Here is a 72,089-nt window from a genome sequence, read left to right as displayed (position 1 = left end):
TGGTCATTGTTGTATTCTGCTACCTTTCCTATCCCCTACTATCCCCCCTCCCCTCCCCTCCCAACTTCTCTCTCTACCCCATCTACTGTAATTCATTTCTCTCCTTGTTTATTTTCCCATTCCCTCACAACCTCTTGTATGTAATTTTGTATAGCAATGAGGGTCTCCCTTCATTTCCATGCAATTTCCCTTTTCTCACCCTTTCCCTCCCATCTCATGTCTCTGTTTAATGTTAATCTTTTCTTCCTACTCTTCCTCCCTGCTCTGTTCATAGTTGCTCTCATTATATCAAAGAAGACATTTGGTATTTGTTTTTTAGGGATTGGCTAGCTTCACTAAGCATAATCTGCTCTAGTGCCATCCATTTCCCTGCAAATTCTATGATTTTGTCATTTTTTATTGCTGCATAGTACTCCATTGTGTATAGATGCCACATTTTTTTTTATCCATTCATCTACTGAGGGGCATCTGGGTTGGTTCCACAGTCTAGCAATTGTGAATTATGCTGCTATGAACATCAATGTGGCAGTATCCTTGTAGCATGCTCTTTTAAGGTCTTCAGGGAATAGTCCAAGAAGGGCAATAGCAGGGTCAAATGGTGGTTCCATTCCCATCTTTCCCAGGAATCTCCAAACTGCTTTCCAAATTGGCCGCACCAATTTGCAGACCCACCAGCAATGTACAAGTGTACCCTTTTCTCCACATCCTCGCCAGCACTTGTTGTTGTTTGACTTCATAGTGGCTGCCAATCTTACTGGAGTGAAATGGTATCTTAGGGTGGTTTTGATTTGCATTTCTCTGACTGCTAGAGATGGTGAGCATTTTTTCATGTACTTATTGATTGATTGTATATCCTCCTCTGAGAAGTGTCTGTTCAGGTCCTTGGCCCATTTGTTGATTGGGTTATTTGTTATCTTATTGTCTAATTTTTTGAGTTCTTTGTATACTCTGGATATTAGGGCTCTATCTGAAGTGTGAGGAGTAAAGATTTGTTCCCAGGATGTAGGCTCCCTGTTTACCTCTCTTATTGTTTCTCTTGCTGAGAAAAAACTTTTAAGTTTAATTAAGTCCCATTTGTTGATTCTTGTTGTTAACTCTTGTGCTATGGGTGTCCTATTGAGGAATTTGGAGCCCGACCCCACAATTTGTAGATCGGATCCAACTTTGTCTTCTATCAGACGCAGAGTCTCTGGTTTGATATCAAGTTCCTTGATCCATTTTGAGTTAACTTTTGTGCATGGCGAGAGAAAGGGGTTCAGTTTCATTTTGTTGCATATGGATTTCCAGTTTTCCCAACACCATTTGTTGAAGATGCTATCCTTCCTCCATTGCATGCTTTTAGCCCCTTTATCAAATATAAGATAGTTGTAACTTTGTGGATTAGTCTCTGTGTCCTCTATTCTATACCATTGGTCCACCCGCCTGTTTTGGTACCAGTACCATGCTGTTTTTGTCACTATTGCTTTGTAATATAGTTTGAAATCTGGTATTGCTATACCGCCTGATTCACACTTCCTGTTTAGAATTGCTTTTGCTATTCTGGGTCTTTTATTTTTCCATATGAATTTCATGATTGCTTTGTCAATTTCTACAAGATATGCCGTTGGGATTTTGATTGGCATTGCATTAAACCTATAGAGAACTTTTGGTAATATCGCCATTTTGATGATGTTAGTTCTGCCTATCCATGAACAGGGTATGTTTTTCCATCTTCTAAGATCTTCATCAACTTCTCTCTTTAGGTTTCTGTAGTTTTCATTGTGTAAGTCTTTCACCTCTTTTGTTAGGTTAATTCCCAAGTATTTTATTTTTTTTTGAGGATATCGTGAATGGAGTGTTTTTCCTCATTTCCGTTTCCGAAGTTTTGTCGCTGATATACAGAAATGCCTTTGATTTATGCATGTTGATTTTATATCCTGCCACTTTGCTGAATTCATTTATTAGTTCTAGTAGTTTCTTTGTAGACCCTTTTGGGTCTTCTAGGTATAGAATCATGTCATCTGCAAATAGGGATAATTTAAGTTCTTCTTTTCCAATTTTTATGCCTTTAATTTCTTTCGTCTGTCTAATTGCTCTGGCCAGTGTTTCGAGAACTATATTGAATAGAAGTGGAGATAGAGGGCATCCCTGTCTTGTTCCGGATTTTAGAGGGAATGCCTTCAACTTTTGTCCATTCAGAATGATGCTAGCCTGAGGCTTAGCATATATAGCTTTTACAATGTCAAGGTAGGTTCCTGTTATCCCTAATTTTTCTAATGTTTTGAACATAAAGGGATGCTGTACTTTGTCAAATGCTTTCTCTGCATCTATTGAGATGATCATATGGTTCTTATCTTTAAGTCTATTGATGTGGTGAATAACATTTATTGATTTCCGTATGTTGAACCATCCTTGCATCCCAGGGATGAATCCTACTTGGTCATGGTGCACAATTTTTTTGATGTGTTTTTGTATTCGATTTGCCAGAATTTTATTGAGGATTTTTGCATCTAGGTTCATTAGAGATATTGGTCTGTAGTTTTCTTTCTTTGAGGCGTCTTTGTCTGGTTTCGGAATCAGGGTGATGTTGGCCTCGTAGAATGAATTTGGAAGAGCTCCCTCTTTTTCTATTTCCTGAAATAACTTGAAAAGTATTGGTTTTAATTCTTCTTTAAAGGTTTTGTAAAACTCCGCTGTATATCCATCCGGTCCTGGGCTTTTCTTGGTTGGTAGTCTTTTGATGGCTTCTTCAATTTCATCCATTGATATTGGTCTATTCAAATTGTGTGTATCCTCCTGACTCAGTCTGGGCAAATCATATGACTTAAGAAATTTATCGATGTCTTCACTATCTTCTATTTTGTTGGAATATAGGTTTTCAAAATAATTTCTAATTGTCTTCTGTATTTCTGTAGGATCTGTTGTAATATTGCCTTTTTCATCCCATATGTTAGTAATTTGAGTTCTCTCTCTTCTTCTCTTCGTTAGCATGGCTAAAGGTCTGTCGATCTTATTTATTTTTTCGAAGAACCAACTTTTAGTTTTGTTAATTTTTTCAATAGTTTCTTTTGTTTCAATTTCATTGATTTCCGCTCTAATTTTAATTATTTCTAGTCTTCTGCTACATTTGCTGTTGTTTTGCTCTTCCTTTTCTAGGGCTTTGAGATGAAGTGTGAGCTCATTTATTTGTTGGTTTTTTCTTTTTTTGAGGGATGACCACCAGGCGATGAATTTTCCTCTTAAAAAAAAGAAAATTATGTAACATTCCAACAGATACTAAGAAAACAATTTTCTGGGTTACTGTTTATTCCTATAAATTTATTTGATGCTAGGGAGGAAAGGTATTAGAAGGGAAGGGAAGAAGTCACTAAGGAGAATGAGAGTAGGCAGGTAGAATTCAAGGAAGGGGGGATAAGAAAAATGAAAAGACAAAAGAAGAAAGAAATAGGAACTAAAAAAGAACAAAAATTTAAAAAAATATTAATAATAATTAAAAAAATTAAAATTGAGATTAGAAGAGAAAGAAGAAAAAAAAGAGAAAAGAAAGAAAAAACAAGATAGAAAAATGAAGAAGAAAGAAAAACCCCCAATCAGAAAAAAAAAACAACAACAACAACAATAAAAAAGACTAATAAATGCCGTCTTAGAGTTTGATTAACTTCTCTTCCACTAGGTGGCGCTGTGCCCCCCAGGTCAAGTCTTTCCCGTCAGTACGCGGGAACCAATCACTGTGCAGCAGCTCCTCCCAGACTGGGCGAGTCACCAATCCTGAGTGCCTAGGGCCTCCTCTTGTGTCCAAACACTTCCACTTTTCCTCTAGCCAGGCCCCTCTCACTACAATACTGGCTACAGGCCAGGTCTGCTGCTCCTGGGAGCCCTGTTTTCATGAATGACTGGGCTCACTCCTCCAGATTGCCATTCCCTCAGACCCTAAGCTTGTAGAGCTTGGTGCTGAGAATCCTCAGCAAATTTTGCTTGCCCTCCGGTAGCCACACCCCCGTAGCTGGTGCAAGAGACCTCAGCAGTCAGCCCTGGTGGGAGCGGCAGTCCTGCACCACCTCTGACTCCCTCGGGCTGGCTATAGCATTCTCGGGAGAGCTGGGAGGGGCTCTTAAAGTTTCCCTGATGCGTGGAGAGGGAGAACCAGGAGACCACACACCTGCTGCAGCAGGCTTCAATGAAGTTATCTCCTCCGCCACAGTCCTGCCACGCCAGCCCTCCGCCTCAGTGGTGTTCTCCGCAAACGGCTACAGTTCGCCTCCCCCTGCCGGGCGACCAACGCCACGGGCGGGTCCCCACTGTCACCCAATCCCCACCTGGACCCTGCGGCCACTACCCACGAAGGCCCGGCAGGCATCCACCTCCGGGGAATGAGAAGTGCTGACCAGCCGCCTCAGCCGGATAGCTTAATGCTGAGTCGCAGCTGTCTGTCTCAGCTTTTCAGACGTGGTGGTGCGGGGCACGGACCATGGAGGGGCTTACTCACTTCCCGACGCCATCTTTCTCCTCTCGCTATTTCGGGATGATGGCGGGGTGCTGGCTCGCTCTGTCCGGTGCATCTCTGCCTCGAGCTCCCACGCCTCTCTCCGCCGCGGTTTCTACAGCATGCGCTGCCCTGTTCGCTCTCTCCGCCCCCGGCGTTCCCGGCTTCTAGCCGCACCGCGGCCCGGTCCGTGTCTTTATGGCTCGCGGCTCCAGCGGCGCCCGGGGCCGGGGAGGCGACGGCCTGACTCCGGCAAGTACCGCAGTCCCCAGGCCCCGAGTCCCGGCGGCCACAAAACGACACTTCTAGTAGACCTCCCAGATCCCTGCAGGACCCCTCTTCATGGAATTCTGCTAGAGGTTCCTCAGTGTGAAGACTGCCGCTGTTCCAAAGGGTCTTTTTGATCTCGTTAGTGCGGAGACATTAGAGTCGCTGCTTACTCCTCGGCGGCCATGCTCCCTCCCCCTGGAAGACATATTTTGAGTCAGTATAAAGGGTGAGGGATTTGCCTTGAGCTAGAAGGCAGGCACGAGTGGCTGCTATGAGTTCAGCCTGCTGGTTGGTAGTTCCTGAAGGCAGAGCTTTGGCCTCTATAATCTCAGTGGCTGAAACTACGGCGTATCCAGAGTCATGAGTGCCATTCTGTCTAAAGGAACTGCCGTCAGTGAACCAGATAAGGTCATGCTTGGTGAGTAATCCCTCAGAAATGGAAGGATGACAGGGGAGGAAATCATCTAAGGTTTCCAAGCAATTATGAGTTGGTGTGTCAGATGTGGGAGTCGTTGGGAGCAGTGAGGCAGGGTTCAGTGCAGAGCAGGGGAGGAACGTAATATTAGGGTTTTCCAGAAAAGAAGTGAGGAGTGACAGAACTCTGGATGGAGGAAGGGTTTGAAGGCCCTTATAAGCTAAAAGATCCTTCAAGTGATGTGGGGAGTGGATAGTTAAAGGGGCCCCAAAAGTCAGCTTAGAGGCTTCTTTGTGTAAAATTTGTCCAGCAGCCAGAGCTCTTAAGCAAGGGGCCCACCCACGGATGGTAGGGTCTAGTTGCTTGGACAAATATGCCACAGGTGCAAATGTAGGCCCATAGTTTTGACCTAAGACCCCAAGTGCTTGCCCCCTTTTTTCACGGACATATAGATGAAATGGTCTTGAAAGATCAGGAAGGTGAAAGGCAGGTGCCTTTAAGAGGAGTTGCTGAAGCCTGCGGAAGTGGTAGTTGGGGGAGGAGGCAAGAGATTCACTAGGGGGTCCCTTTGCTAGGTCATACAGGGGTTTGGCTAGAAGAGAATAATTTGGGATCCAGGCCCTAAAATAACCTGCTAGTCCTAGGAATGATAGTATTTTGGCTTTCGTATGAGGCACTGGAAGATTAGAGAGGAGTTGCCTCCTATCCAGTGTTATTTCCTTTTTCCCGGGTGTAAGGCGAAAACCAAGATAGGTGACAGCAGACCGGGAAACCTGGGCCTTGTGGGGAGACACCCTATATCCCTTGTCTGCTAGGAAATTAAGAAGCTGGGCAGTGTGGGATTGAGAGTGTTCCCAAGAGGGACTACATAGAAGAAGGTCATCGACATATTGAAGGAGAGTAGAGTCAGGACAGGTGGGGTGAAAGGATGTGAGGTCCTGGGCAAGAACTTGGCCAAAGAGATGGGGGCTATCCCCGAATCCCTGTGGGAGGACAGTCCAGGTAAGCTGACGAGAATGGCGGGTGTGAGGGTCAGTCCACGTAAAAGCAAAGATATCCTGAGATTCTGAGGACAAGGGAATAGAAAAGAATGCATCTTTCAAATCTAGGACCGAGAAGTGGGTAGTAGTGGCAGGGATCTGAGAGAGGAGGGTGTAAGGGTTGGGCACTAGTGGGTGGATGGGGACCACAGAGGAGTTGACAAGGCGAAGGTCTTGAACCAGCCTGTAGGACCCATTAGGTTTTTTAACTGCCAGAATGGGGGTGTTGAAAGGAGAGTGTGTAGGCCTAAGATATCCCTTTCATAATAAATCTTGGATGATGGGTTTTAATCCGAGGAGGGCTGTGGTTGTGAGTGGATATTGTGGTTGACTAATATATCTTGAAGGGTCCCGTAAGACAATATGAATAGGACTGCATTTAGCCATAGAGGGTGTAGTTGTGTCCCAAACCTCAGGGTTAACTTGTTTAGATAGTTGTGGAAGAGTGTGTGAAGGAGGTGTATCTGCCCCTAGGAACATCATGAGGAAATGAGAGGTAGGAGAGATGTGGGGTGATATGTGAATGGTGACTTTCAATAGTGAGAGTATGTCCCTTCCCAGAAGGGGAGTGGGGCAATGGCTCATAACGAGAAAGGAGTGTGTGAAGGACAAAAGGGATCCCTGCATATAACATGATAAGGGAGGGGGTTTCGAGGGAAAATCTGTTTACCTCCTACCCCGACAATAGGAGTTTTTGAGGGTGTGGTAGGACCCCAATACTCCCTCAAGACCGAAAAAGCGGCACCAGTGTCTAAGAGGAAGGTAATGAAGCGTCCATCCACCAGGAAGGTGACCCTAGGCTCTTGCTTCTTGATGGTAATAGTCGGGAGGGAAGGCCCAGGGCTCCGTCAATCCTCCTCTGCCAAGCCCAGGAGAGGCTGGGGTTGCCAGGCGGCTGACCAACCTCCCTTCTGGGTTGTTGGGCAGTCCACCCCCCAGTGTCCCCCCTTTGGTGGCATTTTGGGCAGGGGGTGGAGGGTGTCCTCGGCGAAGGACAATCCTTGGCCCAATGTCCCTCCTTACCACATTTGAAGCAAGCTCCAGGGGGTGTCTTATTAGGACGGCGTGGTGATGACCTTCTCTGAATGACCTGGGCCAACATTTGGAACTTGGCATTTTCAGCCCTCTGCCTACGGCGTTCGCTTTCATCCTCTCTACCATGAAAAACCTCGAAAGCGACAGCGAGGATTTCTGTCTGAGGAGTAGCAGGGCCCTGTACAAGCTTTTTAAGCTTGGCTTTAATGTCAGGGTAGCTTTGGGCCAGAAAATATGTCATTAAGACATGACGGCCATCAGGGGTTTCTGGGTCGAGGTTTGTGTACTGTTGAAGGGCCTTGGTTAGTCTATCCAAGAATTCTGAAGGTGTTTCTTCCTTTCTTTGAATGACCTCCTGCACCTTTTGAAAGTTAACAGCCTTGCGGGTGGCCTTTTTCAGGCCCACACCTTTTGAAAGTTAACAGCCTTGCGGGTGGCCTTTTTCAGGCCCGCCAAGAGGCAGGATGTAAAAAGGTCATGAGACTGCAAGCCTTCAGGGGTGTTATAATCCCATAGGGGATCCTGCTCTGGGACAGCATGAGGGCCCGTGGGGTGGTTGGGATTGGTCCTATGATTTTCATCAGCATGGGCTTGGACTAGCTCCCAGACCCGTCGCCTTTCCTCGGGGAGAAGTGTATTGGCCAAGAGCATGTAGATGTCATGATGAGTGAGGCTATATGCTTGCAGGACCTATTGAAACTCCCGAATGTAAGTGGTGGGGTCAGTGGTGAATGAGCCTAGCTTCCTCTCTAGCTGAGTAATGTCCGACATGGAGAAGGGCACGTGGACTCTGATAACACCCTCGGGACCAGCTACCTCACGAAGGGGTGCGATTGTCTTGGGGGTGGGAAGGAATCACTTAGACCTGGTAACAGGAGGACTGAAAGAGGCAGGCGGCGGACAGGAAGGAGAGGGAGGGGAAGGGGGTGTCTCTGTGGAGGAGGAGGTGGAGTAGGCAGAAGAGGGCGGAGGGGAGGGGGATGAAACGGAAGGCTGAGGATCCATGGAACCAGGTGGAGGAAGAGGAGGGTATAGCGGGAGAGAAGGAGCAGATGGGGCTGGGGGATAAGGTGGGAGTTCATCTGCTGGGTCGAATGAGGAAGAATCTGCGAAGTCAGGAGTAGAAGTAGGGGAAGGGAGGGGTTTGCAAGCAAGGAGGACTTGAGAAGGAGAGCAGGAGGAACAGAGAGCAGGGTGCTGTGCGAGAAGGCTAAAACCTTCAACGAAGGGAATCTCCCTCCGCTTTTTCAGACACTGGCAGTAGTTAAAAAGGTCTCGAAGGAGGTTTGAATCTAAGGAGCCTTCTGGAGGCCATGATTGCCATTATCCAGTGAATATGTAGGCCAATCTTGGGTACAGAATTTGATTAAAAGTTTGGGCTTGATGTCTGGTGTGAGGGAGAGTGTGGCCAGATTTTTTATTAAACATTTGAGAGGTGAGGCTTCAGGTACAGACAAAGAGGTGCCCATAGTCACAGGGAGAGATGGAAGAGAGAAAGAGAGAATAAGCCTAAGCGAGAGAGACAAAGGGAAAACCCGGGCTGGAACGGCTTCCAGGAAGCCCAGGGCGAACGGGGGTCAGGTGGGCGTCCCCAAAATGACCAGCCATCACCAGGAACTACAGAGGGCACTATCAGTCGTCACCAGTGAAGTGCGATCTGTGAGACCCAATGGGGTCGGAGCCACGGGCAACCTGACGTCAGGAAAGTTTTCGACCGCAGCGGAAAAAGTCAGTAATGAAAACAGAACTCCGGCTCTGGCGGAACGCAGTTCCAGGCCGGGAGTTCAGTTTTCCCCGAGTAGAAAGACCAGACACAGTAGCCCCGCAGGAAAAAAAAAAACATAGAACCTCTCGTGTAAACTCAGAAGCCTCACACCCCAAAGGGAAACGGATCACCAGAGGGTCCACTGCGACCAGTAAAGGTCTTAGTGGTGTGAATTCCCTCCCCCCAACGAGCGTCTGGAGTGTGCCGGACGATCATGGTCACAGTACCAGCTGTAGCTCGAAGGGAGTTGGCGAGCCGGGGTCAAGGGGACCTTACCTACGGTCGGATCAATGGTGAGTGCAGAGAAGCTGGCGTCTGAAAACAGCGGACCTGGGCAGAGAGTCTTTGGCGGGGCAGGGGATGGGGCTCTTGTTGGAAAGAGCTCACCCGGATCCTCACACGGGGCACCAGAATGAAAGAATTCCCCACGCAAAGACACTTTGCCGGGAGAATTCCAATTTTATTGCAAAAAGCTGTGTGCTTATATAGAACTAAAGGGGAGATGGTAGGGCTTAGATAAATGGCAGGCCGCCCGTTTATTGGCAAGTTCTTCCAGATATCAGCTCCCGCGCCCAGGAATTAGTTCTCATTGGGGCTAAGGTTCCCCGCCAGCGAGATTTGAAATTGGCGCCAGCGGGAGAATTCACAAGGGCGGGAACTTTTCGTGCCACTGCAGAGAAGAAGAAGGTAGGAAGAAGAAGTCCTTAGGCACCATGTTGGGGTTTTTTTCTCTGGGGTACGGCTGCCGTTTATACTTTTCCCAACAGAAAGTAAACAAACAGATCTGTTAACCTCCTTATTTGTTCACATATTAAAACAATCCTCAACAGCTGTTTACCCAATTTAAATTAAACCATTTAAATCACGTGAATAATAAAAATATTTGGATCCATTTTTTCATGAGCATTCCTCATATATATGGACATACGCACATACAGACATACGCACATACAGACATACAACACAAAACACAAGTGTGCACACATAACATACAACACATAAGACAATAGTAAAGGCCTTGTAGCTTTACACAGGTGAAATCTCCATTGCAATGTTTAAAAACTCCACAGTCAAAAAATAAAACTGATCAGAAAAACATTAACCTAGGTCTGTATGAGCTCAAAAAATAAAATAGAACTTTATGATGTGGGAACAGGCAATAATAAAATAGATATTGAAAAAAGACATCCTGGTTACCACCTGGGTTTGACTCTTTTTTGGATATCCCATCCTTTTTCCTGTAACTTGCATAGTGGGTCTGAAGGTATTCCCACAAGCAAGCCCCAAGGTTTTTTACATTTGAAATAGGCTTTAATGGTGTTCATTATTCATTAGCCTCCAGGTGTGGGAGAACCACTGTTGCAGATGTAAGAATAGCCAAGCTGGAGCTCTGGATATCAGCTGCTATGGATTTGAGTCAAATCATCTTCTTTTTGGTTCTCTGGCGTCACCTTTCAAACATTCCCTCTGGCAAATGCCAGGTGTCATTCTGACCAGCGGTGGCTCTCAACACCCTTATACTGTAAGAGTTCTGTCCCTGTTTCAATTTTTCAATTCATCCTACTCTTACACTCACTCATCCTGATCTGTTGATTTCATTCTTCAAATTCACAAAACAAGAACCTGGAAAGAAGAAGAAATTGATGGTGAACTGCCTTATACTTGCAGTCCTCCTTCATCAGCCTCCCTGAGTCACTGGGATCACAGATGTGTGCCACTGTTCCTGGCTGAAAACTAATTCTTGGTCTTAGAGTAGCAAACCCAAATAAAGAATATGGTGCAAAAAAGCTAATTAGATATGGTAGTTATATTTTTGTTTTATGTGGGGGCAGATGGAAAAATTCACTTTATAAAGGCTCTCTCAACATGCACCATGCTACTGACCCCAAAGAAATTTTTGCCAGACTTCCCACCCTCTAATATACAAATGTCTTACCAAGGTGGGCACAGTGGTACACACCTATAATCCCAGCCACTTGGGAGGCTGAGACAGTAGGATCACAAGTTTGAGGCCAGCCTCAGCACCTTAGTGAGATCCTGTATCAAAAAAAAAAAAAAAAAAGATTGCAGAAGCAGTTCAGTGGTAAAGTGCCCCTGGGTTCAATCTCTAGTACTATCCAAAAAAAAAAAAGCCTTACCAATATGTCCAGAGTACTTGTTGCTTCATGTTTACCCTGTTTACCTGGTCCAGTAAGCATGATATCATCAATATAATGGACCATTATGGTGTCTTCCAAAAGGGAAACCTGATCAAGTTCCATGTAGATTAGATAGCAGCATAGGGCTGCAGAATTAATACATCCTTGTCATTGGTATACCTATATTTTTTCAAACATTATTCTAGTTATTTGCATATTTTTCTTATATAAAATTAACATTAAATCAGGCTTTGAGTAAGCAGATTATGCTCCATAACCTGAGTCAGAATCATCCAACAAGTTGAAGGCCTTAAAAGACCTACTTCTCTCAGAGGAGGAAATGCTGCCATCAAACTGCCTTGGGTTTCAATTATAACATTAACTCTTCCCTGAGTTTCCAGCCTGTTGGGCTACCCTGTAGGTTTTGGACTTGCCAGCTTCCATAATCGTGTTAACCAATTCTTAGAAAATAAATCTCTCTGTGAGAGCATTAACTGATTATGGAATATAATCCATCTACAAAGTCCCTTCATAGCAATACCTTTATTTGTTTCTAAATAACGAGGGACTGTAGCCTAGTCTAGCCAATGCATAAAATTGACTACCACAATGATATATGAGGTATAAAGGCAAAAAATGGACATATGAAATAGCGGGCATGATGTGTGAAGATCTTTGTATCACATTAATCTACTAAAGATAGTATCAAAAAGTCACTAAACATCCAAATGTGTAAAATGACTTAGGTTGTTATTACCCAGCCTTAATAACCTGTCCTCCAGTTTAGGCATTATAGCACATATATAAGTTGGTGGTAACTGCAAAATAATGGAAAATATGGATGACATCTATATCATGGACTCCAGATACTGCTGCCTCTGACTGTCCAATCTTCTAGTAAGAGACATCAAAGATAAACCTTCATTGGCAGTATTCTTTGAGAAAATAAGCAACCACATACCATCTAGCTGGGTTCACCAAATTGGGTCTCTTCTATCCTGTAAGAGCCTGCAATTTATTCTTGTGAACAACTATTCTGGGTATGGGTCTGCTTTTTGCGCCTACAAGACCTCAGCCAACACCACCATATGAGTGCTTAAAGAATGCCTGACATGGGGAATGGGGTTGTGGCTCAGTGGCAGAGTGTTTGCCTTGCACGTGTGAGGCACTGGGTTTGATCCTTAGCACCATATTAAAAAATAAACAAATATAATAAATGTATGCTGTTAAAAAATGCCTGACATGAACTGAGGTTGTAGCTCCGTGGCAGAATGCTTGCCTAGCATGTGTGAGGCACTGGTTTTGATCATTAGCACTGCATTAAAAAATAATAAATAAAAAGTAAATGCATTCTGTCCATCTACAACTACAAAAAAATTATAAAAATAGAATACCTGACACAAAGGCATGATATCTCACATACCATAGCATCTTATTAGGAAATTCACTTTTGCATGGAAAAAAATTGCAGGGGCTGGCTCATACCAATGAAATGAACTACTGGTATCCCCTACTGTGCCATCTATAAATACCCCTGATAAATCATTGCAATGGCCTTCTCTAAGTACAGCCAAAATGAAGGCACAAAGGACATATTCTGCTGGGATGTAGTATCATCCTCTAGAGTGCAGACCTTTATGTTGTGTTGTAAAAAAGAATATTGATGAGGGCTAGGGTTGTGGTTCAGTGGTAGAGAGCTCACCTTTCCATGCACCAGGCCCTGGGTTTGATCCTCAGCACCACATGAAAATAAATCAGTGAAATAAAGATATTTTGAAAAAAAAGAATATTGATGAGAACCAAGATATAGAAGCATATTGGCCACTCTTAATATCATTCTCAATGATTGCAAGTGCACTTCTGGGTATATATTGGCTGGTAGGCCATCTATTGTCATTTCTGTTGGAGAATGCCCAATACAACACACCCCATTTTAGAGGTGAGCTCTCTAACTCTCCCACCCCAGACATGGAGTCTGCTACTCCAGCTGTGGGCTGATCATGTGGATGGAGGTTACAAACATGAGTCAAATGCATTGTATTCCTTGTGTTGTAGTTGACAGAGAAACAAGAAATAAGGAGATCATGTGGCAAGGCCTGTGTGTGTATGTGAGAGTGTGTGTGTGTGTGCCCGCGTTTGTGCATATGTATACATGCATACACATGTGCTTGCAGGCTATTGAACATCCAAAATCTTTTGTGGGACAGATCACAAATCACAGATTCTGCTGATAATGGAGCTGGAGAACAGATCTATAGTTTTAAAATTTATTTATAAAATTTACAATCAATACAATTCACTGTGTGCATGTATACTTCTACTTGTTTTTTAAGCATGCATAAATGTTTTCATCTATGACCACAAATAGGATACAAAACAATTCCAACACCTCAATTTCTTTGTGCATGTCCTTTGTAATGAGATCCTCCCCTATCCAAACACTTGGTAACCACTGATTAGTTTTCTGCCTTTTCCAGAATGTCATATAAAAGAATCACATGGCATATAACTTTTTGGACTGGGGTCTTTCTGTTAGCATAATAAACGTGAAGTTCATGCATGTTGCTGCATATATCAGTAGTTCTTTTTTTTTTAAAATTGGTGAATAGCATTCCATTTTGTGAATATTCCACAATATATCCATTAATCCACTGAAGAACACTTTGGATTATTTCCAGTTTTTTATTTTAAGTGATACTATAAACATTCATATACAGGTTTGTATGTGAATATAAGTTTTAATTTCCTAGGGTAAATACTTAAAGTGAGATTGCTGGGTCATATGGGAAGTATATGTGTAACTTAAGAGACTGAAAAATTGGGTTGGGGATATAGCTTGGTGGTAAAGTGCATGCATGAGGCTCTGGGTTCAATCCCAGAGGGGGGGGGGAGAGAGAGAGAGAGAGAGAGAGAGAGAGAGAGAGAGAGAGAGAGAGAGAGAGAGACTGAAAAATTGTTTTTGAGAGTAGCTTAGCCATTTTGTATTTATATTAGCAACATTTGAAAGTTACTCCATATTGTCACAGAACTTGGTACTGTTTATACCTACGGTTTTGAAAAAATCAAGATTATATAAATTTATGACTGTTTGAAATGGTTGAAATAGGTGTATTTTGTTTTATTTTGTTTTGCTGTTGTGAGTTGGGCATGGCAAGCCTGATTCTAGTGCTAGACTGGAAATTAAGTGGAGAAATATAAGGATTACCTGGCTAAAAGGGCTCATGTTTAAGATGCACTGAACACTGACACTGAGGCCATAGGGAGTGAGATAGGCTTGATCACACACTCTAGGAGAAAATACACAAGAGTTGAAGAACTATATTTAGAGGATGGAGTTGATTTACAGTTGGATTCCAAGTTCTAGCATTACCTCCTTGATGCCTATATGTCTAATTTTGATTCCTGGTAGAGATGAGGGCAGTGAGATATGCAAGTTATATTTAAAGCTTGATAGTGCCCTGGAGACTCCCAGAGGCAATTTTTTTACTGATGATTTTCAATTTGCTAGTCAGATAGCCTGGCTAGACTGTGTAATGAGTGAACAGAGAACACTTGCAGAGAACTTTTGAGTGCTCTCAAAGGCAAGTTTCATATACATCTTAGTATTTAATCCCAGAGGCAGTGTGCAGTCTTTTGTGAATAAGGACACTAGAGTTTAAACCTGGATTATTCACAGACACCCCCACCCATGCCTGCATGGCCTTTGCTTTTAAATAAAACCATTACATGGATATGCTCTGTGGAGTCCTTTGAGTGAATAATTATCTTTGTACATGTCTATGATTTTGCAGTTGGGTCTACGACATAAGAATCTGCAAAATTATACTTATATGTTTAAGTTTATATATAGATAGAATATTATAATATTTAATATATATTTATAATATATATTTTATTTATTAAAGTGTTTCAAAATATGTATTTTATAATGTATGAATTTATATAATATATAAATGTATAATTATATAACACATAAATGTATCATATATTTTATATATAATATATATAAATCCATATCTTCTTTACTCCTAAATAAATATATACATATTTAGAAGCAGACTCAGATGTTAAAATCATGTTTGCTCCTCACAGCTGCCCACACATAATATAGTAATAGTTGAATTACATGAAAAATCCTCATCTTTATCAATTCATAAATGGAAAAATCTCCAACTTCAACAGAAATCTTCAAGCAGGATTCTGGAATTTAGTCTAATGCTGCTTCATGACAAAATATAAACTAATTGACCCAAATTTTCTAAGAGTAGCTTAAATATAAATAGCTACTACAAAATAAAAATTCAATTATGCTTTCTTTGAAGCATTCAAAAGTACCTCCTAGGAGGATGTGAGTGTACTTATATTTGTTGTAATCCATTTCTTTTTTCCTCTTTGCACCTTAGTTTGTGGGACTTCATGAGAACTGACTCTGTATAGAACTGTTTGAAGACAGAAATTTGGGGCCATTTTCATTTTTGCAAAATTGGGAAGTATGCATTTGAATAGGTAATTTAACTAGGTTCTCTTAATCAAATAATCAAATTTAATTTAAAAGTATCCATTCTTTACTTTTTTTTGGTATGAATTCTTTGACATTGTATTAGGAGCTATGGATAAAGTCATTCTTCATTCTTTTCTAAACTTATTCTTACAATCATTTCACTTGAATAACTCCTATCCAAATGAATTCCCCAACGTTTAAGATTTAAGTTTTCCATATTCAACATTTACAAATGACAAGTAATATAAAGTCCACTCACTTTCCAACTTTCATATTCTCATAAGATTTTTTCTAGTTAGAATTCTCTGATGTTGAGAAAGGAAAATGTTGAGTATCTTTCTCTAGTATAACTTCTTTTAAATTTTTTTAGTTGTATATGGATACAATACTTTTATTTTATTTGTTTTATTTTTTGTAAATAACTTTATTTTATTTATTCATTCATTTTTTATGTGGTGCTGGGGAATGAGCCCATTGCCTCACACATTAGGTGAGCGCTCTACCACTGAGCCACACCCAGTCCCTATTTATTTTATTTTTATGTGACACTAAGGATAAAACCCAGTGCCTCACACGTGGTAGGCAAGTGTTCTACCATTGAGCCACAACCCCATATCCTCTAGTATAACTTTTCAAAATTTCAAATAAGTCATTAACTATGGCTAAAAGTTAGCCCTGTATTTATTATATTTGTCTGGCATTGTATTAAAATTAGAGCTGTTGCTAAAAACCTTTCTACATGCATTATATTCATGTTCCCAGTTTTTCCAACATTGATTTAGTTTTTCCCCTAGCATGAATTCTGTGGTTTGAACCACCACCATGTTGATAATATACATAGTAGTTTCTCTTTAGAGTAAATTATCTCATGCTGTGAAAATTCTGAGTTGTTTGGCAGTTATTTACCAAAGGTGATTGAGCATACAAATTCCCTAAGACCCAGAAATTCCACTCCCTAACTATATACATAAGAGAAGTGCACATATGTACACAAAAAGACTAATGTGTTCTCAGAAGCATTATTTATTATGACCCTAAGCTGTAAAAAATGTAAGAAGCAATCAATAGGAAAATGGATAAATTGTGATATACTCATATTAATGGAATTCTATATAGAATAAAAAGAAATGAACTTCTGTCACATGCATTAATGATTACACTGAGAGACAATGATGAAATAAACAAGCCAATTCTGAATGAATACATGGTACATAATCCAATTAATATAAAGGTTTATAATATGGAAAAACAAATTTATAATGTTAGAGGTCAAAGTTGTGGTTAACTTTGAGGAGGTAACTAATTTTTATTCCATTTTTGCAAGAAATAAAAGTTCTCACCGCCTTTCTCTCTTTATTCTTTTGTTGTTGTTGTTGTTGTTACTGGGGATTGAACCCAGGGGCACCTTGCTACTGAGCTATATCCCCAGTCTTTATTTTTTTTTTATTTTGAGACAGGGTCTCACCGAGTTTCTTTGGGCCTTGCTAAGCTGCTGAGGCCAGCATCAAACTTGTAATCCTCCTTGCCTCTGTCTCCCAAGTTGCTGGGATTACAGGTGTGTGTCACAATGCCCAGCATACCTCCATTATTCCAAATGACTTCTACTCACAGTGTATTCATGGGCCACTGCCAGCTGGCCAGCTGTTTATTATTGGTTCATAAAAAGTATTGAAACTACTTTGTATCAAAATTGAAAATAATTTTAAATGTTCATAGCAATTTAAAGAGGATGTTTTGGTCCAGTGAATTTAATAAAAATTTAGGCTTTTATTTTCAAAGATTTTTGTTTAAATTTCCAACAATATTGTGTGTGTATATGTGTTTTACAAGCTACCAAACAGTAAATACATGGCATATTATCTTAAATTACTAAATATTATTACACTTGCAAGCAACATTAGGTACAGGGTTACTATGACTTGAAAAGCTTTTATTAAAAAAGTCACATCACTTACTGAATTCTCATAGTTTCTACTTTGTGAGTTTTCTGGTGGACAATGAGGTTTGACTTACAACTGAAGAATTTCCCACATTCTTTACATTCATATGGTTTCTCTCCTGTGTGTGTTTTTTGATGGCGAATGAGGTTTGATTTTCTACTGAAGGCTTTCCCACATTGAGGACATCCATTGGATTTTTCACCCGTATGTATTCTGTGATGAACAGTAAGGATTGCCTTCTGGCGGAAGGACTTCCCACATTCATTACAAATATAGGGTTTTTCCCCTGTATGAATTCTCTGATGGAGAGTGAGGGTAGTCTTTTGGCAAAAGGATTTCCCACATTCGTTACAAATATAGGGTTTCTCTCCTGTGTGAGTTCTCTGATGTACAGTGAGGGTTGTCTTCTGGATAAATGCCTTCCCACACTCATTACATTGATATGGTTTCTCCCCTGTGTGAGTTCTCTGATGATCAATGAGGTATGACTTCTTTCTAAAGGCACTTCCACACTGAGTACACTCATAAGCCTTCTCCCCTGTATGTGTTTTGTGATGTCTAGTGAGGGTTGCCTTCTGGCGGAAGGATTTCCCACAATCAATACAAAGATAGGGTTTCCCCTCTATGTGTGTTTTTTCATGAAGAGTGAGGGCTGTCTTCTGGCGAAAGGCCTTTCCACATTGACTGCAAACATAGGGTTTCTCACCTGTGTGAATTCGTTGATGTTCAATGAGGTATGACTTCCTTCTGAAGCCATTCCCACAGTAAGGACATTGAAAGGGTTTCTCTTCTATTTGAGATCTCTGATGCATAATAAAAACAGACTTTCTGCACAGGAATTTCCCATTCCCATATTTGTTGTATGCAGAGGACTTCTTTTCTATAAGATTATGTGGATGGATACCAAGATCTGACCTTTCTAGGAAGGCAATTCCATCTTTATTGAATTCAAAGTTTCTTTCTCCTCTGTGAGCTTCAGTCTGTGTAAATAACATTCCTTTCATAAGGAAGGATTTGTCACGTTCATTACATTCAAATGGCTGCTCTGGAGTTTGAACCTTCTGATGTTGAGTAACTTCCTGTTTACCATCAACATCCTTTTCTGTTTGTTTATGGAAATTTATTGATGGTTGAATTTTCTCATGCTTAGTATTGAGGACTGATTTCTCCCAACCATTACTTTCACCAAACTTCTCTCTTGCAGGGTTTATATTTCTAATAACTAATTCTGAAATATTTTTCAAAACTTTTCCATCAGGTTTATTATATTCACATAACATTGTTTTTGAAATCATGTGGTTCTTGCCTGGAGTAAGGGTTTTCCCATAAATATTACTTCTTTCCTTAATAAGTTTTTTGTGATTGATAAACACAACTGATCTAGATTGCTTGTCTTGGAATTCTTTGAACTTCATTAAAGCATCTTCAGCTTTCCCATCTTCTAGAAAATAATACAATTAACAACATTGTAAGTCTTTTTATACATACTGTGAATTGCATGTATATATGAACAACTCATATGAAACTATCCGTTTTGTTACTGTGGTCTAAAAAAGGCTAGAATAAATAACCTCTTGGTAAAGAAAACAAACAAAAACCTTGCTGTGCCACCGAAATGAGGAAAAACTGGCATAAACAAAGAACAATTATATCTTTGGCATGCTGCAATTGTCAGTTGCATGGAGATGGTATAATAAGCACAAACAGAGGTGAACATTAGATAAGAATTGTGAAAGAGCAAGGGAACCAAATAGTAAGTAGTGTAACAAGGAAAATTATTTAGGAAGAGATGAAAACCTACATATTTATTTCCTCATTTCTTATATAAATATTGTAAAATGCTTCCACTCATTTCTTCCTCATTTCCACTTATTCAATCCATAGCAAATGAACTTTCTCAAACTCATTTCCTAATGTACACAAACACTGATTTACAGTCCTGGCCCTCACTGACCATATGACTATGATTTATTTTCTCTTGAAGTAAAGAATCAAGAAAACATATTTCCATGAAGAATTATAAAGTTAACAAGAAGACAAGTTATACTTGCAACATGAATATAATCATTATTGTATTATGATTGTTGCTACCATCAATTTATTCTCCCAGAAATGGTCAGCAATAAAATTCTCCTGACCATCAATTTAACCTCTTCTCTTTTCAATATGTTGAATTACTTTTTTTCAGTTTTCTTCCCAACGTAGAAACATACATCAGCTTTGTTATTCTCTGTAGGGGTGTGAAGGAATAGATTCTTCAATGAATAAGTAGGGTACTAACTGACCTTAAATATGATTGTTTCTTGGTTACTTGGGATTGAACCCAGAGGTACTTTATCACTGAGCCACATCACTAGCCTGTTTTAATTTTAATTTTGAGACAAGGTCTCACTAATTGCCCAGGATAGCCTTGAACTTGTGATCCTCTTGCATCAGCCTCTCAATTAGCTGGGATTCTAGGTGTGCAGCAGTACATCTGGCTTAACTATATTTTTTCTATAAGTTCTTGACTATATAATAGTATTATTACCTATCATTCACATTTGGGGGAGCAATCCCAAGCGTAGATTCAGCTTACCTATGACACATTTTTATTTATAATAGCACTATACTGGAAAAAAGTTCAAATATCCATCAAAATGTAAACAGATAATAATGTATTTTGTATACACACACAATGGAATTATACCTCAGCAAGAAAAAGGAAACCTATAATATATAATGGCCAACAGGGATGATTCTCATTTTTCATAGTGTAAGATTTATGCAATAAAGTACATATACGGTATAATTCCACTTATGTGTACTTCTTAAACACGTAAAACTAGGCTATTTGGTAATTGAAGTTAAATTGTCTTCCTCAGAACCTCAAATAGCTCCAAGATATGCTACTATCCATTTTTCCCAAGGCCTTCACATGGTCTTTCTACTTTTCAGTGTCTAATTTGTCTGAAATTGGCATAAAAGTAGGGTCTAGACCATCCGTTTCAATAAATCTTTGAAAAACCTGATATTTTAACATGACTATTCCATTTAAATGCTCAATTTGATAATTTTGCTTTCCCAGCCCAAACCACGTGCTTTTATTAGTTAGTAATTATATAGTCAATTGACTATCTGAGATATTCTGAGTACACATTGTTATATGAGGTGAGGGAATGTTATTTTCAGCAGATATATCTATAAAGAACTTAACATTTAGTGATTTCTGAATGAATTCACTGCATGGCACCATAAGATAATGAATAAGATAACTATTAAATACCTAGTCTGTTACAAGCTATAGTAAGAAGAGGCAAAATAAAGGACTTTAGCTAGGTATGTTGATCCATTCCTGTAATCCCAGAGACTCAGGAGACTGAGGAAGGAGAATCAGAATGCTGAGGAGGCCAGCCTGAACCTGTCTCAAAATACAAAATAAAAAGGGCCAGAAATATAGGAGAGCACTTGCCTACCATGTATGAGGCCTTGGGTTCAATCCCCAGCATTAAAGGAAAAAAACTAACAACACTAAAAAGACTCCAATGGAGAGTGACTATGATAAAAGGTGAATGTTGATATATTTTGAAGCTCTGTTAAAGACTGTTATAACTTTTTGTTTGAACTGGAGATTTAACCCCAGGGGCACTTAACCACTGAGTTTCAAACCAGACACTTTTTAAAACATTATTTTTGGGCTGGGGATGTGGCTCAAGAGGTAGCGCGCTCGCCTGGCATGTGCGTGGCACTGGGTTTGATCCTCAAAACCATATAAAAAAATAAAGATATTGTGTCCACCTAAAAATAAAAAAATAAATATTAAAAAATAAATAAATAAAACATTATTTTCATTTTAATACAGAGTCTCACTAAATTACTGAGGCTGGTCTGAAACTTGCAATCCTCCTGCCTCTGCCTCCCAAATCTCTGGGATTACAAGTGTATACCATCACTCCAAGGAAAGGCCAGATGACTGTTATAAGTTTTGATATTATGTGGACTGGGGTTGTGACTCAGTGGTAGAACACTTGCCTAGCATGTGTGAGGCACTGAGTTTGATTCTCAGAACCACATATAACTAAATGAATAAAATAAAGGTTCATCAACATCTAAAAAAATTTTGATACTATGTCCCTCTTTATTGCTATAATATTCCATGTGCTGAAATTTGCTGATACATAGTCACTACATTTTCTTTTACTAAGCATTTATATGTGTAGCAGAGTCTGACTCCATTTTTGATGCCTTACTGCTGCTACCTTTCTAGACTTGTCTTTATTTCTCTCTTTTTTGGCAATATTAGGAACTGAACAGCAGGGCTTTGCACATGCTAGTCAAGCACTCTACCACTGAGCTATATCTCCAAACTTTTTCATTTTTTAAATTTTGAGATAGGGTTGTACTAAGTTGCCAAGGCTGGCCTTAATCTTATGACTCAAGGTTCCTGAGTTGCTGAGATTATGGGAATGTGCCACCCAACTCTAGCCTTTTATTTATTTATTTTTAAATTTTGAGACAGGTTCTCACTAAACTGCCAAGAATGTCCTCAAATTTGTGATCCTTCTGCCCTAGCCCCTTGAGTAGCTGGGATTACAGGTCTGCACCACATGCCTGACTATCTTTCCCCCTTTTTTTAAACCGCCCTACTTTACACAGGTAAGTCAATATAAAACACTCATGCTCTGTGATTAAGGTGTGTGCCACTGTGTCCACAGACAATGAGGTAACTTATGATGGTGTTTTAACATCTTAGTCTGCAAATTCTATCACCTCTATTTATTTAGGCTTGTTCCCTCTCTCAGAATATTTATTATATTGTATACTCACCCTTCTTGTGATAATAGGAGATGATACAAAGCCCATATGATGAGAAGAATGACTTAGGCATTGTGATATAGTTAGGCTACTACCCAAGAATCACTTGAACACAGTATTGAGATACTGATATTATGACAGTTGATCTGACAACAAAGAGGCAACTAAGTGATTAGTGAGTTGCTGGACAAAGGGATGATGTACATCCCAGGTGGGACAGAATGAGACACTATGAGATTTCATCATGCTACTCAGAGCAGTGTGCATATTAAAACTCATGGATTACTTATTTCTGGAATTTTCCATTTAATAGTTTTTGAACTGTAGATGACCTGTAAGTAATTGAAACCTTGGTTAAGGCATATTACTATATTAAACAGTAATAACAACAACAATAAAACCTAACACAACCATAAATATGAAAAGTCAATATATGAAAATTGTGTTTATATAAATCAGCAACAAACTAGAAGAAGTAAATTTAAAAATCCTGCCTTGGGCTAGGAGTATAGCTCAGTGGTGCATGCAAAAGGCCCTAGAATTCAGTCGTCAGAGAACACAAAAAATCCTACTATTTACAATATCATAAAAAATATTAAAAATATAAACTTAATTAATAATGTACAATAATAAAAATAATAAAACACTCCTTATAGGAATTTGGAAAGCTACTAAAATGGAAAGCTAAAGTATGGTTACAAACCAGAAGACTCAATAGTGCTAAGATATTAGTTCTCTCAAATCCTGGGACATTTACTTAAAGAAATAAAGAAGTTGATTGTAATATGTATTTGAGAAGAAAATGACCTAGAACACCAAAACAATTTAAAAGGGAATAAACTTGGAGGACTTAAATTAACTGTCCTCAAGACTCATTATAAAATCACAGTAATCACAGAAAAGGTAGTATTGGAAATATGACTTAAATATATCAAAGGAAATAATAGAGAGTTAAAAAATGGAGTGACACAAATATGATCAAATAATTTTCTATATGATCACCAGAACAATTTGATTCAATTTAACAAATAGTGATGGAACTAATTGAGATCCATATGGAGGAAAATACCCTTGAGGACTTACCTCATATCATAAGTGAAATTTAACATGAGGTAGATCATAAAATTAATCATAAAAACAAAAATATACACAACATTCTCAGAAGAAAATATAGGGAACTACCATAATAACTTGGACAGATATTTGTGAGATCAAAGAACTAATTATAAAAGAAAAAATGGCTAAACTGGACTTCCTCAAAATTAAATACTTCTGTTCATAAAGATACCTTAAAAATGAATAGGTACACCCTGGGCCAAGCCACTATCTTCCCTTGCCTGGATCAATGCATTGACTGGCCTCCTACCTGACCTTCCTAGATCTATATCTATCTTCCTCTCAGTCAATTCTCAACCATGCCACTTTCAGCTACTATACTACACCAAGGAACACAATTTTAATAAATTCCAACTGAAGTTGAGCTGGGCACATTTGTTCAGGTCCACAATCCCAGCTATACAGGATGACTTCAAGTTTGAGTCCAGTCTTGTCAACTTAGTGAGGAGACCCTGTCTCAAAAAAAAATTTGTTTTTAAAGGGTTGGGGATGTAGTTCAGTGGTAAATTGTCCTTGAGTTTAATTCCCAGTATTGTAAAAAACAGACAAACAAACTGATATTAGATCATGAATGCCTTGTTGAAAACCTTCCAATGGCTCCCACTTTAGCCATAATAAAAGTCAAAACCCTCACAGCGCCCTCCAAGGACACAGGTGCCTCAGGCCTCTTAACCTTCAGGCCTCTTCTCTCTTTTCTCCCCTTCCCCCGCCATTCACTCTGCTCCAGTCACAGATGACAAACAGAACTACCCTCAGTGCTTTTCACCTACTGTTCTGCATAAAAGGGACCTGCATTAAAAGTCCCTTCCTAAACTCTGCTAGGTCCACTTCCTCTCTTCCCTTAGGTCTTCACTCATATTTTCTTTTTTAAAAAGTAACTCCCTGCCTTGTAAAAAAAATTTCACAACCTCCTCACCACATTCTCTTCCTCTGCCTCACTTTTCCCTCCTTTCCACTTTTCACATTACATACCATACTATTCTACGTCTACCTCTTTATGGTGTTTCTGGCATGGCTCCCCCAGCAGATAAGTGCTTTATGAGGCAAGAAAATTCAGCTGCACCCACAGTGCCTTGAACAGTGACTATCACACAGTACAACACTGGTAAAATAAGTAAGATTATAAATTATCAGCTAATATAATATTTTTCTCTTTTTCTTCTTTGGGATCCTGGGTAGGTTAAAACGCTAAATACTTAAGAAAATGAATAGGCACACTAAAGAATAGAGAAAATATTTGCAATGTGTACATTGAACAAAAGATTCCTATCTAAAATATGTAAAAAATTCCTATTACTCAATGAAAAATATGTACTACCCAATAAAAAATCAACACTTGAGTGAACATAAAAAGCACTTAAAATTTTTTTCAACATATAATTTAGAAGAGAAATCTAAGTTAAATTGGAAAGATATACTATCAGGAAGTAATGTAGAAGAGAATGTGGGATAAAGTTCTTATACATTGCTGGCAAAAGTCTAAGATGGCACAGTAACTTTTAAAAACTGGCAATTAACATGTAACTGATTTATGAATCAACAGAATCACTGTTAGGTGTTTACTGAGGAGAAATAAGCACCTATGTCCACAAAAAGATTTTTATAAGAATGTTTACAGCAGCTTTATTCATAATGTATCCAAACTAGAAAGACCCCAAATGTCTATTAATAGAACACAGAAAAACAAACTGGTATATTTGTACAATTGAATACTATCCCACAATTAAAGTAAGAAACTATGCAAACAAGTGTAAATTTCTCAGACATTGAGCCCATATGACAAAGGTCTATAAAAGTCAAAACGAATCTCTGCTGGTGGAAATCACAACTGTGATTATCCTGGGGAGGGACTGATCTGGAAGAGACCTGACAGAACTTAATGGGATGTGAGAATATGGGTTGCTACTTTTGCACAATTCAAAGAAATTACTGAAGGTCTCTTTTTATGAAATACCTACAAATCTTGGAATGGATTCTTGGAAAGTTAACAGTGAGCCAATATTTCTATAAACAGAAGGCAAACAAGAAATCATTTATATGAGAAATGATATTGAAAACTAAAATTTAGATTTTTAGAGGTATGACAGTCAGCCACATATGGACACTTCACAGATCTCAGGTCTTTTTTTTTTTAGCTGTAGATGGACACATGCCTTTATTTATTTTTATGTGGTGCTAAGGATTGAACCCAGTGCCTCACATGTGCTAGGCAAGCACTCTACCATTGAGCCACAACCCCAGCCCAGATCTCAGGTCTTTAGAAATAGATCCCTAATTAGATGGTTATCATAAAAAAAATTGATCTGGGCATAGCGGTGGGTGTACACCTGTAATCTTAGCTACATGGGAGGCTGACATGGCAGGATTCTAAGTTTGAGGCCAGCCTGGGCAAATTAGCAAGACACTATCTCAAAAAAAAAAAAAAAAGAAGAAGAAGGTGAGGGGGCAGGCATACAGGTGCATGCCTATAATCCCAGCAGTTTGAGGCCAGCCTTGGCAAATTAGTGAGACCCTGTCTCAAAATAAAAATATAAATAAAAAGGGTTGGAGATGGAAGTAACTTAGTGGTGGACCACCCTGGGTTCAATCCCCAGTGTGGCAAAAAAAATAAATAAATAAACAAACCCAGTAAAATAATGTGAATCAATATATAAAAATGGCTGGGAATGAAACTTAGTGGTAGAGTACCTCTGGGTTTAATTCCTAGTAAAACACACACACACACACACACACACACACACACACACACACACCCCTAGAAAATAAGTGTTGGTGAAAATGTGAAGAAATAGGAACCCTTGCCCAGTATGGTAGGAATGTAAAATAATGCAGCTGATATGGAAAACAGAATGGTAACACCTCAAAAATTAAGCATAGAGTCTTGACAGGATCCAGGAATTCTATTTTTGGGAACATACCCAAAAGAATTAAAACCAGAGACTCACGATGATACATATGCTTATACATAGCAGCATTATTCATAATAGCAACCCAACTCATTCATGAATGAGTGAATAAGCAAAACATAGTATATGTATATGTAAACAATGGAATTTTTTAATGTTTATTTTTTAATTGTAGTTGAACACAATACCTTTATTTAATTTATTTATTTTTATGTAGTGCTGAGGATTGAACTCAGAGCCTTCCATCTGCCAAGCAAGCGATCTACCACTGAGCCACAATCCCAGCCCAACAGTGGAATATTAATCAGCCTTAAAAAGGAAGGAAATCCTGAGACATGTTACAACATGGAAGAGCTTTGAGGACATTAAGTAAAATAAGCCAGTCACAAAAAAGGAAAAATGCTAAATTATTCTACTTATAAGAAGCACCCACAGTAGTCGAATTCACAGAGTCAGAAAGAAGAATGGTGGTGGCTAGGGGCTAGGAGTTCTAGTAATGGGAAGTTATTGTTTAAAGGGTACTGAGTTTCAGTTTTTCAAGATGTAGAGTTCTGGAAATGGATGGTAGTTATGACTGCATAAAAATGTGAATGTACTTAACACTGCTGAAGTATATGCTTAGAAATATTTAAGATGATAAATTTTCTGTTATGTATATTTTACCACAATTTTTAAAAGTAGGTCCCTAAAAACATGCAAAGTTGGTATCAACTACCTGAGTTTTGATGTCCACTGGACTTTTGGCTGTATATACTCACCTAGGTAGCTCTGACTTGCAAAAATTCTCTCTGACCATAGTTCTCCTTGTTCCAACTTGCGGATCATATCAGGCTTAGTTATGTGAAATCCTGAAAATGAAAAAGGAGACTTGGTCTAAACTGGACTCCAAAATATTGAAGGAAAAGAAAGATACAGCATCAAGGTGGCAGATGAGGGATATGCTAACATCTTATTAAGTTAATATCTTGCACTCAGCAAGATTTCTGCTAACAAAAAGAAATTTATCATTTTTGATACCTGCAATCAAAATTCTTTATATTTCAGGATGTTTTTCCTGTGGTGCTTGGATCCAACCCAGGGTCTTCTGCAACTAAGTATGGGCTTTTCCATTCATCCCCACCTGTTTTAGGAATTCTTGAAAGGAAGTATATGATATTGAAAGATTCAAGGAGGGTCCCTTACCCACAGAAATGAAGTGGCAGTAGTTTTCCAACATCACATCCCTGTAGAGGGCCTTCTGAGCAGGATCCAGTTGCTGCCATTCCTCCTGGGTGAAGTCCACAGTCACATCCTTGAATGATACTGATCCCTGTAAGGGCATACTCTAGTTCATCCTGAAGTGATCGGAAATGGGTAAGAACTAGATATTGGAAACCTAGTTCTAAAAATGTTCAGTGATCAGACAGTTTTTAAAATTATTTTATATTATAAAAATTTCTCTCTGAAGATATATTTATCAATATTATTGTCTCATGCTAATATGTATATATATTACATATGTGTACATATCTATATACATGTATGTATGCATGTATGTATGTATCTATATAGAGTGATCACATTATTTGACCTGAATGTGATGGCTTTCTGATGGATCAAAATGAATACAATCCTGATTCTGCTCATGAGAAAGTACAGGCTAAGAGAGAGGCATACATGCACTCAATAGGTATTACATATGCAATGACAGAAAAACATACACGGGAAAGTGTCATAAAGCAAAGAAAATTTTCATTTTGTACTCTGAAGCTTCACTGAGGACATAAAAGTTTTGTACTCACAATAAATTTGTTTTGTAGGAATACAGGGCATCTGCTTTTAAAAATTCATGGGGAGAAGAAAACCAGTTAGTAAATTCAGGAAATAGCAAAAGGTATAGTATGTTAGGAAACAATTTTTGAGCTCTGAAAAGGAAAAGATATGGAAGAAGGTAGGAGTTTCATTATGGAATAATACTGAACTTTTTTCCTTTATAGCATTGGTCTTAAAAATGTAGTGAATACATTCCCAAAATATTCATGGTTACATATAAAATAACAAATAGGCATTAATGGCAATCCATATTGTTAATGATAACTGCTCTCAAATATATACTGTTAATATTTTCTTCTCTTCCAGTATAATGTCTTATACATTCCACTATGATGCAAGCCCCATTTTGGGTCTCTGCTTTAAGGAGTATAAAGAACATGAAAAACATAAGTAAATACATGTTATATGATAAAATTTTTACTTTTGAGGCAACACTTTCAATGACTGGCAAAGATGCTTATGGTGTGTTAAGTAGGAAAGACAGGAAACCACTTAGAAATGCCTCATAGGTTAAGATCATAGTAATGAACTGAGAGAAGACAGGTGGTTACTAGATGATGAAAATCAACAGAATTGGTCACAAATTGGCTTTAGAGTGGAAAAAAGAAAGGCAGGACTATCAGATTATCTGAATAGGCAAGTGTGTAGGTGCTAGGACTAGTAAATAGAAATGGGAAAAAGAGAGAATAGGCTGAGCAAAAGGAGGTTATAAGGTAACCTTAGAAAGATACTTAAAGTGAAGTAACATATAGGGGGTGATAACTATTGGATGTTGAATATATGGTTCAGACACTTAAGAGATCAAAGTGAGAACCACTGAAATCAAGAATGTGTAGCCTTCACATTGAATCTGACGTGTACAGAGGAAAAGACTGTAAAGAGAAGAAAACCAGTTAGCACCTGGGGAAAACCAGTATTTTAAAGGTTGGTAGATGAGGAATTTTCTGTAAGAAAAAGAAAAATAGGACAGAGTACCACTTTTGATTTAAGCGTAGATATTTCAGGAGTGGACTAGCATATGCATTTCCTTCCCCTGTACAAACATAAAAAATGAGAAGAAACTAAAAAGTATAAGTCAATAACAGCACTGGAATACTGGAAAGATTTTTCACTGGCAGGCCACAATTTGTAGAAACTGTTGGCAGACATGAGTAAAACAGGAAGACAGGAGAAGAGGAATACAAAACCTGAGTTTTCACTGAGGTTGTGGCTCAGTGGTAGAGTACTTTCCTAGCATGTGTGAGGTAACTGGGTTCAATCCTCAGCACCATATAAATAAGTAAAATAAAGTTTAAAAAAACCCTCAGTTTTCTATACAAATTCATATCAAATCTCCATACTGAAAAACCTCACAAAACACGACATCCTTCCACAAAGTAATAATACGAACTACCCATTCTACCTCCCACCATATCATTGCAAAAATCTTGATTAGTGGAGATAAGCAAGGTTTTTCTGTCTGCTCCTTGACTAGTTACAACTTGGGTGTAGAAGTAGGGTCAAGAGAAGGTAGATTCATTCCAAGTAATATATTTCCGTTAAATCAAGACAATAGCTTTCTGTTACAGCAGTATGTTAGTGAGAAGACTGAGAAAGGAGATGATGAATGATACATCCAATCACACTTGGGGAAGGCTTCAGTTTATCTGGCTGGAAGGGAGAATTTGGAAACAGGGTTGCAAATAGGATAAGGTGGGTGAAACACTGAGGGTGCAAAATTTAGGAAGGCATAGCACTAACAGTATGCCTTAAAAATCGTACCTCACGCCATTTGCTTGCCTCACCCTAATCTGGGTCCTGACTGAAGACATTTCATGAAAGCAAATCTCAACATCCAGGAAGTTTAAGTAACATTGTTAAATAAATGTTCATATTCCCTGGGGAAAAGAAAAGAGAGGAAATATCATCTCACCTTAGACATAGCTTTGAGATTTGTAGGAGATGAAATTTCTCTTTGAACTCTTCTTTTGGTAAGGAAAGAGTCCTATTGAGGCAAAAATAGAGATATATAAGGAGCCATGTGAGTACATACTTGACTTAGATCTTCCAGAATAACTAGGTAAAGCTATATTAATTTTCACAGTTTCATCACTTGCCCACTGCATACACTTCAGAAATACAGGCTGGAGGTTAATGGGAACATGGGACAAATTCAGCTTTTCCCCAATTCTAGAACCCTAGTCTCTTGCTGAAGAAGAATGGATTCTAGGAACCTGTAAAGCCTGTTAAGCTTGGAAAGGGAACATTGTTTTATACCCTGTGACTCTACCTCCCATCTCCCATGGAGCACAGGTTTGTATGTTTCCAAATTGTTTTTCATGGACTGTCCATTTACACTGTTACCAACAGTGCATGAGACTATCTTCCCATGTCCTGACAAACAAGTTCAGAACTTTTAAATCTTTGCCTATTGGTAGTTCTAAAGTATACACTTACTATGATGAAAATAAGCTTATTTTAATAAGTTAAAAGCCATTCCTTATTTCCTTCTTAATGCATTTCCTTATGTTTATTTTATTTACTTATTTATCATGGGTTTTTAGGTTTTATTGTTTTTGTTTTTTGTGGTGCTCGGGATTGAACATAGAGCTTTATGCATGCTAGGCAAGTGCTCTACCACTGAGCTGTACCCCCAGCCTGTATCTTCTGTGTTTTTTCTTTTTCTCTAATTTAGGAAATTAACCCTTTACCTATTTTAAGTTGCAAACAAATTTTCTTGGTTTGTCATATGACTATTAGTGTCTTTGCCTTTTGAATATTTTTTTTCTCCTATAAGCTTTATATAGTAGGAGCTGGGGATATAGCTCAGTTGGTAGAGTGCTTGCCTTGCATGCACAAGGCCCTGGGTTCAATCCCTAGCACACCCCCCCCCAAAAAAAAAGAAATCCACTTTTATTATCTGTACACGTGGAAAAATAAGATTATGTACCCCATTTGAATCAAATATATGTCAAGATCATTGTAATATTTTGAGCAACTAATAAAAGTTTTATTTAGCAATACCACATACTATATAATCTAAATAATTTCAACTGATGGTAAATGTGATCTTTATCACACATTCAATTTCCCTAGGTGACTAAGTCTGAACATTCTGTTTTTCTACTCAACTTTTTATTGCTTTACCTGAAGCACATTACTTAAGAAGCAAGGTTGCTGAAATTAAGTATTCTGTTGTAGTACATGTATGGGAAATAGAAAAGTAACTGTTTAAGCACACTTTGTACTCTGTAGGGTTCCAGACAGAAGGAATATTATTTTGCTAAGAAAAGTTTGAAATGTTGACTGCTGCAGTGAATATTTTAGTTACCAAAATAATTATTTTATCTGGGCACAGTGGGGCACACCTGTAATCCCAGCCACTTGGGGACTGAGTCAGGAAGATTGCAAGTTTGAGGCCAGCCTGGGCAAGACCCCAAATAAAAAATAAAAAGGCTAGGGAGATAGCTTAGTGGTAGAGTAACCATGGATTCATCCTCAGTAAAAACAGAAGGAAAAAAATTCAATTATTTTAAGTACTAAAATGAGACTGGCCTTGTAATTAGAAGTGTTATCAAAGACTCTTAGAATAGTGAAGACGCTATCAGCCTTGATTGAATCCATGAGCAGGAAAATTCACTAATATATGTGTTAAAAGTGGTAGTTATGGGTAAAAATTATTTTTCCTGCATGTTCTCCATGAAACACTGTTCAACACATTGATTTTGGTTATTATGGTGCTTACAGGACACGAATCTAACCTCCTGGGAATTATGAAAATCTTACTATTGCTTTTTACTACTTGTACTTCTATTGTATTTGCAAAATTGCTATTTAGTTAAAATTCTGGAGGTAGGCTTCATGGCTACTACTCAGATAATCAAATATAACACAACCAACTAGATGTGCTCTTACAGAATTCTTCAATCATTTAATATTTAGGTTACCATAGTCACAAAACCATCAGAAATAAACGGTAGGTCATACACATAGTGATCTTCAATTAAAGATTATTCCGAAAACCACCAACCCATAGCCCCCCACATGTCATTCATAGCCACATAAAGCACACTATGCAATTCCAGGTAAAGTCACAATCACATTCACAAATCACTTTCAACTCTCCACATGCAGTCTCGAATACTACTCACACCTAATCTAAAACTACACACACGCAGGGGAAACCTCATGCAGCCACACAGCTAAGTCTACCTTTCACACAATCGGAGGGTACATCCCAAAGAGTGGCACGCACCCAAAAGGCAGCAGGTTGTGTACAGGGGAACACCCCCAAACATATATACACACTCGCAGCACCCGCTATGCGCAGGGACACGATTTGCGCGACAGAATTCCTCTGGGTTGTCAAACAGGCAAAATCCCTCTTCGCAGGGCTAGCTCCAGGTCATCCTCAGGGTCACGCCCACGAACCACGCCCGAGGCCCTGCTCTTACAGATGTGAGCGTTCGAATACTGCGGTCCTGGTTCCCTCCCCTAAACTGCTAGGCTGGGATCGGACTCCGGGTTTCCTCCCGGATCTCCCCTCCCCGATCTCTCCTCTCCCTTAGTCTGCTCTCCCGGCAGGACTTCCAAGCTCCTTCCTCGGCCTCCTCCGAACCCCTAAGACCCACCAGCCTCACCCCCGGCCGAGCCTGTTGTCTGCGCCTGCGCATTCGCGCCGCGCCGTGGGTTTGCGCTCCCAGGAGTCTCCGGGGCGGCCCGTTAGTTGCTGCGCGGTCCTGGTTCCCCCGCGCTGCGCGGTTTTATCAACCTCTGCTGGGCTTGGGCGTAGATAGGTTTACCCCAAGTCCCCAGGTCTGCCAATGAAATGCGACCCCTGCTTCATTTTCTTCTGGACTTGAGGTCATTATTTTCTGTGTGGTGAGTTGAGGTGACCCGGGTCCGAGTGCGAGAGGAATTCGCAGCCGGAGGCTCCAAGTTCCCGGGATGTGGGTGGGGAACGTGGAGGCAGAAGCCGGAGCCAGCTGCTGTGGCGAGTGTTTGTGGTCGTGGTCATGTGTGCGCGGTGCGGAGGGGCCGGACTGCTGATTGGGCTCGCGGACCGAGTGGGGGCGGGGCCGCACGTGTGACCCTAGTTGGCGGCGATTGTGAGGTATGTCATTCCGTGACCCTAGTGATTCTGTGCCTGGCTGTTGTGACCGACCAGAGACTGTGATCAAAACTGACCTGTAGTTTTGTTTTGTTTTCAACTTTTAGGAAACTAGAGATTCATTTGGCAGTTCAAGACCTGCGGATGTGAACCAGGTCCCCAGGCGACTGGAAGACTCCAGGGTATGGCCTCTGTTGCTTTCATACAGAATGAGTACATTCCGTATCCATTGTTCAGGGCTTAATACACCTTTGGCATGCAGTGGAGCCCACCCAAATTCCAAGGAATTTGTTGCACTGGGATTTCTTTCACTGTCATTTCACTTTATAGCCACACTGCGGAGCATGCAGTCAAATGGTTACCAAAGGGAAGGTTGGATATTTGAAACCTAGAATTTAAAAAAGGAGCCTTGTGTTGGTACGGAGAGTTTAGGACTGGAGTTGTCCCCAGTGCAGAGTCCTGGGAAGACAAGATGTTGAGGTTCCAAAACTACAATTCGTTCCCCCTGGTAATCCCTTTTTAGAAGCTTTGTGGGGGCAATTTGAATAGCCACAGCTTTTTCATAGCTCTGTCTACAGAAAACAGCTGTGAACGCAGAAACAGATTCCAGTCCCAGACTTCAGAGAACCGAGTCACCTCCCCTCTTCATACTGGTTATTGAACCTAGGGTTGCTCTACTGCTGAGCTACATCCCCATCCCCAGCCCTAGGTTTTTTGTTTGTTTGTTTGTTTTTTGTTATTTTGAAACAGGTTCTCACAAAGTTGTCCAGGATGCCTGGAATTTGTGATCCTCCTGCCTCAGCCTCCAGAGCCCTTGGAATTACACGGATGCACAACTGGGCCTGACTTCACAGGAAAAATCTTAATATTGAAAATGTCATTATATTGGTGAAATACGGTAAAAGAATGTACAAGACTTGGTGGGCTTATTATTTCAGTCATTTGGTTTTAGTACTGTTCCCTGTCATTTTGCTAGCCTGTTTCCTTAGTTTTTGTAATAACTAGATGAGCTTTCCTTCCCAACTTTTCAGAAAAATGCTTTAAATATATGTAGGTTTTATTGTGTGTCCCTGATGACGGAATTAATGCAGTCTTGTTGGAAAAAACTCAATAACCTAAGTTGATTTATAAAACTAAAAATATGTAAGGTGCACTCCTGTAATCCCAGCAACTCTGAAAGATGAGGCAGAAAGATCTCAAGTTCCAGACCAGTCTCAGAAATTTAGTGAGACCCTGTCTCAAATTAAAAATAAATTAGGGCTAGGGATGTAACTCAGTGGTAGAGTGCCCCTGGGTTCAATCTCTTGCACCACACACAGGATACATAAGTAATTATAGTGTTAGCATCTAGAAGCCTTTATTATTGATATTGTGGTATATATTCTTCCAGATTTTTTTCTTTCAGTGTATGTTTAAATGTTTGTTTTTTAGAAAATTTACATGAATTAGTTATTTAATGACAAAAGACTTCTCTACTTCTCAGATTGGAAAGAATTCATCCCAGTCACTGGTTTTGCTATCTTCCCTGCGTGTAAGGAGAAAAAGGAAGTGCCAGTGATACTTAACTGATTTCATAACCCTTCTGAGTACCTATTGGAATTTACTCATAATTATCAGGAAAACAGAATAGGTAGTTAGCTAAGTAAGGCAGCTACTGAGAATTATATTTATTATTAGTAGTAGCAGTATTTTTAACAGATTTAAGTAACCTTTCATAAAACAGCACTATTCTCTCAAGACCAGATGTCTTGGGAGACCTCATATAAATCACATGGTCAAGGGTAAGTTTATAATATATGATAACAGAATTAGATGTTAGTAGTTATAAATGTGCATAAAAGTATGATGGACAGTGAACAAAATTGATCTTTTAATTATGTTTGTTATCTAATTAGATTATTTGACCTATGTTTGTTTATGAGCAGAATTCTCTTTTTCTTCCTTGTCTTTCTGAAAAATCATTGTGGATAATGTTAATAAAGGCTACGCTTGCAGGCTATGCCCTATATTAGCTTTATAAGGAAGAGCAGACCTAAGAAGCTGAAATTTTCTGTCCCAAAATGGTAAGGACATAAGGAAATTTTCTTTAGTAGTAATGGATTACATGATGTGAAATAGTCTATCATCAATAAAAATATATAATATTTATTAGGTGTTTTTTAGGTACATCATAGAAGTAATTTGTTATTGTTAATTTTCTTTTTCCCCCCTCACATAATCTTGACAACTCTTTGAGTACTAGGTACTATTACTTTTCTCATTTTATTGACGAAGCATTCTTGGTAATGCAAATAATATACTTGCTAAGGCACAGAATTAGTAATGTTCGGAGTTAATCAAGATTAACATACTGAGAGGCTGGGGTTGTGGCTTAGTGGTGGAGTGCTTGCCTAGCATGTGTGAGGCACTGGGTTCGATTCTCAGCACCACATATAAATAAATAAAATAAAGGTCTGTCAACAACAAAAATATATTTTAAAAAAACATACTGAAAGCTTAATCACGTTACTATTTTTATTTGATGCTTCTGGTTTCAGAGATCTCAGCCCACAGACTACTGGCTTCATTTCTTCAAGGCTTGAGGTGAGGCAGAACATCATGGGAGAAGGGTTGGTGGAGGAAAGCAGCTGGGAACATGGCACCAGGAAGCAGAGAGAGCTTAACTACATATATTATTATTATTTTCGAATGTATATAACCTCCCAATAATTTTTTAAAATATATTTTTAGTTGTAGATGGATACAATACCTTTATTTTTATTTATTTATTTTTATGTGGTACTGAAGATCAAACCCAGGGCCTCACATTATGTGAACACTCTACCACTGAGCTACAACCCCAGCTTTTTAACCTGCTTCTCTCACTTGGTAATTCACAATTGTCATTCCATAACATTTAATATGAATTAAGGTTATTATGATTAAAAATGAGTATACATATGAATAATAACTACCCACCATTATTTAACATTTTTTTCTACCTCCTAGATATTTATGGGTTCCAAAAACTATTCTGTGAATAATATTCTTGAGTTATGTTTACTTTCAATCTATTCCTTCCCATATATGCCAGAACTTGTTCTAGTATGTGAAGGGACACCAGAATTAAAAAGAGATGCTAATCATTCAGCAAAGATCAAATATATGAGGGAGTAAAAGAGAGTGTGATAAAAGGGCTCTTAGAGAAGTTAGATAACATGTTGGGAATAAATAGGTGTGAGAAGTAGAAAGGCTGGTGGTTCATTTTCAAACTATAATATTTAGCTTTAATTGGGATATAAGATCCAGTGATAGCCATTTTGATTATAGTGTTTTCCTTTGTCCTACTGGGGATGGAACCTTGAGCCTCAGGCATGATAAGCTGATGCTTTACTACTGAGATACATCCCCAACCATTCTCATCAGTAATTTATAAGTTTTAATTCCTTTGCAAGCTAACCAGTTCTTGGTATTTTCATTTAAGCATCTTATCATGGTTTTAATCTGAACTTCTCTAATTGCTAATGATGCTGGACATCTGATAATTTGTCATCCTTTTATTATCTTTCGTGAAGTGTCTATTGAAGTATTTTACTCATTCCCACCCATTTGCTATGGAATCTGCAGCCTTGCACATGCTAAGGAAGCACTCTACTATTGAAATATACAACTAATTTTGCCCATTTTTGTGTTATGGTTTGTTTGTTTGTTTTTAACTGTTGAGGTTGAAGAGTTCTTTATACTTTCTGGATTTAAGTTTTTTGTCAGATGTATGATTTGCAACTCTTCTGTCTCAGTCTATAACTTTTCATTCTCTTCACATTGTCTTTTTTTTAAAGAGAGAAAGAAGAGAGAGAGAGAATTTTTAATATTTATTTTTCAGTTTTCGATGGACACAACATCTTTATTTTATTTTTATGTGGTGCTGAGGATCGACACCACCCTGTGCATGCCAGGTGAGCACGTTTGAGCCACATCCCCAGCCCCTTCACATTGTCTTTTTAATTTTTTTTTGAACCTGGGGGTGCTTTACCACCGGGCCACATTCCCAGTCCATTTTATTTTTTATTTTGAGACAGAGTCTTGCTAAGTTGCTTAGTGCCTCGCTATATTGCTGAGGCTGGTCTCAAATTGGCAGTCCTCTCGTCTCAGCTTCCTGAGTTGCTGGGATTATAGGCATGTACCACCATGCCTGGCTTCTTCACATTGTCTTTTAAGAGAAGAATTTAAAATTCATAAAGTTCAATTTATGAATTTATTTCTTTCATGGGTTGTATTTTTAGTGTCCTGTTTAAGAACATTTTACCTAATCCATATATTCTCAATGGGTGACATGGTTCATAGAAGAGCCAAAATTGATGCTTGGGGAGATGCAAGAAAATTATTCTTTATGTATAAAGCACATATTCATATAGAACACACAGAGACACACAGTATATCTGTGATGTTATGCCACAGTCTTGGCTGGGCACAAGATCACGAGCCACCACATAGCTTTGTAGATTCAAACAGCAATTCTTTATTCCCGAACTCACACCAGCCTCTACACACGTTCTGGGGAAATCCAAGTTCTCCTGCCGCCCAATTCACCTACTCCACAAGGCTTTTTTCCAAAATACTTTCTGAATCTCACGAGAACTCTACGGGATACGCCCTATCCCCCCCCCCCCCCCCCCCGCCCCCGCAGGTACACCTTAAACCTGGAACTTCCCTAAACCCAAGGACGGGATACTCCCTAAAACCTGATCAGCTCTAAACCCGGATCTACCCTGGTCCTTGAGCAAGGTCACCTTACTAAAGCATACATGCAATGTCACAGCGAATGTCCTCTAAGCAACATGGGGTACGCTGGCAAGGAAATTTCGATGCGTCATTCCTACTTGGCAATGGCCCTCAGCAATGTTAATATTTCATGGGGATACAAAGACCAATTGCTCTTCAACTATACAAAGGCTTTAAAGATCTAGGGAGATTGGGGTTGGGGTTGTGGTTCAGTGGTAGAGCGCTTGCCTAGCATGTGTGAGGCGCTGGGTTTGATCCTCAGCATCACATAAAATAAAATGAAGGCATTGTGTCCAACTACAACTAGAAAAAAATTTTTTAAAAAAAGATCTAGGGAGATTGATGTTGTGTGTCAGTGGTTCTATCGTAACTACTGTTGAAGTCATTGAGATAAAAGAATGATGGCTCAGAATTTTTATCATGTTCCTTAATGTAATGAAAGCTAACGTCTTTTTTCAAATAACCCAGTTAGTTAGTAAAAGGAACAATGTGCATTAGGTATTTTTTTTAAGTGAGAGAGAAAAGTAAAGCTATTTTAAAACTGCCTTTAAATTTAACTTTAAAGTGCTCAAGTCAGCCAGTCACAGTGGCACTACATTAGCTACAAAGAAGTATTAGTAATCACTTCTACAAAAATTTCAAGTTGCCATCTGACAAAATTAAATACTACATTTATTTTAAAAAACCTGTTTTCCCTTGAAATTTGAGTAAATGGGTTCACCTTGTTGATATTTATGGCAACTATCCTAGATATGTACTAGAAGATATTGAATCATCATGAAAAGAAGTCGACTTCCAGCCAAACCCAAAATGTTTATATTCTTTTGTAGTTTACAAAGTGTTTATAGTTTTGTTTTGACTTTCAACTTTACTACATTGTGTTGTTGAGATAATATTATTTGACCTGAGCACTTTGGCTTTGTTTGTTTGTTTGAGATTGAATCCAGGGATACTTAACCATTGAACTACATCCTCAGCCCCTTTTATTTGTTATTTTGAGAGAGGGTGTTACTTGCAATACTCCTGCCTCAGCCTCCTGAGTCACTGGATTTACAGGCATGTGCCACTGCAGCTGGCTGACCTGAATACTTTTAAAGTTAACTCTTATGATTTTCTGAAGATTACAATAAAAATATTTTGTGTTGTACCTAAGAATGTCTCTTCTGCAACTAGTAAATTTTTGAAAGCTTAATTTGGAATCAGTGCAAACTGTTCCTTTGGTAACCAATAGTATTTAAAGAACAAAACTAGTCAATAAAATGTATTAGTTTTAGCATAACAGCAAAAAAAAGTCATGGAAAGAGGCCAATGTTTGACCTTAGTTATGCTAATTTGGATACATGCTTATTCTCATCTAAATGAAAATATTATAGGAAAGAATATACTCAATTACTGTAGTAAGATAAGAGAAGGATGGCAGGCAGAGGAAGAAAGAGGATAACTGTTGCTTAATTCTTGTGGTTAATACTTATTTTGATATTCATCTGTCTCTTTCAATGTTAATTTCTTATCTTCCTAATGTTTACCTGTATTCTTATTGAAATCTATTTGGTGAAAAATTTGTTCTGTAACCAACTGCATTGTTCTAGGAGCTTTTTGTTTAGTGATATATGAATAAACTATTGTTTCTGCCCTTGTAAAGCTTTAGGAATAAAGAAATAAATGCATTAATTTAAATAATAAATAATTATTGAATAACAACATAAAGAGAAATCAATGTATGATGAAAGCAAGGAAGTAGGTGCTGTAATAGAAAGATATAAACATGAACTTCTTTGAGTAGGACAATTGTTTTATCCTTTTTGAATAAGAGACCTTAAAATTTGAAGGATAAAAAGGAGCCAGGCCTACACCAAGCCCATCTGTGAAATGAAAAATTTGTGTAGCTCCAGAAGATGAGAAATGAATGCATGGTCTGGAAACTTGAACCAGATTTTAGGGTACAGGATATAATGGGAAAAATACATCTTGTTAACCATGAGGGTTTGTTTGCATTTTATTCTAAAGAAAAAAATGAAACAATTAAAAAATTTTGAGTAAAGACTACTTGACCTTCAACATGTATCATATTGTACAAATATTAAAAATATAGAGGTATAGAGGTCATGGATATAGCTCAGGGTAGATTATTTCCTTAGCATGAAAAGACCCTGGATTTGATCTTCAACACTGCAGTTAGTTGATAAATAAATATATATGTTTGGGACCTATCCTCTAGATGCTGATGTAGTTAATTTGGGTTGATGGCTTTACATCAGTACCTGCAACAACATTCTCAGTTGGTTCTGGTCAACACCTGAATTTCAGAACTATGGACTTAACTTTTGTCCTCTCATAACCTCTACATCTTATATATAACCTCATTCTATATTTTGTTGCCTGTGTTCAAATTTCATAATTTAATTTTGATTCATTATTTTCAGTTTTGAGTCACTTAATTTTCTGGTACAGGAGAAATAAAATACTTTGTTTTCTTTCTTCTGATTTTTCAGATTTGGAATCCAGATGGGCGATAAAAACATTTTTGAGGAGCAAAAAATGGTTCCCAATGTGAGGTAATGGATAGAAGTAAAATACATGACCTTGAGGACTCCCTTTTCAGAAGTAACTGGGTACAAAGAGCTTTTATAGGGAGAAACGGGAGGAACAGGGCAAGAAGGCAATGTCCTGAGCCAGGTCTTTGTCATCCTGGGCATGTCTCCCTTATTCTCATGCCCAATAATTAAAATCTCAATGATCCTGACCTCCCTGGGGCTACTTCCTATAGTTGATGCAGAGAACTGAAGACTAAAGCGAGGTGGGGTGTCACCAAGGATAGCAGGTGGAAATCTGAAGAAAGATTAGTTAGCAGTTAACATCTTCACCACATAGGTGGGGCTTCTCTTTGCAACTTATAATCACAGCAAAAGGGAGGGGTATAAACGTTGCAGAAGGATTAGGGATTGGGACAAAAAGGGAAAGCGGGGGGAAGGAAAAGGATTGGGGAGGGAGGTGAAAATTCTGCTAAAGACAACTTTCCAAAGGGACTTCTCTGTAATAGCACCCCTGGAAATCCTAATCATAACTTGTAGTAGTCAGGCCATACAGGTATAGTAGTAGTTCAAGGACTTAGAGGTAAATTAGGAAAAAAACTAGACCATAAGAGACAGTAATATACAGTCAGCTTTATTAAGTGGCACTTCACAGATTCTTGAAAGGGGTGTCCCTCCCAACAGAGATGGCAGCATGAGACCACTGCCCAAGGGAATAGATACTATCTTCTAGGGGAAACAAGGGTATTATGCATGTAGGTGATGATGTAGCAATGAGTAGGGAGTCTCAAGAGTTCTGAAGGGCATCAGTGGGTGTTTTATTTGTTTATAGTTAATAGCATTTGTCTAAACTATTGTTAAAACATGTTCGTGCTTCAGGGGTATGCAAAGTAGATGGGCTCTAAATGGCTAAAAATATGTTTATGTGATGTATAACTGTAATGCACCAATAAAAATTGTGGAAAAATGTTTATGTGGGTATAATAAAACATATATTAATTTGTGAGAATTTGTGTTTGCCTCTAGTGGGCTCTGAGCTAAAGGTCCTAGCCTTCTGTGAAGAAGTAAACTGCTTGGGAGCCAGTTTTGACTAATAAACAGAAGCCATCTTTGATCCATTTATACAACAAAAGATTAAGAAGGCCCCTCAAATGGCCCTCCAATCACAGTCTCCCACCCAAAAATTCAAGTTTGTTTTTTGACTTCAGAGAAAGTTCCTGAAGGCAATTGGTTTCAAATGGTTTGCTTTGTCTATAACATCATTTCATCTACCTCAGGACTATGAACAGCATCCAGAAGGACTGCATGGAAAGTACCAGAGTTGGGGCCACCTTGAACATCTTATTGATTTTACCCTAGGCTAAGTAGCCAGCTGAAATTCTGAAAGTTTGTAGTGTCTTTGAAAGGCAAGCTACTTTCTCTTTGTATTGGGAGAAAAGGAAAACTTCCAAATGAAGTTCTGAAAAAATACAGATCATTAATGTTCTCACCTCCTAGCCCCAGGTTTCCCCAAATGCGGCTTTTGTCTTCTTTATCTGTTATTACAAAACCAGTATGTCCCCATAATTTTAAATTTTACATTGTTCTCATTATTTTTTATTTTCATTCCTTTTGTTTATGAAGGAAAAAAGAGGGAAAAAAAGCATTTTCATATAAAAACATTTGTATATAATATAACCAGAAAGATATTTTAAAGAAATAGTTGGGACAAAATCCTGAAGCTTATTATTTTGTTTTCACATGAGTTCACATAGCCTTCCACCCATTTTATCCTATTTATCCAATAAGTAGCCCAGGAAAGAGCTGTTTCTTTTGGGGGAAATTTGCATTTAATAATTAAACTGCTTTACTAAGGTATGTGTAACAATAAAGACAAGAAAAGCAGAGTTAGGGGGCTGTGTTTGTAGCTCCGTGATAGAGCACTTGCTTAGTATGTGTAAGGAACTGGGTTCAATCCTCAGCACCACATAAAAATAAATAAAGGTATTGTGTCTATCTAAAACTAAAAAAAGAAAGAAAGAAAGTAGTGTCAGACTGTTGGCAGTCTGTCCTTATAAACTTCATTTAATATAGAAAGGTGAATGCTGGGGCTAGGGTTGTGGCTTGCCTAGCATGTGTGAGGCACTGGGTTCAATTCTCAGCACCACCTATAAACAAATAAATAAATAAAGGTCCATTAATAACTAACAAATTAAAAAAAAAAAGAAAGCCGAAAGTAACAAGTCAAGAATGGTGGGATAACTCCAAGAAAGTTGAGAGTTGAGTCTGTTGAGACATTCTCTGTGACATGGCCTCCCATAACTTGAAACATTCAGAATGAATCATAAGTCCAGAATGAATCAATTTCTGCATCAAAAATATAGAGTTTATCAGTAACTCAATTTCAGATGGTCTCACCAGAGAACAAGCCCTTTCCATATGTACCTGCAAGTGATCCAGCCAGTCCAGCTAGCATTTATGATGTTTTTCTTAGTTTATAGTTCCTAAAAGTGCTGTTCTAAATCTTCAATAGTTCTAGATTCTGAGTCCCAATTGTTGCATAGAATCTTGTTGTGCTAAGGCTGAAACAGGTCATTGTCCAGTTTCAAATTAGAGTCATATATAAACAATTTTTATATGTGAATTCAAGATCTCCAAAAAATCATGGTTTAATTTATTTGACAGGTACAAAGCCTAGACTGCTTATCAGTTTTAGAGTCTAAATTGACCCTCTCAAAAATGTGTACTTTAGGAGCCTAGGATGCACAAGACCCTGGGTTCAATCCCCAGCAGTGGGCAAAAAAAAAAAAAGAATGCACAGCTAAATGCCCATTAGCTGGTGAATCGACCCTGTCCATCCACTGGAACAGTATTCAGTCATATAAAGAAAAGGAAGTGATGAATCATGCCACAACATAGAGCAAAGTGTGGTGGTGCAGGCCTGTAATTCCAGTGACTCAGGAGGCTGAGGGAGGAGGATTGAAGTTTGAGGCCAACCTCATCAACTTAGTGAGACCTTGTCTTAAAAAAAATGATTAAAAGAACTTGGATGTTTCTGGAGAAATTTGCATTTAATATTCAAACTGCATTACTAAGGAATGTATGAGTCAGACTATTGCCAGTCTGTCCTTACAAACTGGATTCAATCCCTAGTATACGATAGATAGATAGATAGATAGATAGGGAAAGAGAGAGAGAGAGAGAACCAGGGGCTGATGACAAGGAAGAACTGCCATTGTCTGTAGTGTTTCTTATTCTGGTGTTAAAATGTACTAGAGTAGGGTTGGGGGTGTGGCTCAGGACTCACCAGGCATGTGTGAGGCCCTGGGTTTGATCCTCAGCACCACATATAAATAAATAAAATAAAGGTATGGTGTCCACCTACAACTAAAATTGTGTGTGTTTTACTAGAGTATTAGATGGTGGTGACGGTTATACATCTTTGTGAATATACCAAGAACTACTGATTTTTGTACCTTAAGAGAGTAAATTTTATGGTACATGAATTCTCAACTTTACAAAAGAGACTAAAAGAATATGTACACAGCTGAAGAGCATCACCCGCTAAGGGTCAGGCATTTGATTTTCACAAGAGCATTAGCAAGATGATTGCTTTCTAAAACTTTCAAAGTGTAACTCCAGTTCACTACAAAAATTGGTAATATAAATGATACACAGGGCCTTTAGATTTTGTAAAGACTTTAAAAATCGTTAAGTTTGGTGCAGTGGCACAAACCTGTAATTTCAGTAACTCCAGAGGCTGAAGCAGTTGGATTTCAAGTTCAGGGCCAGCCTTGGCAACTTAGTGAGACCCTGTCTCAAAAGAAAACATTAAAAAGGGCTGAGGTTGAAGCTCAGTGATAAAGCACCCTATCGGTTAAGTCCCCTTTAGAATAAAAAACCGAGGGTTGTGGGGTGGAGATCATTAAGAATTCGCTGTTGTGAAAGCACATTGTTAAGTGGTATAGGAGACTCTTTAGAGAATCCATATTGGTAGTTAAGTCATAAAATTATGGAATATGGGAAGACCTATACTTGGGGAGAATACTTTTATCAGAAAGGTTTCTTGGTAAGAAATACTATGAGATATATTTAAAATTGGATAACAATAATATTTTATTCAAGGGCTGGGGCTGTAGCTCAGTGGCAAAGCGTTTGCCTAGCATGCATGAGGCACTGAGTTCGATCCTCAGCACCACATAAAAATAAATAAAATAAAGGCATTCTGTCCATCTACAACTACAAAAAAAATTAAAAGATTTTATTCAAACCAGGTGCCTTGGCAAATGCCTATAATCCCAGAGGTTTGGGAGGCTGAGGCAGGAGGATGTGAATTCAAAGCCAGCCTCAGCAAAAGTGAGGCACTAAGCAACTGTTGAGAGCCACAGCCAAAGGGGCCCCAGCAAACTTCCAGCTGCCAGCAAACTTCAGACTGCCAGCTGATGATTGGCTCACAGCGGCCCCAGCAACATCTAGCTGATTGGCTCCTCTGCGGTGATGTTCATTGGGCTGTTTCCCTGCCCTTCAGACTGCCAGCTGATGATTGGCTCACAGCGGCCCCAGCAACATCTAGCTGATTGGCTCCTCCACGGAGCTGCTCATTGGGGGACTTCTTTGGCTCCGCCCACACGACCCAGCCAATCAGCCTCAAGAGCAGGAGGATTGTGGGAGGTGGTGAGGTTTGTGTGGTGGTGAGAGGCTTGTGGGAAGCCGGTGGTGGCAGTTGGGCTCTGAGGGTTTTTTCCTGAGGAGCTGTTTTGTTTGGCGTTTGTAGTTCTAAAAATAAAGTTAGTTTCTTTTGACAAGTGGCTCCTGAATTGTGCCCAGCCAGACTGCGGCATTGCAACTCAGTGAGACCCTGTCTCTAAATGAAATACAAAATAGGGCTGAGGATGTGGCTCAGTGGTTGAGTGTCCCTGAGATATCTTCCCTGGTACTGCCCCTCCAAAAAAGATTTTATTCACATGATGATTAGATAATTTATATCTTGAGAAAATGCAAATATAAGAAATGTATTAAGGTCTTTATAGCAATATTCCTCTATCAAATATTTTTTTAAATGTTTTATTAACATAATTAATGACTTTCACTTCTCTCCTGAATATTAGGATGTTTATACCATAGAGAAAAATTATGTGACTATAAAAATTGCTTTTTTCATGAACTCTAATAATTCAGTAAAAGCAATTTCATATGCCATTTGTTATTTTGAGCAATATAAACTGGTGTCCAACACCATTCAATTATTCTTTCACATAATCAAATTTATGTTAGAAAATGACCTTTTGGTGTAATAAGTGGGAGAATGGAAATACTTTTAGCCAATCATTTATATACCTAAATTTCTATTCTTAAATATGTAGTTGTTAGAATTTTTCACTATTGTAAAGGATAAAGATATCCTTTTTATGTAAGCAGAATTTTCTCTAAGATATGTATGTGTTTATAAGTAGCATTAAATATGGACACAGGTGAATATAAATTGTTTATATTCTATTCCAACAAAATACATATTTGATGACATGCATTCGGTTTGTTGTGTTTCATTACCAATATATGGTAATGAGATAGGGATTTAGGATAGAGAAATACTGAATTTTAAGGGAAATGTTCACAAGCCACTGAAATGCAGAAAACTATCTTTTGCATATCACATACACAAATGAAGCAGGCTCAATTTCTAAAAATTATCTGTGTATACTGATCTCATTGCTGTTCTTAGCATATGAGAATATAGAGGCAAAACCAATTGAGATGAAGAAAACAGTTGTAAATCTTGAGCAACATGCCCTTGTAGAATGAGGGAAATTCACAAGGAAAACTCCACTCTGAATCCACCTCTAATCCGGCTCCTGATATAGCCCTTCTATAAATATTGGATTGTCAGGCCAAGGCAGGGCTGCTCACTCTGCATTCTCCCTTGAATGTGTGTATGACTTCCTAAATAAACCTGTCTATTGCCTTTGTCTGGCTCGTGTTGAAATTCTTTTCCGTCTCCTATGCCAAGAACCCTGCTGGTCCTGAGTTGAGTTCCCCTCTTCTCTGGGGACTCTTAACCCTTCTCCTGACAGTTGCAGGTGCTATTGTAGTATAACAAACTGTCTTAATACAGTATTACCCATCAATTCCTTTGTGTAAATCTCCATCAATCTCTTCTTGTATATCTGATTTGTTATGTTGTCATGGTGGTTTGAGTATTGATTTTCACTAAGTAAAACTATCTTTTGCATTCCATGTATACAAATGAAGCAGGCTCAATTTCTAAAAATTATCTGTGTGTTCTGATCTCATCATTGCCATTCTTAACATATGAGAATGTAAAGGAAAAACAACTCAAAACTGTTTTTGTACTATATTTCCATAATACCAGATATATGGGGTTTCCCCACACACCAAAAAAGCAATAGTTTTTTTGTATCAGCAAGTGTCCTTTAATACGTCCTACCTAGACTGCATTACATCCCACAAATTGAGGGCTAAGTACCAAAACTACCCCCAACTCTGCCGCAGTCTTGGCTGGGCACAGAATCACGAGCCACCACACACTTTGTAGATTCAAACAGCAATTCTTTATTCCCGAACTCACACCGGCCTCTACACACGTTCTGGGGAAATCCAAGTTCTGGCGCACAATTCACTTCCCAAAATACTTTCTCAATTCCACGAGAACTCAACGGGAACTCAGGCAGCAGGATACGCCCTATTCCCAGCAACAATAATCTTAAACCTGGAACTGCCTTAAACCCAAATTGTCTTAAACCGGGAACACGCTAAACCCAAGGAGCGGGATACTTCCTAAAACCTGCAGGATACACCCTAAATCTGGATCCACCCTCGTCCTTGAGCAGGGTCACCTTTCTCAAACACATGCAATGTCACAGCGAATTTCCAAGGCAAGTCCATTTAACATGGGGTACGCTGGCAAGGAAATTTCAATGTGTCATTCCTACTTGGCAATGGCCCTCAGCATCTCCCCCCTTCTGATTAATTAAAGAATAAGCAATGTGGCTTAAGGACCGTGCCTGGTAGGTTGTCCAATTCAACATATGGTTCTTACCCGTCATGGGAAAACTGACCTCATCAGCCTCCTGTCTTAGGTTGATACCACTGCAATCGGATCAACCTGTCACTGACTACCAGTCCAGCATTCAGCCATACTTGTGGATAGGCCTATGCACCAGTGGGGGGTTGAGGTTCTTGCAACACCTCTGTTGGCCCCCAAATTTAGCCTTGGTGCCAGTGGGGGGTGAGGTTCTTTGCCTCACCTCTGTTGGCCCCCAAATTTTAGACCATCACTAGTAGAAGGGAGGAGGATACAGAAATGCCACGACACCAAGCCAATTGACGGCTCCTTTGGAAAAATTGCATCACTGGTGACACCATCAGCAAAGATATGCCAGCACTACCACAATTCGCTGCACCAAACGATAGTTCACAATGCATACAACTGATATATAGTCCAGGAAAGTTCTGCAAGCAGTTCAAAGCGGAGGAGTCTATCAATATGTCCATTCCCTCCCAAAGTAAATCGAGTCCTTGACTGAGCATTACTTGTTGAGTTATATTCATTGATGCATCAGTTTATACAGTTTACTGTGATAGCTATCATAGAAGCTGTAGTTTGGTTTTACCTTAGTCTTCACCGGCACTGGGATGGAGATGGGAATTCTGGCAAAGATGCTAAAGAGACATTATCCTGAACAGAATTATTAAATATAATGAAAAGGAAAGGTGAAAGTAAACAAACAGATCTGTTAACCACCTTTAAAAACAATCCTTAACAGCTGTTTACCTAATTTTAATTAGTAAGCAAACAGATCTGTTAACCACCTTTAAAAACAATCCTTAACAGCTGTTTACCTAATTTAAATTAAACCATTTAAATCACATGAATAAAAAAAATTTGGATCCATTTTTTCATGAGCGCTCCTCATATATGAAATATGGACATACACACATACAGACATACAACACAAAACAGAAGTGTGCACACATAACATACAACACATAAGACAACACAGGCCTTGTAGCTTTACCTAGGTGAAATCTCCATTGCAATGTTTAAAAACTCCACAGTCAAAAAATAAAACTGATCAGAAAAACATTAACCTAGGTTTGTATGAGCTCAGAAATAAAATAGAACTTTTTAATGTGGGGAAAATGCAATAATAAAATAGATATTGAAAAAAGCACCCTGGTTAATCACTGTTGCAGATGTAAGAATAGCCAAGCTGGAGTTCTGGATATCATCTGTTATGGATTTGAGTCAAACATCTTCCTTTTGGTCTGTAGAAATTGTTTTGGTTAACCTCTCTGGAATCCAAATTGGCTGCTGTTCTTCCTGTGGAAAAACACAGACAGAGCCCCGACTCCAGAATATCACTGGGTCAGGACCTTTCCATTGTCCTGTTAGAATATCTTTCCAAAGTACCTTAGGCTTATGTACATTTTTTGGATACATATGTCTTTCCGCAGCACTAAGTCCTGATGAATCCAAATTTAGAAAGTTTAGAATAAAAAGGGTTATTTTAAGTTTATCTTTGGGGGATATATACCCCTTTCCAATTCCCTCTTTTTGCTTTAATAAGTACGTTTTAATAGTTTGATGAGCTCTTTCAACTATGCCTTGTCCCTGTGGATTGTATGGGATTCCTGTTATATGAGTAATACCAAATGATGAGCAAAATTGTTCAAAAGAGGTAGAAGTATAACCAGGACCATTATCTGTTTTTAACTGTTTAGGAACGCCCACAGTGGCAAAATTTTGTAAGCAATGAGCTATAACATCTTTAGTTTTTTCTGTGGCATGAAGGGAGCCCATCCAAAATCCGGAAGAAGTATCAACTGTAACATGTAAATATTTTAATTTTCCAAATTATGGCAAGTGTGTGATGTCCATCTGCCAAATATGGTTAGGTATCAGTCCTCTAGGATTGACTCCAAGATTAACTTGTGGAAAAAGGTCACACAATTTTGACATTGTTTTATTATATGTCTGGCTTGTTCCTTAGTTATTTTAAAACGCTTTTGTAAAGTATTAGCATTAACATGAAACCTTTTATGAAAATTTGTAGCTTCTTCTAGTGTAGAGAAAATATGTATGTCATGTGTAGTTTTATCTGCTAAATCATTGCCCAAACTAAGGGCTCCAGGCAATCATGTATGTGCCCTAATATGTCCTATAAAGAATGGATCTTTTCTGTCCCAGATTAGACTTTGTATAGTGGAAAACAAAGAGAAAACAGTAGAGGAAGGGGAAATCCTACCAGCATCTTCAAGGGATATTATAGCATTAAGTATATACTGACTATCAGAAAATAAATTAAATACAGAATCTTTGAACATCACAAAAGCTTGTAAAACTGCATTAAGCTCTACCTTTTGAGCTGATTGTTTGGGTACTAAAAATGTAAGTTTGATCAGGGGTAACTACTGCTGCTGTACCATTATTAGACCCATCAGTGAATATATTTGGAGCATTCATGATAGGTGTTTTTCTTGTCATTTTAGGAAAAACTACAGGATGCTTAGACCAAAAAGACAACAAAGGATTAGATGGTAAATGATTATCGAATGAAACATTAGATTTACACATGATTATTGCCCAAGTAGTTAACTCATTAGCTAACTCATCAATTTGATCCATAGTATATGGAGTAATAATTTTATTGGGAGAAATTCCAAACACTCCTTTGCTGCTCTTATTCCTTTGAGTATTAATTGTCTTACAGCCTCAGGATACCTAGTAAGAATAGTGTTAGGAGAATAAGATAAATGTATCCACAATAATGGACCTTCTTGCAAAAATACTCCCGTAGGAATATTTTTTGTTGGTAGTACAATAAATAATAAAGGCAAACTTATATCAATTCTACCCAGATGCATATTTTCCATATATGTTTCAATAATTTTTAATGCCTTTCTAGCTTTAGGAGTTAACATTTGGTGTGAATTTGGATCGGATGGACCTTTTAGAATATCAAATAAAGGTCCCAACTCTCCTGTTGGTATGCCTAGATCAGGCCTTATCCAATTTATGTCTCCCAATAACTTTTGAAAGTCGTTAAGTGATTTGAGTTGATCTACTCATATTTGAATTTTAGGTGGATGGACCATGGTTGAGGATAATAGAACTCCTAAATAATTAATTGGAAAATTTAATTGTACTTTATCTATTCCTATCTCTAGATTATAATTTTTTAACAAGTTCGTAAGTGTGGCATAACATTCCAGCAATGTGTTTTTATCTTTATGTGCTAATAATACATCATCCATATAGTGAAATATTTGTAGTTCAGGATTTTGATATCTAAGTGGCTGGATTGCTTTATTAACATAGATTTGACACATAGTTGGACTGTTAGCCATCCCTTGAGGGAGTACTTTCCATTCATATCTCTGATCAGGACCTTCATGATTTAATGCAGGGATAGTAAATGCAAAACGTGGACTATCCTCTGGATGAATTGGAATCAAAAAAAAAAAAAACAGTCTTTAATATCTATAGCTAAAACATGCCAGGTTTTTGGTAAAGCAGACAATTGAGGAATCCCTGATTGAGCAGGTCCCATAATAACCATCTCATTATTAATGGCTCTTAAATCTTGCAATAATCTCCATTTACCAGATTTCTTTTTGATGACAAAAATGGGAGTATTATGGGGAGATACAGAAGGTTGTATATGTCCTTCCGCTAATTGTTGTTTGACCAGATCATGGGCTACTTGTATCTTTTCTTTAGTCAGCGGCCACTGAGGAACCCACACTGGTCTTTCTGATTTCCAAGTAATTTTGATTGTCTCAGTGGCCCTTTCTGAAAATCCAACCCATGTCTGTCTGTTCCTTGATCTATTTGAATTGGTGCTGCTATTCCTTGTTCTTGTTCCCCTAATCTTTTTTCTTTCCTACAACCTTGTCTAGCCCTAGTAGTGGGCGCATTAGGATTGATGTTATTTGTTAACGTCAAACCTAGTTGATCTAGGACATCTTGTCCCCGTAAATTTATAGGAAGGTGATCCAATACATATGGCTGTATAGTTCCTTCACATCCTTCAGGATCCTTCCAATCTAATACCATTGCGCTTCTATCAGGATTAGTCGCCACTCCTAGGCCTCGAAGTGTTTGAGTGGCTTGTTGTAATGGCCAATGTTTTGGCCATTCTTGATGAGATATGATGCTAAGGTCAGCACCTGTGTCCAGTAGCCCATTAAATTCATGACCTTGAATATTTAGTTTTAGCATTGGGCGAGAATCTAAATTTAAAGACAGCATAGCCCAATCTACACCTGTGGAGCCTAATCCCCTGGAACCTCTTTCTACACTTCAACTAGAGAATTTATTATGTAGGCTGGGTATTATTAACAACTGTGCTATTCTATCTCCAGGTGAAATTACTGGTATACCTCTTGGAGAACTAGCTATAATTTTTATTTCACCTACATAATTGGGATCGATTATCCCAGGACTTATCATAAGTCCTTTTAATGTAGATGAACTATGTCCCAATAATAAGCCTACTGTTCCTTGGGGAAGAGGTCCTTTTACTCCTGTAGGAATGATTTGAACTCCCATCTCTGGAGTTAGTACTGCTCTGGCAGAGGCGCAGATGTCCAACCCTGCGCTCCCTCGGGTTTGTCTGATGAGGGATTTAATGGACAATGTGTCCTGGGCACCACCCTGATGGTGTTGCTGGGTTCCTCCACTGCCCCGTATATTTGTGGTTGTGGGCCCCAGAGCATTGGGCCCCCCAGTCCGTTTTTTGGCAATGAAGCCTGATGCATTTCTCCATGATATCGTGGGTAAATACCTGATCCTTGTCCGTTTTTTGATAAGGGAGTACCTTCTATGGTGGTTTGAGAACGGCATTCATTAGCCCAATGTCTCCCTCTTCGGCATCGTGGGCAAATACCCGGTATTCTATTCCTTTGATTTCTAGTTTTGTTAAACCCTCCTCCTATGGGGCAACTCCTTTTAAAATGTCCTGTTTGTTCACAATTATAGCATGTTTTTGGCCTGGCATCTAAAGCCTGTTGTACTGCAGCTGCCAAGACTTGCCCTTGTTCATTAATATCTCTACATAATTTAATATATGTGTTTAAATCTTCATGTCTCCATGATCTAATAACCTCTCTGCAGCAACAATTTGCTTGGTCATAAGCCAGTTGTTTTATTAATGGCATTGCTTATTCTGTATCCCCCAAAATTTTGGCAGCTGTTTGAATAAGCCTATCTACAAAGTCAACGTAAGGTTCATTAGCTCTCTGTATTACCTTAGATAGCTGACCTTGTAAATCTCCATGTCCTTGTAAAGTCTTCCATGCCCTAACTGCGTCTGCAGCAATTTGTGCATATATAGCAGGATCATATTCAATTTGTTGCCGTTGACCCTCATAAGGTCCCTTTCTTAACAACATATCTAGATTTCTTTTGAGGGTAACCGGCTGCTGCATTTTGCCTAGCTGTCTCCGTGCAAAATTCCTCATTGGCAACCTTCCATAACAAATATTGTCCTCCATTTAGCACAGATTTACACATGCTAACCCAATCTGCTGGCGTCATGTTCAAGTTAGTAATGGACTCGACCATGTTTACTGGGAAGGGAGCTTGGGGACCGTAGGTTGTTACAGCCTCCTTTAACTGCTTCACTGTTTTAAAATCTAAAGCACGGTGAATTCGCTGCCCTCCTACCTGTTCAAGTACAGGGCATGCTAATCTTTGAGGTCCTGTCTCAGGATCCCACTTATCAACTACGGGGTTTGAGGGCCACTCAGCTGTCTCCATCGGTGGGGCTCTTGGTTGAATTACGCCCTCTGGTAATAAGATGGAGTTAGTAACAGCCTCCTGTTGTGGCCTTTTTCCTAATAACCTCTTTTCCTTTAAATTTTCTTCCTCTGACTAGCTCAAGAGACCTCCTCTTTTGCTTGATCTAAAATGTCTTTCTCCATGGTCTGAACCTCTAACAATTTACTTAACACCTTTTCAGTTTGTTTTTTACTAATTTCTAATCTACTATAAAGATAACGCAACCCAATAAGATAACACAAAACAAAACCGAAACTGAATGAAACAAAAACTGAATAAAAAATCATTGTATCAAATTTCTCTTCCTCAGGGCAGACAAACTTCAAACCTTGAGCCAACCGTTTTTCCCAGTTTGCCTGAGAAATTTCTAGGGATAGGCAGCTTGAAACAAAAACGAAATAAATCAAAACAAGAACACATTGTTTTTTGAAATGGTCACCCATTCTCTCGCCTTCCCTCAGGGGCGAGCAATTTCCCTTACCTCCAAGTTTCAGATGTTCCGCGTACGGACCACCAAATGCCGCAGCCTTGGCTGGGCACAGAATCATGAGCCACCACACACCTTGTAGATTCAAACAGCAATTCTTTATTCCCGAACTCACACAACTCCTTTTTTTTAAAGCCTGTATTTTATTTTTAATTTTTATGTGGTGTCAGGAATTGAACCCAGTGCCTCATGCATGCTAGGCAAGTGCTCTACGACTGAGGCACAACTCTGCCCCCATACTTTTGATGGCTATAAATCAGGGTTACCACAATTCCCTCTAAGGTTTGATTAATTTTCTGGAGTGACTCACAAAGCTCAGAAAAGTTTATCGTTTATTATTTTATTATAAAGGATATTACATAGATGAAGAGATGCATATGGATAGGAATGGGGGAAGGGACTCAGGTCTTCCATGTCCTCTACAGAAACAGTGCCCTTCAGGAACCTCCATGTATTTAGCAATCTGGAAGCACTCCAAGACTTGTCACTTGTGAGCTTTTATGGAAACTTTCATACAGAGGCAGGATTTTCTATCAGTGACCACTGGTGATGGCCTTAACTTGCACACATAGCCCCACCATCAAGGCTGAAAGTCCTAACCCTCTAATGACTTTCAGGTGAGTATCCTCCATCCTGAAACTACGGAAGCCATCACCTAACTCATTAGCATGCACACGGACACTGAAGATTCTAAAGATTTTAGGCCTCATTTGCAAGGAAACAGGAAAAAGGCTACATATTCCACAGTATATTTTGCAACACAAGTAGAGTGGATGGCTCAGTCATAGGGAACTTTATTAGATAATGCCAAATTGTTTTCCAGTTTATACCTGTGTTCTAGTGAGGGAATATATTAGTCCTAGAACCTTATTTCTTTTTTTGGGGGGTGGATTTATCCTTTTTAAAAAATTTGTTCTTTTTAGATCTACATGACAGTAGAATGTATTTTAACATATTGCACATACATGGAGTATAACTTATTCTAATTAGGATCCCATTCTTGTGGTTTAAAATGATGTGGAGTTACACTGGTCATATATTCATATATGAACATGGGAAAGTTATGTCTGATTCATTCTACTGTCTTTCCTGTTCCTATCCATGTCTCTTCCCTTTATTTCCCTTTGTCTATTTCAAAGTACTTCTATTCTTCCCTCCCCCTTGTTATTGTGTGTTAGCATCCGAATATCAGAGAGAACACCTGACTTTTGGGGATTGGCTTATTTCACTTAGTCTGATACTCTGATTCCATCCATTACCAACAAATGCCATAATTTCATTTTTCTTCATGGCTGGGTAATATTACATTGTGTATATATACCACATTTTCTTTATTCATTCATCTGTTGAAGGGCACCTAAGTTGGTTCCATAGCTTAGCTATTGTGAATTGAGTTGCTATAAACATTGATGTGCTGCATCACTGTGGAGTGCTGATTTTAAGTCCTTTGGGTATATACTGAGGAGTGGGATAACTGGGTCAAATGGTGGTTCTATTCCAAGTTTTCTGAGAAATTGTCATACTGCTTTCCTGTGTATTTGCACCCATTTGCAATCCCACCAGAAATGTTGCACCAATTTGTAGTCCCACCTGCGATGCAATCCCCCCATCCTTGCCAACATTTTTACTTGTATTTTTTTATAGTACACAAATAGAGCACACATTTTCTCTGGTTGTACACAAAGTAGATCTTCATGTCTTCACACATGTATCTAAGGTAATGATGTCCATCTAATTCCACCATCTTTCATATTCCCATGCCCCCTCCCTTCCCCTCCTGCCACTTTACCGTATCCAAATTCCTCCATTCTCCCATGCTCTCCACCACCAACCCACATTATGGATCAGCATCCATTTATCAAAGAAGACATTCAGCCTTTGTTTTTTTTTTTTTTTTTTTTTGGCGATTGGTTTACTTCACTTAGCATTATGGTCTCCAACTCCATCCACTTACCTACAAATGCCATGATTTTATTCTCTTTTAATGCTGAGTAATATTCCATTGTGTATATAAACCACAGTTTCTTTATCCATTCATCTATTGAAGGGCATCTAGGTTGGTTCCTCAATTTAGGTATTTGAATTGGGCTGCTATAAACATTGATGTGGCTGCATCACTGTACTATACTGTTTTTAAGTCCTTTGCATATAAATTGAGGAGTAGGTATCTGGGTCAAATGGTGGTTCCATTCCAAGTTTTCTGAAAAATCTCCATACTGCTTTCCAGAATGGTTGCACCAGTTTACAGTCCCACCAGCAATGTATGAAGGTACTTTTTTTCCCCACATCCTTGCCAACATTTTTATTACTTGTAGTCTTGATGAGTGCCATTCTGACTGGAGGGAGACGGAATCTCAGTGTAGTTTTAATTTACATTTCTCTGCTAGAGATGTTGAACTTTCCTTTAAGTACTTTAAATAGTTTGAAATACTGGTTTTTACAGAACATATTTTATTTAGGAAATGATTTTTTAGATACTATGAGTTGTATCTTGTGATCAGAACTATTTCCGGCTTGACTTAGAATGTCTAAAGATGTTAATCACCCACAATTTCACCCAGTAGTAACAAGAAAAATTAATTTCAACTAACTTAAGTGGTAGGAGAAAAAGTATTTTTCTTCTGTTCTATAGATAATATGCATCTGCAACATATTGGCTTTAGTTTGTATGGTTTTTCTAGTTATACAATCCTGTGATCTAGAAATTATAATTTTACCTCTTTCAAGTTTTACTTGCTCACTAGAAATAATTCTGCAAGCAAAATAACATATATGAGACATGAATTTCTCAATAACTCATTAGTATTACAAAGTGATCCACTTTTAGTCATCATGAAATGTACAAACAAAACCATAATAAATAGTTGGTATAGACTCATTGATTTTCCTGTGATCTCATGTCACAAACCCACAATCCCACAGACCCACCATGACATTCCATTTACAAACCCAGGGAATCCATCACATAACCCTATCTAGACATCAAACCAAACTCAGAAAGCAGTTGCCTCAAACTCAACTCCTTTACAATTATCCTAAAATTTTATCAGTTTCTTAGAAAGTTAAACATAAACTTATCAATTACCCAGCAATTTTTCTTCTAGAGTTTACCCAGAAGAAATGAAAGTATTTGTTAACTTTACAATGTTTAAGACCTGTAAATAAACCAAATGATATTAAGAGAAAAATGAATAAATAAATTGTGGCACATTAGCACAATGGAATGCTCATCTGAAATTTAAACTATATTAATATAGTATAAACTACATTAAGAAGTATATAAATAAAATATAAACTACATTAAGAAGTATGAGGGCTGGGGTTGTGGCTCAGCAGTAGAGCACTTGCCTAGCAAGTAAGTGCAAGGCCCTGGGTTCAATCTTCAGCATCACATAAAAATAAATAAAATATTGTTGTGTTGTGAACTGATAAATACTATCAATAAGAGTATAATATAGGTTATAGATTAGTAAAAAAGAATACAGATTATGGATATAAGTTTTTGATAAGTGAGATAAGACAATTATAAAGCAAGAACTGTCACAGGCCTGACTCCATTTTGCTGCCTCCGGTAAAAAAATGTTTCAAGAGTTTTTTTTTTTATGAGAAAATGAAATAAAAGCTGTTTTCTTATAAAAAATTATTTTCTGTACTTTGTACTCCCCAAATTGTACCTTGATGTGAGTGCCCTTGTAAGTCTACATGACTTTGAATTGGTTTCTCACCCCCACCGACCCCCATCCCCCAAATTCAGGATACCACCGTCTAGCACCTGCTTGAACCCAGGACTGTGGTCAACTGAACTGCAAAGGTAATGGCTTTTTTTAGTTTCTATTTATCGCTTGATTGTTGACCAGAAAATTCCAGTCCTGCCTAGAGCCCACAGGTCCCACTTATTAATGTTTTAATTTCTGTGATTGGCTCGCTTACGTGGGTCACTGAGTTGGGATTTTTGTGCTTATAGTCTCCTTGGATGGACCAGGAAGCTGCTATCCTCCCATAGAGCTTGAGTCTATGCTGTGGGTGACAGTCACTGTCCCAATAAATAAAGCTCTTTTTTTGATTTGAAATTTGGACTTAAAAGTGGTTTCTGGAGTGGATCCCCATAACATTGTGTCCAACTACCATTAAAAAACATTTTTTTTTTAAAGAAGTAGTATGAGAGATACTATGATCAGCTAAAGGAGACAGGGAATTCTCAATTGAAAACTAAATTATGGTGACAGAAACTGGAACTCTGACTGTAGTGAAACTGATTGGAAAAGGACGCCTGATAAGTTCCTGCCCACAAACTGAGCGTCTACAAACGCGTCCGACGCCGCCCTGGGCGCTGGAGCATTCTTTTGGGGAATAACTAAGGAAACCCTCCAGCAACCCTGGGTCCTGAGCACGCCCCACGCCCTGGGGCTCTGCACTTTCAGGCCCGAGAAGAGCGAACCTCCCTCCTACCCAGGCTGCCAGCCCTACCCGGCCGAACTCAAGATACCCCTTCTAGGGTTCGCGGTTCCAGTTTTCCAGCGGTGGGGGCAACTCGGGATTCTGATGTACTTCCGGCGCCAACCCTAGCAAGCACTTCCGGCTTCCTTTGTCTGCGGCCTGGGTTTTCATTATTTTCTCCGTCGGCTTCCATACGACTGGCGGTCCTCAACCCTCCTCCGAGTTCCTGGGAACTCCCGGGAGATTCCCGAGCCTCTTATGGTCTGTATGGCCGGTGGGTTCTGCCTGAACGTTTGGACTTGCTGGGGTTGGACTCCGATTCCCACAGGCCCAGAGCCACGGATGAACCTGCAGCGTTGGTTCCCCTTCCGGTGTGGTGGTGTGGCGCACTTCCTGGGGAGTTGAGGCGGCTGAGGTCAGGCCCCGGCTCTCCCGAGGCGGGATGGATACTGTGGAGCCTGCCCTAGCCGCGAACATTTGTGACGGTGACCCTGCAGGGTGTGGATGTACGAGAGGGAAGGGCTGAATGTGTTTGTGACTACGCCCTGGTGTGCGCCCTGATTGGTGTCTGATTGGACTCGTGTGACCCTTTCACTTGGTGTTTGGTGATGTAGGTGTTTCACTCCGTGACCTACTTGCCGAGCGTACCAGATGAAGTTTTTGTTTTCAACGAGTCCGTAGTGTCCCTTCTTCTTTTTTGTGATATTCTCGGTACCCAGCTTGGTGCATAACATAGAAGGGCATTGTGGAGTGAGTGACCACCCACCCAGGTTCTAGTTGTGGGTTCCATGGTTTTTTTGGAACATGTTTCCGGAATTGTCTTTTTCTGTCCTCACAGCTAGCTGCAGAGAAATAGTCATCACAAGAGAAGTCGTGTATTTCGGCTCAGTGGAAGTTCCAAGCAGAAAAGAACATTCTAAGTCATGAGGTGTGAAGTGCATTGGCCTCCCAGATATGCTCCGGGGAAGATATTGAGGGGAGGGAGTTTTTCCTGGGAGATGGCCCCTTGAATACCCTGTGGAGGCATTTACACATTTCCTAACCACAGTATTTCCTGAGCTGTGTCCCCTAGAAGCTGATGTGAACCCCGAGGACAGGCTCTAGGCATTGATGATTCTGACACAGAGAAGAGTCTGTAGTTTTCTAGTTTCCCCTCTTCCATCTGGGTTTATGGGTTGTGTATGATGGGTGCTTGTCTGGTGGTGGACAGTATTATTTAGCCAGTCCAAGATCTCACAAGTCAGACTGATCTCACAAGTCCTTTCTTCTTGGTCATGTTATTCCTCAAGAGAAAAAAGGCTCCTGAAGTGGAAAGGGGCACTGCTTTTTAACAGCCATCTCAAGGTCAGTTTGTATTTATTTTTGTTCTGTCAAATGCATTTTTCGTTGTTTTTTTTTTTTTTTTTCAAGTGCTGAGTACTTGAAAAAAGTACTCAGGCCCTTGTGCATGCTATGTCAAATATATTTTTGTTTTATGAAAAAAACTATTTGCTTTCCTTCTCCTGAATTGCCTTGCCTTATTGTGACCTATCCTTTTATCTAGTTCCTAGATTTTCCCTTCCTAAGTAATAACATAGAGATGGATCTCCTTTTCCTCCAGTGCCATTTATTTCTTCAGTTACTGTGTGTTCCTAGGGCCATTTCCAGAGGCCTTAATTTTTTTGTGTTGTTGCGATAATATTTTACCAGTTTCACTGGGAAACATGCCCATCAAGCTTTACCCACTCTTATGCCAGAAGTGGAATTTCCTGACGGGTTCTTCACAGTTCTAACCATGGACCATGTGAGTAATTTCTCTCTTCATGAATATTTTCTTTTTCTGAATACACAACAGCTATAATAGAGAATGAATACCACATCCTCATCTTTTTCATTTTCTAGTGAGGGCTAGAATCAATCAGTGTCCCTTCTGTGTGCCCATCTGTTCTCCAAATGATGTTCAACACTCCCTATGTCTTCAGTCTACTATAGAATAAGAATGGAATCCCTGGATTTTCCTTGTCATATTATTGAATATGGGGAAAAAAGCAGACAAATATTTGATGACATGGGCAAACTCTAAAATTCTCCACAGACCTGAGTTTCCAGATGGATTTGATTTGGCCCCAAGTTATACAAAATGATAAGATTAAAATTAGAAAATATTGGCTGGGGATGTGGCTCAAGCAGTAGCGGGCTTACCTGGCATACGCAGGACTCTGGGTTTGATCCTCAACACCATATAAAAATAAAGATGTTTCCACCTAAAAAACTAAAATAAATATTAAAAAATAATAATTAGAAAATATCTCATCTCACCTAAATGCTTAAGTGAGTAAGTAAGTCGCTTTTGAATAGGTAGTCTATTTTGTAGCCACTAAAAAGCATGTATTAAATAATTTGTCATCAGAAGTAATAATTGTAAAATATGAAATGATACATAACATATAGCATTGAACTGGGGGCTTCAAGAAGTATGTAAGTTTTATCTTTTGAAGCACTGGAGATAGAACCCAGGGTCTTATACATGGTAGGCAAGTGCTCTACTATTAAGCTATTATACCTTTAGTTCCTGTGAGGGATTTTTAATTTATTTTCTAAGTTAGATATTTTTCTTATGCAGAGGAATGAAGATACAGAAACTTAATCTTTATTGATGATTCATGAAGTGGAACCATAGTAACATGCAATGGCATATAGACACTATCTTATTTAATATGTGAACTGATTATTTTATTAATTCCCAGACATGTTTGGCTACTTACAAAATCCCACATTGTTTCAGATTTCTCTGCATTAAATGGATTCTTTAAAGACATACATAGCCTGATTTGGAAACACTAATTCCCTTATTTCTTAAGTCATAGGCTTATATCCACAGTATACTTGATTAACATCTAGTTCCCTTTCTATAATGCAGTTTTTTATTTCTTTTTCTTGAAAAGATTTCCTTAAATTTTACTGTAATATTTGGGTTTATTGTTTCAGGAATTGGTGACATTCAGAGATGTTGTCATCAACTTCTCTCAGGAAGAGTGGGAATACCTGGATTCTGCTCAGAGGGATTTATATTGGGATGTGATGATGGAGAACTATAGCAACTTGGTCTCACTGGGTAAATTTATCTGCATTAAATAATTTAGAATATGTTCTCTAGAATATAAACTAATATTCAGTGAACTCAAGACTATCTTTTAAAAAAAACTACTGAATTTCTTCTCCCTGTTCCAAAAATATTGTTTCATTGTTGTTATATTCCAGAGTAATCCTCCATTAAATATCTTCCTCATATTCATACCAGGCAGTTTATATAATTTCTATATTCCTTGATTCTAAGGGAGCTGGAATTGACTTATAGGACATATATAGCATATCATAGGGATATTATATTGTATTTGATCTCAGAATTGCTGTAGATTTATTATGTTGTTTTCTTTTCCACTCTGTTGGACAAACACTATGACATGTCCCAATTTTTATGACTATTAGAAGAATCTCTACAATTTACATATTGTTGAGTTGATAAACAGAATTCTTCATATTCATTTAGTGCCACAAATATAGCTGCTTTTTGGTTAAAGAACTTTGCATTTAATACAGGGTTTGTTTTGGTCTTGGTCACCATTGTACAGAGCACTATGTCTTCAACATAGACATCAAATCAATATGTCTCAGAAAGCTACTTATTTTCCTCTTAGCTTACAAAGTTTTTGCCTCACCTTAAGCTTTAAATAATTGACTCATTTATTTATTTTTTTTATTTTAGTTAGTTATATATGATAGTAGACTGCATTTCTGCACTTTGGTATATCATATAGGTGGGTTGACCCATTTAATTCTTAAGGTAACACTGTAACGTAAGTACTTTTGTATTACTGTTTTATAGAAGACATTGCTTATGACAAAAAATATGAGGTATATGTTTAGGGTTATACCACCTCTTAGTATCAAGAGGCAGCTTTGGGGGCTGGGGTTATAGCTCAGTGATAGAGCACTTGCACTGGGTTCAATTCTCAGCACCACATAAAAACATAAAGATATTGTGTCCATCTTTTTTTATATATTTAATTTTTAGTTCTTGGCGGACACAACATCTTTGTTTGTATGTGGTGCTGAGGATCGAACCTGGGCCGCACGCATGCCAGGCGAGTGCGCTACCGCTTGAGCCACATCCCCAGCCCCATTGTGTCCATCTTAAAAAAAAAAAAAGAGGCAGCTTTTCTGCTCTGGCAGGCTGGCAACAATGTATTCTTCTTTTCTTTTAGCTGGAATTTTATTTATTTATTTATTTTAATGTGCTGAGGATTAAACCCACTGAGCTACAGCCCCAGCCCAAACACACAGTATTCTTTTTTTAAAAAATTTTTAAATTTTTTTTAATTTATTTTTTTTATTGGTGGTTCAAAACATTACAAAGCTCTTGACATATCATATTTCATACATTAGATTCAAGTGGGTTATGAACTCCCATTTTTATCCCAAATACAGATTGCAGAATCACATCGGTTACACATCCACATTTTTACATAATGCCCTATTAGTAACTGTTGTATTCTGCTACCTTTCCTATCCTCTACTATCCCCCCTCCCCTTCCCTCCCATCTTCTCTCTCTACCCCATCTACTGTAATTCATTTCTCTCCTTGTTTATTTTCCCATTCCCCGCACAACCTCTTATATGTAATTTTGTGTAACAATGAGGGTCTCCCTCTATTTCCATGCAATTTCCCTTTTCTCTCCCTTTCCCTCCCACCTCATGTCTCTGTTTAATGTTAACCTTTTCTTCCTGCTCTTCCTCCCTGCTCTGTTCTTAGTTGCTCTCATTATATCAAAGAAGACATTTGGTATTTGTTTTTTAGGGATTGGCTAACTTCACTAAGCATAATATGCTCTAGTGCCATCCATTTCCCTGCAAATTCCATGATTTTGTCATTTTTTAGTGTTGCGTAATACTCCATGGTGTATAAATGCCACATTTTTTTTATCCATTCATCTATTGAAGGGCATCTGGGTTGGTTCCACAGTCTAGCTATTGTGAATTGTGCTGCTGTGAACATCGATGTGGCAGTATCCCTGTAGTATGCTCTTTTAAGGTCTTCAGGGAATAGTCCGAGAAGGGCAATAGCTGGGTCAAATGATGGTTCCATTCCCAGCTTTCCCAGGAATCTCCATACTGCTTTCCAAATTGGCCGCACCAATTTGCAGTCCCACCAGCAATGTACAAGAGTACCCTTTTCCCCACATCCTGGCCAGCACTTGTTGTTGTTTGACTTCCTAATGGCTGCCAATCTTACTGGAGTGAGATGGTATCTTAGGGTGGTTTTGATTTGCATTTCTCTGACTGCTAGAGATGGTGAGCATTTTTTCATGTACTGTTGGGACTTCTGGTGACCACGGAAATGCAATCGCTGGGAAAGAGGAAGAAAAACCACTGTTGGGAAATCCCCAGTCTTGTGATTCTGGTTTTGTGATTCTCCATGTACCTGACAGTTAGAGCTTGAGAAATGGCTTCCATATACGTGCCTGAACAGCCCCAAGATATGGCTTCTGCAAACATAAAAAATAATTCCCCAGCAACGGGGCACACATACCTAATGGAGTATTGTTTCTGTAACTAGGGTAACGGGGCTCTGTTTCTGCAACTGGGGTGCCTCGGCTACCCCAACCTGGGGGACTCTCCGATCTCTGATTGGCCCCTACCTTTGCCCCCACCTCCCTTCTCCTCTCTTTATATAAGTCCTCTCCCTCCACAATAAACTGAGTTGCTGCACCATCTCGGGTGACTCAACTCCCGACTCCGTGTGATTGTTGCCAGGCAGGGTGGTGGGCCGGGTCGCAACACTCACCCTCTCGCTCAGCCTGGAGACACTCACTAGCTGGTCTAGTGATTCTCCCCAACCTGAAGGTTAATTTTGCTTGATACAGAATTCTTGGTTGGCATCCATTGTCTTTCAGTGTTTGAAATACGTTGTTCTAGGATCTTCTCGCTTTCAGCGTCTGTGATAAAAAATCCGTTGTTAAACTTATTGGTTTACCCCTGAATGTAATCTGCTTCCTTTCTCTTGTAGCTTTTAATATTTTCTCTTTGTCCTGTATATTGGATATCTTCATAACAATGTGTCTTGGCATTGGCCTACTGTGATTTTGTGTGCTCCGTGTCCTGTATGCATCTACAATTTGTATATCCGTTTCCTTTTTTATTTCTGGAAAGTTTTCTGTAGTTATTTCATTCAGCAGGTTACTCATTCCCTTGGTTTGAACCTCTATACCTTCCTCTATCCCGATGACTCTTAAGTTTGGTTTTTTTATGTTATCCCATATCTCTTGAATGTTTTTCTCATGATTTTTTACCAGCCTTTCTGAGTTGGCTAGACTCTTTTCAAGATGATATATTTTGTCTTCATTATCTGACATTCTGGCTTCTACTTGCTCCACTCTGTTAGTGATACTCTCATTTGAGTTTTTAATTTGGTTTATAGTTTCCTTCATTTCTAAATTATTGTTTGATTTTTTTATAATCTCTATCTCCTGATAAAGATGCTTAACTTCTTCTTTTATCTGTTTATGTAATTCATTTTCAATGTGTTCTTTCACTGTTTGAATTTGCTGTCTCGTATCCTCTTTAAGGTTCCATTCCATCTGTCTAAGGTATTCCTTGAGTTCTTTATATGACCATTTTTCTGATGACTCTAGGTCCTCCTGAATATTTAGGCTGTCCTGCATTGTTTGTACTCCTTTTCTTCCTTGCTTTTTCATGCTGCTCATGTTACTTCTTGTTCTGTTTGACTGCTGAGTTACTGTTTACTCCTATAAATTTATTTGATGTTGTCACCGCTGGTTTCAATGAAGTTATCTCCTCCGCCGCGTTCTGGTGATGTTAGTTCTCTGCCATGGTGGTATCCCATGCAAATGGTGACAGTTCGTTCCCTTTGCTGGGTGACCAATGCAACGGGTGGGTCCTGACTGTCTCTCCCAAGCCCCGTTTCAATCCTGTGGCCACTGCCTATGAAGGCTCAGTTGGCATTTACCTCTGTGATTTCAGAAGGGCTGACCAGTTGTTTCAGCAGGATCGTTAGTGCTGAGTCACAGCAGTTTGGCTGCGAGAAGCAGGCGAACGGGAGCTTGAATTCAGCCGATCCGGGCTCAGTGTGTGTTCTGACAGGCCCAGACTGTTCACCCCAGATCCACGTCAGCTCAGCATTGCCTAGTGATCCTGAGCAAACAGCATTTAGACAGTTTATGACTCCCTATGCCCGCGCAGCTGAAGAGGTCAGAGACTTGCTCTCTCCGCGCCCGCCGCCATGTTGGATCTCCCCACACAGTATTCTTAACTGTCACATTAAACTGGTTTTCAAGACAAAGAACCAGTATGGGTTCAAATAATGTAAGACCTGTATTAACTGTCTGGTTTCTCCGTGTTTTGTAATTCTGTGGTTATTCCCAAAGTGAAATATTCTTCTAATTCCTTCACATTTCTCTTCTATGAAGTGTTTATCATCATTTAAAAAAAAAAATTTTTAGTTGTAGTTGTACGCAATATCTTTATTTTATTTATTTTTATGTGGTGCTGAGAATTGAACCCAGGGCCTCTCTCATGCTAGGCGAGCACTCTGCTGCTGAGCCACAACCCCATCCCCATGTTTATCATCATTTTGGGGATTAAGACTATAACTCAGTGGTAGAGTGCTTGCCTAATCCCCAGTACCTCCCTCTATAATTTATATGTGTGTGTGTATATATATACATATATATATTTTTTGAACTAATTATAATTTGTTTTAAACATACATTGTTACATTGCCTCATTGTACTCCGAGTTTTGCATTTATAAGCCAATTATGTTCTAAGTTATTGGAGAAAGGATGTTGCTTTAAAGGATTTGCAAGGATGTGACAGGAAGATAGGGCCAGGTGAGTGATAGCCTATGAAGCAGAGGAAGTAAGGCCCTGTGATACTGGCAAACTCTTTTTAAAAACCCTATATACTAAGGTCTGACACTTGGGGGAAGCCAATTAAGATTCTGCTGGATACAGCTAGCTATTCTGTATACTGTTATAGATTTATATATGTCTATATTGACACAAAATATAGATATTCACATACTTTTTTTGATGTCTACACTGAAGACAGCTGTTAAACTGTCCCTTTTTATAATGGTGACCCAAACCAAAATGACATACTACTAATTAAGACGTATAAGAAAACAAACAAGTAGAGAATGTATATAGCGATAAGTGTAAGAATAAAGGGTTAGAGGATGCTGGGGAATAGCTAATCCAGATACTGTAAATCAGACGGGTTCTCTTTGGTTTTAATCTATGGACATACAGTTTCTTGTCAGTGATTTACCTAATATTTTAAGTCAGCAAGTTTCTAAATTTATCATTTCTTTTCATATAGTGGTTGCCCTCATGTTTTTTGTTTTGTTTTGTTTTTTGTTGTTTTTAATTTTTACTCTTTTCTTTGTTTTTTTAATCTATCATAAATATCCAGTCTTCTATCTAGGATAATGTGCCGCCAGCTTGAAAAACTTCCTTAAGTATTAGTTTTTGTAGTGCGGGTATGCTGGAAATACATTTTTTAATTCAGTCTATCTATAAAAATGTCATTATTTTGCCTAAATTTTTTATTTGCTCTTTTTAGATATACATGATAGTAGAGCATATTTTAACATATTTTACATACATGGAGTATAACTTAATTCTAGTTAGGATCTCATTCTTATGGTTGTACATGATGTGGAGTTTCACTGGTGGTATATTCATATGTGAAAATAGGAGAGTTATGTCTGATTCATTCTTCTGTCTTTTCTATTTCCATTCTCACTCCCTTCTGTTCATTCCCCTTTGTCTAAGCCAGTGATCTTCTATTCCCTGCCTGATTGTTTTGTGTTAGCATCTGCCTATCAGAGAACATCTAACCTTTAGTTTTGGGGGAATGGCTTATATCACTTAACATGATATCTCTAGATCCATCCGTTTACTGCCAAAAGTTACATAGTCATTCTTTTTTATGGCTGAGTAATATTCCATTGTGTATATATACTCCATTTTCTTTATCCATTCATCTCTTGAAGGGCATCTGTTGGTTCCATAGCTTAGCTGTTTTGATCTGCTATAAACATCCATGTGCGTGTATCACTGTAGTATGCTGATTTTAAGTCCTTTGGGTATATACCAAGGAGTGGGACAACTGGGTAATGGTAGTTCCATTCCAGGTTTTCTGAGGAATTTCCAGACTGCCTTCCAGAGTGGTTACACCAATTTGCAATCCTATCCGTAGCCCTCATGCTTTGTTGATAAACTTGAAATGTAATTCTAATAGGAAAGGCAGGAGGCAGAAACACCATATCTTTTATATTATTTTATCTAATTAATGATCTCAAATGGTGCACTTTAAATTTTCTGACTTTTCATTATGAATTTAATGATTTTCATTGGTTCAGTATACTTTAGACTCCAGTTTTTTGTTTTATTTTTTTATTTAGTATTTTATTTCTTAGTATTTTTTATTTTTTAAGATGGAAACAATACCTTTACTTTATTTATTTTTATGTGTTGCTGAAACTAGAACTTAGTGCTTCACACGTTAAGCAAGCACTCTACCACTGAGCTATAACCTTAGCCCCTTGTTTTTGTTTTTTGGCACTGGGGATTTAACCCACTGGTGCTTTACCACTGAGCTACATTCCCACCATTTTTCTTTTTTATTTTAAGACAGGGTCTCAGTCAATTGCTTAGGGTCTTCCTAAGTTGCTGAGGCTAGTCTGAAACTTGTGATCCTCCTGCCTCAGCTTCCTGAGTCTGAAATGCACCACTGCACTGCACCCAGCCAGTTTTTAATTTTTTATATGCAGTTATGTGAATTTTGGATAATTCCTCATGGTGGTTTCTGTGAACTTTAAATTTATTCTTTTATAAAATAATTTTTTTAAGTTGTAGATGTACACATACCTTTATTTTATTTATTAATTTAAAAAAAATGTTTATTTTTTAGTTGTGGTTGGATACAATACATTTTTATTTATTTATTTATTTTTATGTGGTGCTGAGGATTGAACCCAGGGCTTTGCACATGTGAGGCAAGTGCTCTACCACTAAGCCACAACCGCAGCTGTATTTATAAATTTTTATACAGTGCTGAGGATTGAAGCCATGCCTTATAAATGGCAAGGCTAGCACTCTGCTACTGAGCCATAATCCCGTCCCTTGCTTCTTTAATCTTTAAATTTCTTGCTTTTTGACACAGGCTATCTGGCTATCCCAGTACTCTCCCAGTCTCAGACCATCCACCTAAATTAGTTACAAGTGTGTTTTCTAGCCTTTTGTTGTGTTTAACATGTTTTAGTACACAAGCTTTTTTCTCCCTCTTTTGACTCTTGTACTTTTAAAATCATAGTCTACTTTAACTCCCTCAGGTGATTTCTGTGTCCTTTTGACATCATCCTTAAGTATTAAACTTTTCTACTTTCTGATACAACAATTCAAGGCATATCTTATACTGACCTTACTCCAATCATAATTCAGATCTTTATTGTAGGATCCCTGCTTCATTACCTTATTTATTGTTACATCCAGGACACTAGCAATGGTTAAGATTTTTTGTTCATGGGAGTTAAGGTTCTGAAAAATTTTTTCTCTTTCTAGCAAATTAATGGTTTTCAACTTTTGTAGCTTTTGGGGTTAGTTTTAAATATCTAATTACCTAGAAATTAATTCATTATTCTACATTTTTCAACTTTATTGGTATGGGGTGGGGTATTATAAGGCTTTCATAAAATGCAATCTGTAGTGGTTCCTTTTACATTTTATTTTGTATATTTGTTAATTCTGTTTTTATGTTTTTATCACATTCTTATTCAGTTTACTAATTTCCTCTTTCATATTTTCATCAGGTAAATCTTTTTTCTATTTTTATGAGTGGCATGTATACATTGGTCATTTTCATTCATTTCTTTATAATACCATTTAAATCTTTACTTTTTATGTGACCAATATAATTTTCATAAATTATAGTTTATAAAGATTTCAACATCATGGTTCTCAGGAAATTTTTTTTTATTTCAGTTACACTTCCACATTGACTCATAGTTAATAGAGAATTTTATTTCTAAATGTTTTTGGTTTATTGATACTGGTACTGGTTTACTGCTTTCATTAAATTATGATACTAGCATTATTTTTTATTGTTACACATAACATAATTCAGTTATTGGAAATTATTCTTGATCTTTCAGTTTTCCTTAAGCTTTATCTCATTGCCAAACTTGAGTGTCTGAAAAAATATTTTGTAACAAAATGTCTTAAAATCTTGCCCACCTAATCCACCTTCTCCATGTGACTCTTTCATCATATTCTCCTTTTATTTTTTTTAAATATATTTTTTATTTGTAGATGGATGCAACATCTTTATTTTGTTTATTTTTGTGGTGCTAAAGTTTGAACCCAGTGCCTCACACATGCTAGGCAAGTACTACACCACTGTGCCACAGCCCCGCGCCATATTCTCCTTTTCAATCACAAGACTTTACTCAGAATTGCATAAATTTAACAATATGGTATATTCTGATTTGTATATCTGAAATATTGTGATACTTTTGGGGGGAGTACAGAAGCGGCTGACTTTGGGTATCAGAAAATGGAAATGAGTATTTGGGAAAGATCATGAAGGAAAAAAAGATTTTACAAGGATAGATGAATAATAGTGAAAATGTTACCAATGAGAAGTACTGGTTGACATGTGAGATGAAAAAAAGCAATCAAGGCTCTGTGTAGGAGGATGAGTAATACTGGTGAAGACGTGTAAGTGGAGAAGCCTACAAATCTATGTAATTAATTTGATAATGTGCCATTTTCTATTTGACATACATTTGTATGTATACTTTCTTTTTATTTAAATTGCTTTCATCCAGTGATTTACTTTTCCTGTAATTAATTGTCATATACTATATCCTTGGGGCCTATTATTCATTGGCACATTAAAAAATTAAGACATTTGTCCTTGTGCAGTTTAAGGAATGGAGAAATTAATGGCATAATAAAAGTAAACAACTATTGAACACACAATTGAAAATATGAGGGCGGGGCTGGGGATGTGGCTCAAGTGGTAGCTCACTCGCCTAGGATGCGTGAGGCACTGGGTTCAATTCTCAGCACCACGTAAAAATAAAATAAAGATACTGTGTCCCCCTAAAACTAAAAAAAAAATAAAAGGGGCTAGGAATGTGGCTCAAGCAGTAGCACGCTCTCCTGGCATGCATGGGACGCAGGGTTCAATCCTCAGCACCACATAAAAATACAATAAAGATGTTGTATCCGCCGAAAACTAAAAAATAAATATTTATTTATTTATTTATTTTATTTTTTTAAGTTATGCCCTTTGTCAATTTTTTTTAAATGTTTATTGTTGGTTGTTCAAAACATTACATAGTTCTTGATATATCATATTTCACTCTTTGATTCAAGTGGGTTATGAACTCCCATTTTTACCCCATATACAGATTGCAGAATCACATCGGTTACACATCCATTGATTTACATATTGCCATACTAGTGTCTGTTGTATTCTGCTGCCTTTCCTATCTTCTACTATCCCCCCTTCTGTCCCCTCCCCTCCCCTCTTCTCTCTCTACCCCCTCTACTGTAATTCATTTCTCCCCCTTGTAATTTTTTCCCTTTCCCCTCACTTCCTCTTGTATGTAATTTTGTATACCCCTGAGGGTCTCCTTCCATTTCCATACAATTTCCCTTCTCTCTCCCTTTCCCTCCCACCTCTCATTCCTGTTTAATGTAAATCTTCTTCTCATGCTCTTCGTCCCTACTCTGTTCTTAGTTACTCTCCTTATATCAAAGAAGACATTTGGCATTTGTTTTTTAGGGATTGGCTAGCTTCACTTAGCATAATCTGCTCTAATGCCATCCATTTCCCTGCAAATTCTATGATTTTGTCATTTTTTAATGCAGAGTAATACTCCATTGTGTATAAATGCCACATTTTTTTTATCCATTCGTCTATTGAAGGGCATCTAGGTTGGCTCCACAGTTTTGCTATTGTGAATTGTGCTGCTATGAACATCGATGTAGCAGTGTCCCTGTAGTATGCTCTTTTTAGGTCTTTAGGGAATAGACCGAGAAGAGGAATAGCTGGGTCAAATGGTGGTTCCATTCCCAGCTTTCCAAGAAATCTCCATAATGCTTTCCAAATTGGCCGCACCAATTTGCAGTCCCACCAGCAATGTACAAGTGTACCCTTTTCCCCACATCCTTGCCAGCACTTGTTGTTGTTTGACTTCCTAATGGCTGCCAATCTTACTGGAGTGAGATGGTATCTTAGGGTGGTTTTGATTTGCATTTCTCTGACTGCTAGAGATGGTGAGCCTTTTTTCATGTACTTGTTGATTGATTGTATGTCCTCCTCTGAGAAGTGTCTGTTCAGGTCCTTGGCCCATTTGTTGATTGGGTTATTTGTTATCTTATTGTCTAATTTTTTTGAGTTCTTTGTATACTCTGGATATTAGGGCTCTATCTGAAGTGTGAGGAGTAAAAATTTGTTCCCAGGATGTAGGCTCCCTGTTTACCTCTCTTATTGTTTCTTTTGCTGAGAAAAAACTTTTTAGTTTGAGTAAGTCCCATTTGTTGATTCTAGTTATTAACTCTTGGGTGTCCTATTGAGGAATTTGGAGCCCGACCCCACAATATGTAGATCGGAGCCAACTTTTTCTTCTATCAGACGCAGAGTCTCTGATTTGATATCAAGCTCCTTGATCCATTTTGAGTTAACTTTTGTGCATGGCGAGAGAAAGGGATTCAGTTTCATTTTGTTGCATATGGAT

At 38.6% G+C, this 72,089-nt stretch overlaps 1 protein-coding gene and 1 long non-coding RNA gene across 13 annotated transcripts; one reads left to right on the top strand and one right to left on the bottom strand.

Moving 5' to 3' along the window:
- Positions 1 to 15,831: 15,831 nt before the first annotated feature.
- On the bottom strand, positions 15,832 to 32,926 carry ZNF382 (zinc finger protein 382). 11 transcript variants are annotated; one of them, XM_081273270.1, is made up of 5 exons: positions 32,814 to 32,926; positions 30,107 to 30,178; positions 27,565 to 27,691; positions 27,141 to 27,230; positions 15,832 to 19,007 (listed from the first exon to the last, which is right to left on the bottom strand). In XM_081273270.1, exons 1-5 carry the CDS (start codon positions 32,844 to 32,846, stop codon positions 17,578 to 17,580), a joined length of 1,752 nt encoding a protein of 583 aa, XP_081129396.1. In that variant the 5' UTR covers positions 32,847 to 32,926; the 3' UTR covers positions 15,832 to 17,577. The 11 variants fall into 11 exon arrangements, with proteins under 11 accessions (XP_081129396.1, XP_081129399.1, XP_081129400.1 ...); XM_081273273.1 differs by having other exon boundaries at positions 15,832 to 19,004; XM_081273274.1 differs by having other exon boundaries at positions 27,565 to 27,649.
- Positions 32,873 to 36,602, top strand: LOC308637136. Of its 2 annotated transcripts, XR_014019554.1 has the most exons (4): positions 32,873 to 33,054; positions 33,391 to 33,465; positions 34,034 to 34,181; positions 35,266 to 36,602. It is a non-coding gene; the product is annotated as an uncharacterized lncRNA (long non-coding RNA). The 2 variants fall into 2 exon arrangements; XR_014019555.1 differs by lacking the exon at positions 35,266 to 36,602 and having other exon boundaries at positions 32,877 to 33,054; positions 34,034 to 35,244.
- Positions 36,603 to 72,089: the final 35,487 nt, after the last annotated feature.

The sequence above is a fragment of the Spermophilus citellus genome, assembly GCF_964194105.1.
Source record: "Spermophilus citellus genome assembly, chromosome: 18".
NCBI lineage: Eukaryota > Metazoa > Chordata > Mammalia > Rodentia > Sciuridae > Spermophilus > Spermophilus citellus.
Note: the sequence above shows the minus strand (reverse complement) of the source record. Positions and strands in the feature narration are given on the sequence as shown.

Bases quoted from the DNA above. Each gene is read 5' to 3' on its own strand.
- ZNF382 (XM_081273270.1), bottom strand. From the start codon at position 32,846: ATGCGCAGGCGCAGACAACAGGCTCGGCCGGGG. The intron at 27,231-27,564 runs GTAAGGGACCCT...TTTCATTTTCAG, and splicing joins CTGCCACTTCATTTCTGTGG to GATTTCACATAACTAAGCCT. The intron at 19,008-27,140 runs GTGAGTATATAC...ATTATTTTCTAG, and splicing joins TGCAAGTCAGAGCTACCTAG to AAGATGGGAAAGCTGAAGAT.